This window comes from Triticum urartu, chromosome 6 (assembly GCF_003073215.2).
Source record: "Triticum urartu cultivar G1812 chromosome 6, Tu2.1, whole genome shotgun sequence".
Classification (NCBI taxonomy): Eukaryota; Viridiplantae; Streptophyta; class Magnoliopsida; order Poales; family Poaceae; genus Triticum; species Triticum urartu.
In genome coordinates this window covers 337,660,487-337,732,575 of record NC_053027.1, presented here as the reverse complement: position 1 = coordinate 337,732,575, position 72,089 = coordinate 337,660,487, and positions in this window count along the sequence as shown.

Below are 72,089 nucleotides of genomic sequence, written 5' to 3'. Positions count from 1 at the left end.
TCATGCAGGATTTTGAGGAAACATTTGCCAACTTACGCAAGATCAACCTCAAGCTCAACCCAGAGAAGTGCGTGTTCGGCATCCCATCCGGGAAACTTCTTGGGTTCTTTGTGTCTCAACATGGAATCGAAGCAAATCCCAATAAGATCAAAGCAATTGAGCAGATTGAGGTACCAAGACGAGTCAAAGACGTCCGTAGGCTTGCCGGCCGTGTTGCTACCCTAAGTAGGTTCATCTCCAAATCTGCTGAGTGCGCCCTCCCTCTCTTCAAAGTTTTGAAGAAGGCAGGTCCAATGAAAAGGACTCCGGAGGCAGAGGTAGCGCTGCAAGATTTGAAGAAGTACCTCTCCTCCACGCCAATACTAGTCGCACCTAAACCGCAAGCGCAACTGCTGCTATATCTAGCGACAACGAATCAAGTGGTTAGTGATGCGCTAGTGGCGCAGAGAGAATTTGAGGAAGAAGAAGCGGTAGCAGCAGAGTCGTCGGATGATGAGCCGGAGGTCTCCCCGGCAGGGCTTGATGCCGGCAAGGCAGAACCCCCGGCAAGATGGAGTCCACGCAAGCAGGCGGAGTCGAACAGAAGAAGAAGGTGGTGCAGCACCCGGTTTATTTTGTCAGTTCCCTCTTGCAGGGGGCTAGATCAAGATATTCTGGCATACAGAAGCTGAAGGAAATATGCCCTAGAGGCAATATTAAAGTTATTATTTATTTCCTTATATCATGATAAATGTTTATTATTCATGCTAGAATTGTATTAACCGGAAACTTAGTACATGTGTGAATACATAGACAAAAAGAGTGTCACTAATATGCCTCTACTTGACTAGCTCGTTAAATCAAAGATGGTTAATTTTCCTAGCCATAGACATGAGTTGTCATTTGATTAACGGGATCACATCATTAGAGAATGATGTGATTGACTTGACCCATTCCGTTAACTTGGCACAATGATCGTTTAGTTTGTTGCTACTGCTTTCTTCATGACTTATATATGTTCCTCAGACTATGAGATTATGCAACTCCCGAATACCAGAGGAACACTTTGTGTGCTACCAAACGTCACAAGTAACTAGGTGATTATAAAGGTGCTCTACAGGTGTCTCCGATGGTAATTGTTGAGTTGGCATAGATCGAGATTAGGATTTGTCACTCCGATTGTCAGAGAGGTATCTCTGGGCCCTCTCGATAATGCACATCACTATAAGACTTGCAAGCATTGTGACTAATGAGTTAGTTGCGGGATGATGCATTACGGAACGAGTAATGAGACTTGCCGGTAACGAGATTGAACTAGGTATTGAGATAGCGACGATCGAATCTCGGGCAAGTAACATACCGATGACAAAGGGAACAACGTATGTTGTTATGTGGTTTGACCGATAAAGATCTTTGTAGAATATGTAGGAGCCAATATGAGCATCCAGATTCCGCTATTGGTTATTGACCAGAGACGTGTCTCGGTCATGTCTACATAGTTCTCGAACCCGCAGGGTCCGCACGCTTAACGTTCTGTGATGATTTATATTATGAGTTATGTGATTTGATGACCGAAGGTTGTTCAGAGTCCCGGATGAGTTCAGGGACATGACAAGGAGTCTTGAAATGATTGAGCCGTAAAGATCGGTATATTGGAACGCTATATTCGGACATCGGAAAGGTTCCGAGTGATCCGGGTATTTTTGGAGTATCGGGGGAGTTACGGGAATATGGGAGTACATATGGGCCTTAGTGGGATTTAAGGGAAAAAGAGGAGAAGCCACCAGGGCTAGCCGCGCGCCCCCCATGGGCCTAGTCCGAGTTGGACTAGGGGAGGGGCTGCGCCCCCTCTTTCCTTCTCCTCCCCCTTCTCCTTCCTTTCCCCTCCTAGTAGGACTAGGAAAGGAGGAATCCTACTCCTACCAGGAGGAGGATTCCTCCCCCCTTTTGGCGTGCCTAGAGAGGCCGGCCGGCCTCCCCTCCCTCCTTTATATACATGGGGAAGGGGGCACCCTAGACGACACACAAGTTGATCAGTTGACCTTTTAGCTGTGTGCGATGCACCCTCCACCATAATCCACCTCGTTCATATCGTAGAGGTGCTTAGGCGAAGCCCTGCGTCGGTAGCATCATCATCACCGTCATGATGACATCGTGATGACGGAACTCTTCCTCGAAGCTCTGCTGGATCGGAGTTCGTAGGACGTCACCGAGCCGAACATGTGCTGAACTCGGAGGTGCCATACGTTCGGTACTTGGATCGGTCGGATTGTGAAGACGTACGACTACATCAACCACATTCTCATAACACTTCCGCTTATGGTCTACAAGGGTACGTAGACAATACTCTCCCCTTTCGTTGCTATGCATCACGATGATCTTGCATGTGCATAGGATTTTTTTTTGAAATTACTATGTTCCCCAACAGTGGCATCCGAGCCAGGTTTATGCGTAGATGTTATATGCACGAGTAGAACACAAAGGAGTTGTGGGCGTGAGTATATACATATTGCTTACCGTTACTAGTTGATTCTTGATTCGGCGGTATTGTTGGATAAAGCAGCCCAGACCGACATTACGCGTACGCTTACGCGAGACTCGTTCTAACGCCATGCCTCGCACACAGGTGGCTAGTGGGTGTCCATTTCTCCAACTTTAGTTGAATCGGTTTCAATGAACAGGGTTCTTTCTGAAGATCAAAAACCAATCACTATACTACGTTGTGGTTTTTGATGCGTAGGTAAGAATGGTTCTTGCTCAGTCCGTAGCAGCCACGTAAAACTTGCAACAACAAAGTAGAGAACGTCTAACTTGTTTTTGCAGGGCATGTTGTGATGTGATATGGAAAAACGTGATAAGATATAAATTGTTGTATGATATGATCATGTTTTCTTAAAATTATCGGCAACTGACTGAAGCATTATGGTTGTCTCTTTATTGCATAAGATGCAAGCGTCATACAATTGCTTTACTTTATCGCTATGCGATAGCAATAGTTGCAAAAGCAATAGTTGGCAAGACGACCATATGATGACATGTTGATGGAGATCAAGATGATGGAAATCATGGTGTCATGCCGGTGACGATGGAGATCATGACAGTACTTAGGAGATGGAGATCAAAAGCACAAGATGATGATGGCCATATCATGTCACATATTTTGATTGCATATGATGTTTATCGTGTATGCATCTTATTTTGCTTAGTTCGGTGGTAGCATTATAAGATGATCTCTCACTAAATTTCAAGGTATAAGTGTTCCTCCTGAGTATGCACCATTGCGACAGTTCGTCGTGCCGAGACACCACATGATGATTGGGTGTGATAAGGTCTACGTTCACATACAATGGGTGCAAGCTAGTTTTGCACACGCGGAATACTCAGGTTAAACTTGACGAGCCTAGCATATGTAGATACGGCCTCGGAACACTAGAGACTGAAAGGTCGAGCGTGAATCATATAGTAGATATGATCAACATAGTGATGTTCACCATTGAAAACTACTCCATCTCACGTGATGATCGGACATGGTTTAGTTGATTTGGATCACGTGGTCATTTAGATGACTAGAGGGATGTCTATCTAAGTGGGAGTTCTTAAGTAATATGATTAATTGAACTTTAATTTATCATGAACTTAGTCCTGATAGTATTTGCATAACTATGTTGTAGATCAGTAGCTCGCGACGTAGCTCCCCGTTTATTTTTGATATGTTCCTAGAGAAAAATAAGTTGAAAGATGTTAGTAGCAATGATGCGGACTAGCTCCGTGATCTGAGGATTATCCTCAATGCTGCACAGAAGAATTATGTCCTTGATGCACCGCTAGGTGATGGACCTATTGCAGGAGCAGATGCAGACGTTATGAACGTTTTTGGCAAAGCTCGGTATGATGACTACTTGATAGTTTAGTGCACCATTCTTTACGGCTTAGAACCGGGACTTCAAAAATGTTTTGAATGCCACAGAGCATATGAGATGTTCCAAGAGTTGAAATTGGTATTTCATACTCATGCCCATGTCATGAGGTATAAGACCTCTGACAGTACTTTGCCTACAAGATGGAGGAGAATAGCTCATCTAGTGAGCATGTGCTCAGAATGTCTGAGTACTGCAATCACTTGAATCAAGTGAGAGTTAATCTTCCAGATAAGATAGTGATTGACAGAGTTATATAATCACTATCACCAAGTTACTAGAACTTCATGATGAACTATAATATGCAAGGGATAACGGAAATGATTCCCAAGCTCTTCGTGATGCTGAAATCGACGAAGGTAGAAATCAAGAAGGCATCAAGTGTTGATGGTTGACAAGACCACTAGTTCAATAAAAGGGCAAAGGAAGAAGGGGAACTTCAATAAGGAATGACAAGCAAGCCCAGTCTAGACCTAAGCCTGAGACTAAGTGCTTTCTACTTGCCAAAGGACTGTCACTGAAGCCAGAACTGCCCCAAATTTGGGATATAAGGATGGCAAAGTGAACAAAGTATATTTGATATACATGTAATTGACGTGTACTTACTAGTGTTTATATCAACCCCTCAGTATTTGATACTAGTTCAGTTGCTAAAGATTAGGTAACTCAAAACAGGGAGTTGCAGAAATGAACAGAGACTAGTTAGGGTGAAGGGACCAATGTGTGTTGAAGTGGTTCCAAGATTGATATGATCATCATCGGCACACTCCCTATACTTTCGGGATTAGAGTTGAACCTAAAATAAATGTTATTTGGTGTTGCGTTAAGCATGAATATGATTAGTCATCTTTATCTGCATTATATTTCATTAAGTCAAAGAATAATTGTTGTTCTATTTACATGAATAAAACCTTCTATGGTCATACACTCAATATAAATGGTTTATTGAATCTCGATCATAGTGATACACATATTCATAATATTGAAGCCAAAAGATGCAAAGTTAATAATGATAGTGCAACTTATTTGTGGCACTGCCATTTAGGTCATATTGGTGTAAAGCGCATGAAGAAACTCCCATTGCTGGATGGGTTTTTTGGAACCACTTGATTATGAATCCCTTTGCTTGTGAGAACCATGCCTCATGGGCAAGATGACTAAAGATTGTGTCCTTCGGAACAATGGAACGAGCAAACTGACTTATTGGAAGTAATACATACTGATGTATGCGTCCGATGAGTGTTGAGGGCTCGAGGCGGGTATCATTATTTTCCGACCTTCACAGATGATTTGAGCAGATATGGGTATATCTACTTGATGAAATATAAGTCTGAAACATTTGAGTCAAAGAATTTCAGAGTGAAGTGGAAAATCATCGTGACAAGAAAATAAAGTTTCTACGATCTGATCGTGCAGACAAATATTTGAGTTATGAGTTTGGTCTTCAATTTAAACAATGTGAAATACTTTCACAAATACATGCCACCTGGAACACCATAGCATAATGGTGTGTCCGAACATCATAATTGTACTTTATTGGATATAGTGCAATCTATGATGTCTCTTACCGATTTACCACTATCGTTTTTGGGGTTATGCATTAGAGACATCTACATTCATATCAACAATTGCACCAATCGTTCTAAGGAAAGGTCTACGAAGAATAATAGGACATGAAGGATTGCAATCTATATCAACAACAATGAAATCTACGGGCACATAATTCCTATTTACAACAATAAGAACATCATTAATTCTTACCATAGGTTTCTTAATGGTGGAATCCGCAAGGTGCAAGTTTAAAGAACAATCATCAAATTCATGGAAACCTAGCAAATCACACAAAGTTTTTGGGATCATGGAAACACTAGCACCCAAATCACACAAAGCATAGCATCCATGATCTTTAATTTTAATTTTAATTGTAGGTTCCCACTCATCATAAAGGTTTCTAGGGATAGAAACTTCACCCTCAAGTTTTTGTTCGTAAGATTGCATTAAAGCATCAACGATATGTTTAGTAAAAGCTTTATTTTGACTATAAGCATGAGGAGAATTTAGCATGGATTGCAACAAGGAAATACAATCTATCAAAGTGCAATTATCATAATTAAATTCCTTGAAATCCAAGATAGTGGGTTCATTGCTATTTAAAGTTTTGACCTCTTCAATCCCACTTTTACCAACAATTTTTGCATCAAGATCTAAAAACTCCGAATCATTGGGACGCCTTCTAACTAAAGTTGACTCATCTCCAGTCCCATCATTATCAAGATTCATATCGCAAAACAAAGATTTAATAGGGGACACATCAATTATGATATGGTGGCTGTTTTGAGGAAGATATAAGGAGGCTTATGTGTGATAGAGCGTATCATATCACGGGGTTTGGATGCACCGACGAAGTTTGCACCAACTCTCAAGGTGAGAAAGGGCAATGCATGATACCAAAGAGGCTAGAAATGATGGAAGGGTGAGAGTGGGTATAATCCATGGACTCAACATTAGTCATAAAGAAACCACATACTTATTGCAAAAGTCTACAAGTCATCAAAACCAAGCACTACACGCATGCTCCTAGGGGGATAGATTGGTAGGAAAAGACCATCGCTCGTCCCTGACCGCCACTCATAAGGAAAACAATCAAAGAACACCCCATGCTTCAAATTTGTCACATAACGTTTACCATACGTTCATGCTATGGGACTTTCCAACTTCAACACAAGTATTCATCAATTTCACAATTACTCAACTAGCACGCCTCTAATATTACCACCTTTATATCGAAAAACAATCTATCAAGCATCCAACTTCTCTTAGCATTTAAAATTTATAACCAAAGTGAACTACCATGCTGTTCTAAAGGACTCTCAAAATGATATAAGTGAAGCATGAGAGATCAATTATTTCTATAAAATAGAACCACCGCCGTGCTCTAAAAGATATAAGCGAAGCACTAGAGCAAAAATTATCCAACTCAAAAGATATAAGTGAAGCACATAGAGTATTCTATAAATTCCAATTCATGTGTGTCTCTCCCAAAAGGTGTGTACAGCAAGGATGATTGTGGTAAAGTAAAAAGCAAAGACTCAAATCATACAATACGCTCCGAGCAAAACACATATCATGTGGCGAATAAAAATATAGCTCCAAGTAAAGTTACCGATGGATGAAGACGAAAGAGGGGATGGCTTCCGGGGCATCCCCAAGCTTAGGCTTTTGGTTGTCCTTGGATTTTACCTTGGGGTGCCTTGGGCATCCCCAAGCTTAGGCTCTTGCCACTCCTTGTTCCATAATCCATCAAATCTTTACCCAAAACTTGAAAACTTCACAACACAAAACTTAAAAGAAAATCTTCGTGAGCTCCGTTAGTAAAAGAAAACAAACCACCACTTCAAGGTACTGTAATGAACTCATTCTTTATTTAAATTGGTGTTAAACTTACTGTAGTCCAACTTTTCTATGGTTCATAAACTGTATTACTAGCCATAGATTCATCAAAATAAGCAAACAACACACGAAAAACAGAATCTGTCAAAAACAGAACAGTCTGTAGTAATCTGTAGGTTTCGAATACTTCTTTAACCCCAACAATTCTAAAATAAATTGATGGACGTGAGGAATTTTTCTATTAATCATCTGCAAAAAGAATTAACTAAATAGCACTCTCCAGTAAAAAATGGCAGCAATTCTCGTGAGCGCTAAAGTTTCTGTTTTTTACAGCAAGATCAAAAAGACTTTTCCGAAGTCTTCCCAACGGTTCTACTTGGCACAAACACTAATTAAACACAAAAAACACAACCAAAACAGAGTATAGATAAATTATTTATTAATAAACAGGAACAAAAATCAAGGAATAAAAATAAAATTGGGTTGCTTCCCAACAAGCGCTATCATTTAACGCCCCTAGCTAGGCATAAAAGCAAGGATAGATCTAGGTATTGCCATCTTTGGTAGGCAATCCATAGGTGGCTCTCATAATAGATTCATATGGTAATTTAATTTTCTTTCTAGGGAAGTGTTCCATGCCTTGCCTTAAACTAAATTGGAATCTAATATTCCCTTCCTTCATATCAATAATTGCACCAATCGTTCTAAGGAAAGGTCTACCAAGAATAATATGACATGAAGGATTGCAATCTATATCAAGAACAATGAAATCTACGGGCACATAATTCCTATTCGCAAAAATAAGAACATCATTAATTCTTCTCATAGGTTTCTTAATGGTGGAATCCGCAAGGTGCAAGTTTAAAGAACAATCATCAAATTCACGGAAACCTAGCAAACCACACAAAGTTTTTGGGATCGTGGAAACACTAGCACCCAAATCACACAAAGAATATCATTCATGATCTTTAATTTTAATTGTAGGTTTTGACACATCATAAATTTTTCTAGGGATAGAAACTTCCAACTCAAGTTTTTCTTCATAAGATTGCATTAAAGCATCAATGATATGTTTAGTAAAAGCTTTATTTTGAATATAAGCATGAGGAGAATTTAGCACGGATTGCAACAAGGAAATACAATCTATCAAAGAGCAATTATCATAATTAAATTCCTTGAAATCCAAGATAGTGGGTTCATTGCTATTTAAAGTTTTGACCTCTTCAATCCCACTTTTACCAATTTTTGCATCAAGATCTAAAAACTCCGAATCATTGGGATGCCTTCTAACTAAAGTTGACTCATCTCCAGTACCATCATTATCAAGATTCATATTGCAAAACAAAGATTTAATAGGGGACACATCAATAACTTTTAGATCTTCATCCTTATTATCTAACTCTTCTCGTTTAGCGGTCGTCTTATTAACTAAAGTGGCCTGCTTATCAGAAATTTGGGCAATTAATTTTTCAAGATGAGCAAACTGAGATTTCAAACCATAAAATTCCTTAGACGTATCATCGAGCTCTTTATTTATGAAACCGATAAAACATTTTTGTTCTTTAAGCTTGTTTCTAAAGAAATTATTATGCTGACACTGCAAGGACATAAAACTTCTAACATTGTTTTCGATTTGTTCCATCCTTCTAAGGTGAGGATCAACACATTTTGGTAAAGCCATAAGGGCAACAAGCAACAAGAGGCAAGCGAAAAAGAGGTGAACAAAAAGTGAGGGCAAATAAAACGGCAAGGGTGAAGTGGGGGAGAGGAAAACGAGAGGAAAATGGCAAATAATGTAATGCGAAGGATAAGAGTTGTGATGGGTACTTGGTATGTCTTGACTTGGCGTAGATCTCCCCAACAACGACGCCAAAAATCCTTCTTACTACCTCTTGAGCATGCGTTGGTTTTCCCTTGAAGAGGAAAGGGTGATGCAGCAAAGCAGCGTAAGTATTTCCCTCAGTTTTTGAGAACCAAGGCATCAATCTAGTAGGAGATCACGCACGAGTCACCTCGTACCTATACAAACAAATAAGAACCTCGCAACCAACATGATAAAGGGGCTGTCAATCCCTTCACGGCCACTTGCAAGAGTGAGATCTGATAGAGATAATGATAATAAGATAAATATTTTTGGTATTTTTATGATACAGATTGAAAGTAAAGATTGCAAAATAATATAGATTGGAAACTTATATGATGGAGAATAGACCCGGGGGCCATAGGTTTCACTAGTGGCTTCTCTCAAGATCGCATAATTATTACGGTGGGTGAACAAATTATTGTCGAGCAATTGATAGAAAAGCGAATAATTATGATAATATCTAGGTATGATCATGTATATAGGCATCACGTGTAGCGACCCGACCTCAAATGGTCAAGTCTCTGTGCTTAAGTGTCATCCCTGGATCGGTAATGCTGACACACACAGTACTTTGAAGGATTTATAACAGAGTAGCGATCACACACTTATTACATCGAATGTCTCAAAATAGAACTTATTACAAAATATGGCTTAAGGCCATGTAAATAAGATAACAACGGAAGGCTTGGAAGATAAAGTAAGTCCATCAACTCCAACGACATAGCTGAGTGCACGACAACGGCCTAGTGAACCTTACTCTTCTTCTGAAAAGTCTGCAACATGATACGTTGCAGCCCGAAAACGGGTCAGCACATGGAATATGCTGGCATAGTAACACAGTAAAGTAATGAACATACATTTGCTATGACTACATGCATATATGGCTGGTGGAGGCTGTATGGTTATATGTTTTTGCGAAAAGCCAATTTTTTCCTACAACAAATAATATATATATTTTATTTAACTATCATGGTAGTTGAACAACATTGAGAAGGTTCCTCCAACTCAAATCCCAATTAAAAGTAATTATCAACCCAACAAAATTAAGTTTATAGTGATGAGATCCATATGATAATTCTAGTACCAGTTACTCAAGATGTCCATAACCGGGGACATGGCTAACCATGATTAGTTTGTACACTCTGCAGAGGTTTGTGCACTTTTCCCCACAAGACTAGATCTCCTCCGTTGGATTTATCGCACTACATGGTGTTTGAGAAACGGATGACCGAGACACCTTCTTTCAGAAGCATTAACTCTAACCCTGGGTAGACCGTACCAACCTACATCCCCTACATCTGCTAGTCTACCACTGGAAGAGGTCACGCAACTTACTCCACTATGCCAGAGCCCATAATGGCTTGTGGCTACACACGGAAGTTTCTAGCATGAATAATCTTGTGATTCCTTTGAGCCTGGGTGGCCGACCGTAGGATGATCACACGGGTACTACAGGATATCCTAGGACAACACTGGATTCTCTAGGTGCCCACAAGCAATCCACCCAGATGTGTATTAAAGTTGCCACCTTAAGTTAACCATTAATTAAAAATCTCACATCTGTCATGGACCCACTCACCCAAACCACGTCTACGAGCATAGCATAGCGATATAAGCATAACGTAGAAGTAACTCCCAAGGGTTTGATAATAAACAGAGCAATAGGTTTTACCTCATCAACTACTTCCCTAACCCACATGTTAAGAGATCCTACTCATGCAATGTTTGAGGATTGATACTAATGCAAAAAAAGTGGGTATGAAAAGAGTATGCTCATTGTGTTACTTGCCTTGCTGACGATCTGCAAAACCTATAGACTCGTAGTAGCACGCTTCGGACTCCAGGAATTCTATCACAAACAAACAATAGCATACATAAGCAATCAATCACGGTTGCACGGGTAAAACTCAAATAAGAAGATCTAACCAGAAAGTTCAACTGAAGAACTCCGGTTTGCAAAAAGAATCAAATCAAACGGAGCAACGAAACTCAAACTACGAAAGAAACAAGATCCATTTACTATTCTGGACTAAAGTCAAATTTTACAGTACCAAAATCTTGTTCAAGTTGGTTAAACAGAAAGGGGGCTTTGAGGCGAAGATCTAGACGCTTGTTTCACCTAATTCGGATAAACGAGCGAAAAGATAAACCAAAACGAAGATTAGGGATGGAATCGTGATTGAAAATAATCACGGAAAACCCTGGGAAAACAAAAACTGATGAACAGGCTAACAAATGAACGTTCGCTGCCTGCGGCTAACGAACGAACAACATTCGTTAAAACGAACGTATGGACGAACGTCCGCTATTTAATCGAACCGCGAAAAACTGAACGAACCGATCTAAAAAAATAGAACTAGGGTTTTTTTTTAAAAACCGGGATTTTACCTAAAAACCAAAGAAAACCGAACGGCTCCGGATCGGGTCGGCGGCGGCGGCTCCGGCGGCTTCTACGGCTGTGCGGCGAGGCAGGGTAGCGCGGGGCGGCGGAGGGCGACGCGGGGCAGCGCGTCAGCAGGCGGCGACGTGCGACGGCAGCAGCAGCAGCGGCGTTGCGGCGGCTTGCAGGCGGCGACGGCGGTTGGCGACTTGGGGCTCCAGGGGGGCCCTGGGTTGGCTTTTAAGGAGGGGAGGGGAGGTGGCTTGCGGCAGGGGGCGGGGAGGCGTGGCCGAAAATAAATCCTAGAAAAATAAAAAAAATCTAAAAATACCAAAACAAATTTTCACCGTCTAAATAAAATCTTTAGAATAGGGTGAACATTTTCTTGGCCTAAAATGCAATTTTAAAAAAATGCATATATTTTTTTCTAATTTAAGTAAAATAGCAATAAAATCCAAATAAAATCTATTATTTGATTTTGGTATTTTTACTCCAATATTTCATTTATTTTGGGGAAGTCATATTATCTCCTCTCATATATTTTTAATATGAAATATTTTCGGAGAGAAAAATAATCAAAACCAAAGTGATCCTTGTATCGATATTTGATAAAATTCAAATATGAAAACGGTGAAATCCCCAACTCTCTCCATGGGTCCTTGAGTTGCTTAGAATTTTGAGGATCGCAAAAACGAAATGCAATAAAATATGATATGCATGAATGACCTATGTATAATATTCCAAATTGGAAATTTGGGATGTTACATCACGTCCGTGACAAGTAGACCGACTCCTGCTAGCATCTAGTACTATTAGTCCACACATCGACCGCTATCCAGCATGCATCTAGAGTATTAAGTTCATAAGAATAGAGTAATGCTTTAAGCAAGATGACATGATGTAGAGGAATAAAATCATGCAATATGATATAAACCTCATCTTTTTATCCTCGATGGCAACAATACAATACGTGTCATTTCCCTTTCTGTCACTGGGATCGATCACCGCAAGATTGAACCCAAAGCTAAGCACTTCTCCCATTGCAATAAAGATCAATCTAGTAGGCCAAACTAAACTGATAATTCGAAGGGACTTGCAAAGATAACCAATCATAAATAAAAGAATTCAGAGAAGATTCATATATTATTCATAGGTAGTCTTGATCATAAACCCACAATTCACCGGATCTCGAAAAACACACCGCAAAAGAAGATAACATCGAATAGATCTCCAAGAGAAGCGAGGAGAACTTTGTATTGAGATCCAAAGAGAGAGAAGCCATCTAGCTAATAGCTATGGACCCAAAGGTCTGAGGTAAACTACTCACACATCATCGGAGGGGCCATGTAGTTGATGTAGAGGCCCTCCGTGATCAATGCCCCCTCCGGCGGAGCTCCGGAAAAGGCCCCAAGATGGGATCTCTTGGGTACAGAAGGTTGCGGCGGTGGAAATAGGGTTTCGTGGTGCTCCTGGATGTTTTCAGGGTATGTAGGTATATATAGGAGGAAGAAGTAGGTCGGTGGAGCCACGAGGGGCCCACGAGGGGGAGGGAGCCCCTAGGGGGTAGGCGCGTCCCTACCTCGTGGCCTCCTCGTTGGTTGCTTGATAGCCACTCCAAGTCCTCTAGATCACGTTTGTTCCAAAAATCACGCTCCCGAAGGTTTCATTCCGTTTGGACTCCGTTTGATATTCCTTTTCTGCGAAACACTAAAATAGGCAAAAAATAGCAATTTGGGATGGGCCTCCGGTTAATAGGTTAGTCCCAAAAATAATATATAAGTGTATAAATAAGCCCATTAAACATCCAAAACGGAATATATAATAGCATGGAACAATAAAAAATTATAGATACGTAGGAGACGTATCAAGCATCCCCAAGCTTAATTCCTGCTCGTCCTCGAGTAAGTAAATGATAAAAATAGAATTTATGATGTGGAATGCTTTCTAGAATATTCTTCAATGTATTCTTCTCTATTGTGGCATGAATGTTTAGATCCGAAAGATTCAAGATAAAATTTTATTGTTGACATAAAAATAGTAATACTCCAAGTATGCTAATCAAGCAATTATGTCTTATCAAAATACCATAGCCAAAGAAAATTTATCCCTACAAAGTCATATAGTTTGGCCATGCTTCATTTTTGTCACACAAAATGCTCTCATCATGCACAACCCTGATGACAAGCCAAGCAATTGTTTCATACTTAGCCTTTTCAAACTCTTTAAACTTTTACGCAATATATGAGCGCGAGCCATGGACATAGCACTATGGGTGGAATAGAATATGATGATTGAGGTTCTGTGAGAAGACAAAAAGGGAGAAAGTCTCACATTGATGCAACTAATCAATGGGCTATGGAGATGCCCACCGATTGATGTCAATGCAAGGAGTAGGGATTGCCATGCAACAGATGCACTAGAGCTATAAATATATGAAAGATCATCAAAGAAACTAAGTGGGTGTGCATCCAACTCGCTTACTCACGAAGACCTAGGGCATTTGAGGAAGCCCATCATTGGAATATACAAGCCAAGTTCTATAATGAAAAATTCCCACTAGTATATGAAAGTGGCAAAATAAGAGACTCTCTATCATGAAGATCATGGTGCTACTTTGAAGCACAAGTGTGGAAAAAGGATAGTAACATTGTCCCTTCTCTCTTTTTCTCTCATTCTCTTTTTATTTGGGCCTTCTTTCCTTTTTTTTCTTTTGGCCTCTTTTTTCCGTCCGGAGTCTCATCCCAACTTGTGGGGGAATCATAGTCACCATCATCCTTTCCTCACATGGGACAATGCTCTAATGATGATCATCACACTTTTATTTTCTTGCAATTCAAGAATTACAACTTGATACTTAGAACAGAATATGACTCTATGTGAATGCCTCCGGCGGTGTACCAGCATTGCGATGAATCAAGAGTGACATGTATGAAAAATTAAGCATGGTGGCCTTGCCACAAATATGATATCAACTACATGATCATGCAAAGAAATATGACAATGATGATGCGTGTCATAATAAATGGAACGGTGGAAAGTTGCATGGCAATATATCTCGGAATGGCTATGGAAATGCCATAATAGGTAGGTATGGTGGCTGTTTTGAGGAAGATATAAGGAGGCTTATGTTTGATAGAGCGTATCATATCACGGGATTTGGATGCACCGGCGAAGTTTGCACCACCTCTCAAGGTGAGAAAGGGCAATGCACGGTACCGAAGAGGCTAGCAATGATGGAAGGGTGAGAGTGCGTATAATCCATGGACTCAACATTAGTCATAAAGAACTCACATACTTATTGCAAAAGTCTACAAGTCATCAAAACCAAACACTACACGCATGCTCTTAGGGGGATAGATTGGTAGGAAAAGACCATCGCTCGTCCCCGACCGCCACTCATAAGGAAAGCAATCAAAGAACACCCGATGCTTCAAATTTGTCACATAACGTTTACCATACGTTCATGCTATGGGACTTTCCAACTTCAACACAAGTATTCATCAATTTCACAATTACTCAACTAGCACACCTCTAATATTACCACCTTTATATCGAAAAACAATCTATCAAGCATCCAACTTCTCTTAGCATTTAAAATTTATAACCAAAGTGAATTACCATGCTGTTCTAAAGGACTCTTAAAATGATATAAGTGAAGCATGAGAGATCAATTATTTCTATAAAATAGAACCACCGCCGTGCTCTAAAAGATATAAGCGAAGCACCAGAGCAAAAATTATCCAACTCAAAAGATATAAGTGAAGCACATAGAGTATTCTAATAAATTTGAATTCATGTGTGTCTCTCCCAAAGGGTGTGTACAACAAGGATGATTGTGGTAAACTAAAAAGCAAATACTCAAATTATACAAGGCGCTCCAAGGAAACCACATATCATGTGGCGAATAAAAATATAGCTCCAAGTAAAGTTACCGATGGACGAAGACGAAAGAGGGGATGCCTTCCGGGGCATCCCCAAGCTTAGGCATTTGGTTGTACTTGGATTTTACCTTGGGGTGCCTTGGGCATCCCAAAGCTTAGGCTCTTGCCACTCCTTGTTCCATAATCCATCAAATCTTTACCCAAAACTTGAAAACTTCACATCACAAAACTTAAAAGAAAATCTTCATGAGCTCCGTTAGTAAAAGAAAACAAACCACCACTTCAAGGTACTGTAATGAACTCATTCTTTATTTACATTGGTGTTAAACTTACTGTAGTACAACTTCTCTATGGTTCATAAACTCTATTACTAGCCATAGATTCATCAAAATAAGCAAACAACACACGAAAAACAGAATCTATCAAAAACAGAACAGTCTGTAGTAATCTGTAGGTTTCGAATACTTCTTGAACCCCAACAATTCTAAAATAAATTTCTGGTCGTGAGGAATTTATCTATTAATCATCTGCAAAAAGAATTAACTAAATATCACTCTCCAGTAAAAAATGGCAGCAATTCTCGTGAGCGCTAAAGTTTCTGTTTTTTACAGCAACATCAAAAAGACTTTCCCGAAGTCTTCCCAACGGTTCTACTTGGCACAAACACTAATTAAACACAAAAAACACAACCAAAACATAGGATAGATAAATTATTTATTACTAAACAGGAACAAAAATCAAGGAATAAAAATAAAATTGGGTTGCTTCCCAACAAGCGCTATCGTTTAACGCCCCCAGCTAGGCATAAAAGCAAGGATAGATCTAGGTATTGCCATCTTTGGTAGGCAATCCATAGGTGGGTCTCATAATAGATTCATATGGTAATTTAATTTTATTTCTAGTGAAGTGTTCCATGCCTTTCCTTAAAGGAAATTGGAATATAATATTCCCTTCCTTCATATCAATAATTGCACCAATCGTTCTAAGGAAAGGTCTACCAAGAATAATAGGACATGAAGGATTGCAATATATATCAAGAACAATGAAATCTATGGGCACATAATTCCTATTTGCAACAATAAGAACATCATTAATTCTTCCCATAGGTTTGGAATCTGCAACGTGCAAGTTTAAAGAACAATCATCAAATTCACGGAAACCTAGCAAATCACACAAAGTTTTCGGGATCGTGGAAACACTAGCACCCAAATCACACAAAGCATAGAATTCATGATCTTTAATTTTAATTGTAGGTTCCCACTCATTTTAAAGTTTTCTAGGGATAGAAACTTCCAACTCAAGTTTTTCCTCGTAAGATTGCATTATAGCATCAACGATATGTTTAGTAAAAGCTTTATTTTGACTATGAGCATGAGGAGAATTTAGCACGGATTGCAACAAGGAAATACAATCTATCAAAGAGCAATTATCATAATTAAATTCTTTGAAATCCAAGATAGTGGGTTCATTGCTATTTAAAGTTTTGACCTCTTCAATCCCACTTTTACCAATTTTTGCATCAAGATCTAAAAACTCCGAATCATTGGGACGCCTTCTAACTAAAGTTGACCCATCGCCAGTCCCATCATTATCAAGATTCATATTGCAAAACAAAGATTTAATAGGGGACACATTTAATAGACGATCAACACCTTTTGGTAAAGCCATAAGGGCAATAAGCAACAAGAGGCAAGCGAAAAAGAGGAGAACAGAAAGAGAGGGCGAAAGGAAAAAAGAGGGCGAATAAAACGGCAAGGGTGAAGTGGGGGAGAGGAAAATGAGAGGAAAATGGAAAATAATGTAATGCGAAGGATAAGAGTTGTGATGGGTACTTGGTATGTCTTGGCTTGGCGTAGATCTCCCCGGCAACGGCACCAGAAATCCTTCTTACTACCTCTTGAGCATGCGTTGGTTTTCCCTTGAAGAGGAAAGGGTGATGCATCAAAGCAGCATAAGTATTTACCTCAATTTTTGAGAACCAAGGTATCAATCCAGTAGGAGACCACACGCGAGTCACCTTGTACCTACACAAACAAATAAGAACCTCGCAACCAACGCGATAAAGGGGTTGTCAATCCCTTCACGGCCACTTGCAAGAGTGAGATCTGATAGAGATAATGATAACGAGATAAATATTTTTCATATTTTTATGATATAGATTGAAAGTAAAGATTGCAAAATAAAATAGATTGGAAACTTATATGATGGAGAATAGACCCGGGGGCATAGGTATCACTAGTGGCTTCTCTCAAGATAGCATAAGTATTACGGTGGGTGAACAAATTACTGTCGCACAATTGATATAAAAGCGAATAATTATGAGAATATCTAGGTATGATCATGTATATAGGCATCACGTCTGTGACAAGTAGACCGATTCTTGCCTGCATCTACTACTATTACTCCACACATCGACCGCTATCCAGCATGCATCTAGAGTATTAAGTTCATAAGAACAGAGTAACGCTTTAAGAAAGATGACATGATGTAGAGGGATAAACTCATGCAATATGATATAAACCCCATCTTTTTATCCTCGATGGCAACAATACAATACATGTCGTTTCCCTTTCTGTCACTGGGATCGAGCACCGCAAGATTGAACCCAAAGCTAAGCACTTCTCCCATTGCAAGAAAGATCAATTTAGTAGGCCAAACCAAACTGATAATTCGAAGAGACTTGCAAAGATAACCAATCATAAATAAAAGAATTCAGAGAAGATTCAAATATTGTTCATAGATAGTCTTGACCATAAACCCACAATTCATCGGATCTCGACAGACACACCACAAAAGAAGATTACATCGAATAGATCTCCAAGAGAATCGAGGAGAACTTTGTATTGAGATCCAAAGAGAGAGAAGAAGCCATCTATCTAATAGCTATGGACCCAAAGGTCTGAGGTAAACTACTCACACATCATCGGAGGAGCCATGGAGTTGATGCAGAGGCCCTCCGTGATCAATGCCCCCTCCGGCGGACCTCCGGAAAAGGCCCCAAGATGGGATCTCTTGGGTACAGAAGGTTGTGGCGGTGGAAATAGGGTTTCGTGGTGCTCCTGGATGTTTCGAGGGTACGTAGGTATATATAGGAGGAAGAAGTAGGTCAGTGGAGCCACGAGGGGGGAGGGCGCACCCGGGGGGGGGGGGGTAGGCGCGCCCCTGCCTCGTGGCCTCCTCGTTGGTTGCTTGACGTCCACTTCAAGTCCTCTGGATCACGTTTGTTTCAAAATTCATTCTCCTAAAGGTATCATTCCGTTTGGACTCCGTTTGATATTCCTTTTCTGCGAAACACTAAAATAGGCAAAAAAACAGCAATTTGGGTTGGGCCTCCGACTAATAGGTTAGTCCCAAAAATAATATAAAAGTGTATAAATAAGCCCATTAAACATCCAAAACAGAATATATAATAGCATGGAACAATCAAAAATTATAGAAAGGTTGGAGATGTAGCATGCAACTTATTTGTGGCACTGCCGTTTAGGTCATATTGGTGTAAAGCGCATGAAGAAACTCCATGCTGATGGGTTTTTGGAATCACTTGATGCTTGCGAACCATGCCTCGTGGGCAAGACGACTAAGACTCCATTCTCCGGAACAATGGAGCGAGCAACTGACTTATTGGAAATAACACATACTGATGTATGCGGTCCGATAAGTGTTGAGGCTTGTGGCGAGTATCATTATTTTCTGACCTTCACAGATGATTTGAGCAGATATGGGTATATCTACTTGATGAAACACTAGTCTCAAACATTTGAAAAGTTTGAAGAATTTCAGAGTGAAGTGGAAAATCATCGTGACAAGAAAATAAAGTTTCTACGATCTGATCGCGGAGACGAATATTTGAGTTACGAGTTTGGTATTCAATTAAAACAATGTGGAATAGTTTCGCAAAATCGTGCCACCTGGAACACCACGGCATAATGGTGTGTCCGAACATCATAACCATACTTTATTGGATATAGTGCAATCTATGATGTCTCTTACCGATTTACCACTATCATTTTTGGGGTTATGAATTAGAGACAGCTACATTCATGTTAAAAAGGGCACCATCTAAATCTATTGAGATGATACCGTATGAACTGTGGTTTAGCAAGAAATCTAAGCCGTCGTTTCTGAAAGTTTAGGGTTGTGATGCTTATGTGAAAAAGTTTCATCCTGATAAGCACAAACCTAAATCGGAAAAGTGCGTCTTCATAGGATACCCAAAAGAAACTGTTGGGTACACCTTCTATCATAGATCCGAAAGGCAATATCTTTGTTGCTAAAGAGTGGATCCTTTCTAGAGAAGAAGTTTCTCTCGAAAGAAGTGAGTGGGAGGAATGTAGAACTTGATGAGGTAATTGTATCTTCCCCCGAATTGGAAAGTACTTCATCACAAAAATCAGTTCTAGTGATCTCTACACCAATTAGTGAGGAAGCTAATGATGATGATCATGAAACTTCAGATCAAGTTACTACCGAACCTCGTAGGACAACCAGAGTATGGTCCACACCAGAGTGGTAGAGTAATCCTTTCTAGAGATCATGTTACTAGACCATGACGAACCTACGAACTATGAGGAAGCGATGATAAGCCCAGATTCCGTGAAATGGCTTGAGGCCATGAAATCTGAGATGGGATCCATGTATGAGAACAAAGTATGGACTTTGATTGACTTGCCCGATAATCGGTGAGCCATTGAGAATAAATGGATCTTCAAGAGGAAGACGGACACCGATAGTAGTGTTACTATCTACAAAGCTCGAATTGTCGCAAAATGTTTTCGACAAGTTCAAGGTGTTAACTACGATGAGATTTTCTCACTCGTATCGATGCTTAAAAGTCTGTCCGAATCATGTTAGCAGTTGCCGCATTTTATGAAATCTGGCGAATGGATGTCAAAACTGCATTCCTTAATGGATTTCTTAAAGAAGAAGTTGTATATGATGCAACCAGAAGGTTTAGTCGATACTAAAGGTGCTAACAAAGTGAGCATGCTCCAGCGATCCATCTATGGACTGGTGCAAGCATCTCGGAGTTGGAATATATTCTTTGATAAAGTGATCAAAGCATATGGTTTTATACAGACTTGCGGTGAAGCCTGTATTTACAAGAAAGTGAGTGGGAGCACTACAAAATTACTGATAAGTATATGTGAATGGCATATTGTTGATCGGAAATAATGTAGAATTTTCTAGAAAGCATAAAGGAGTCTTTGAATAAGAGGTTTTCAATGAAAGACCTCGGTGAAGCTGCTTACATATTGAGCATCAAGATCTATAGAGATAGATCAAACACGCTTGATATATTTTCAATGAGTACATACCTTGAGAAGATTTTGAAGTAGTTCAAAATGGAACAGTCAAAGAAGGAGTTCTTGCCTGTGTTGCAAGGTGTGAAGTTGAGTAAAGACTCAAGACCCGACCACAACAGAAAATAGAAAGAGAATGAAAAGTCATTCCCTATGCCTCAGTCATAGGTTCTATAAAGTATGCTATGTTGTTAACCAGTCCTATCGTATACCTTAGCATGATTATGGCAAGGGAGTACAATAGTGATCTGGGAGTAGATCACTTGACAGAGGTGAAAGTTATTCTTAGAGGACTAAGGAAATATTTCTCGGTTATGGAGGTGATAAAAGAGTTCGTTGTAAAGAGTTACGTCAATGCAAACTTTTTATATCGATCTAGATGACTCTAAGTCTCGATCTGGATACATATTGAAAGTGGGAGCAATTAGCTAGAGTAGCTCCGTGCAGAGCATTGTAGACATAGAAATTTGCGAAATACATACGGATCTGAATGTTGCAGACCCGTAGACTAAACTTCTCTCACAAGCAAAACATGATCACTCTTTGGGTGTTAATCACATAGGGATGTGAACTAGATTATTGACTCTAGTAAACCCTTTGGGTATTAGTCACATGGAGATGTGAACTAATCACATAAAGATGTGAACTAGATTATTGACTCTAGTACAAGTTGGAGACTGAAGGAAATATGCTCTAGAGGCAATAATAAAGTTATTATTTATTTCCTTATATGATGATAAATGTTTGTTATTCATGCTAGAATTGTATTAACCGGAAACTTAGTACATGTGTGAATACATAGACAAACAGAGTGTCACTAGTATGCCTCTACTTGACTAGCTCGTTGAATCAAATATGGTTAAGTTTCCTAGTCATAGACATGAGTTCTCATTTGTTTAACGGGATCACATCATTAGAGAATGATGTGATTGACTTGACCCATTCCATTATCTTAGCACAATGATCGTTTAGTTTGTTGCTACTACTTTCTTCATGACTTATATATGTTCCTCAAACTATGAGATTATGCAACTCCCGAATACCGGAGGAACACTTTGTGTGCTACCAAACATCACAACGTAACTGGGTGATTATAAAGATGCTCTATAGGTGTCTCTGATGGTAGTTGTTGAGTTCGCATAGATCAAGATTAGGATTTGTCACTCCGATTGTCGGAGAGGTATCTCTGGGCCCTCTCGGTAATGCACATCACTATAAGCCTTGCAAGCATTGTGACCAATGAGTTAGTTGCGGGATGATGCATTACGGAACGAGTAAAGAGACTTGCCAGTAACGAGATTGAACTAAGTATTGAGATACCGACGATTGAATCTCGGGCAAGTAACATACCGATGACAAAGGGAACAACGTATGTTGTTATGCGGTTTGACCAATAAAGATCTTCGTAGAATATGCAGGAGACAATATGAGAATCCTGGTTCTGCTATTGGTTATTGACCGGAGACGTGTCTCGGTCATGTCTACATAGTTCTCGAACCCGTAGGGTCCGCACGCTTAACGTTCTGTGATGATTTATATTATGAGTTATGTGATTTGATGACCGAAGGTTGTTTGGAGTCCCGGATGAGGTCAGGGACATGATGAGGAGTCTCGAAATGATCGAGCCATAAAGATCGATTTATTGGAAGGCTATATTCGGACATCGGAAAGGTTCTGAGTGATCCGGGTATTTTTGGGAGTACCGGGGGAGTTACGGGAATACGGGAGTGCATATGGGCCTTAGTGGGCTTTAAGGGAAAAATAGGAGAAGCCACGACGGCTGGCCGCACGCCCCCCATGGGCCTAGTCCGAATTGGACTAGGGGAGGGGCTGCGCCCCCTCTTTCCTTCTCCTCCCCCTCTCCTTCCTTTCCCTTCCTAGTAGGATTAGGAAAGGAGGAATCCTACTCCTACTAGGAGGAGGCTTCCTCCCCCCTTTTGGCGCGCCTAGAGAGGCCGGCCGGCCTCCCCTCCCTCCTTTATATACGTCGGGAAGGGGGCACCCTAGAGGACACACAAGTTGATCAGTTGATCTTTTAGCCGTGTGTGGTGCCCCCTCCACCATAATCCACCTCGGTCATATCGTAGCAGTGCTTAGGCGAAGCCCTGCGTCGATAGCATCATCACCACCGTCATCATGCCGTCGTGCTGATAGAACTCTTCGTCGAAGCTCTGTTGGATCGGAGTTCGAGGACGTCACCGAGCTAAACGTGTGCTGAACTCGAAGGTGCTGTGCGTTTGGTACTTGGATCGGCCGGATCATGAACACGTACGACTACATCAACCGCGTTCTCATAATGCTTCGGCTTACGGTCCACAAGGGTACATAGACGATACTCTCCCCTCCCGTTGCTATGCATCACCATGATCTTGCGTGTGCATAGGAATTTTTTTGAGATTACTACATTCCCCAACAGTGGCATCCGAGCCAGGTTTATGCGTAGATGTTATATGCACGAGTAGAACACAGAGGAGTTGTGGGCGTGAGTATATACATATTGCTTGCCATTACTAGTTGATTCTTGATTCGGCGGTATTGTTGGATGAAGCGACCCAAACCGACATTACGCGCACGCTTACGCGAGACTGGTTCTATCGCCGTGCCTCGCACACAGGTGGCTAATGGGTGTCTGTTTCTCTAACTTTAGTTGAATCAGTTTCAATGAACAGGGTTCTTTCTGAAGATCAGAAAGCAATCACTATACTACGTTGTGGTTTTTTATGCGTAGGTAAGAACTGTTCTTGCTCAGCCCGTAGCAGCCACGTAAAACTTGCAACAACAAAGTAGAGAACGTCTAACTTGTTTTTACAGGGCATGGTGTGATGTGATATGGTCAAAACATGATGAGATATAAATTGTTGTATGAGATGTTCATGTTTTGTTAAAATTAGCGGCAACTGGCTAAAGCCTTATAGTTGTTTCTTTATTGCATAAGTGCAAGCGTCATACAATTGCTTTACTTTATCGCCATGCGATAGCAATAGTTGCAAAAGCAATAGTTGGCGAGACGACCATATGACGACACGTTGATTGAGATCGAGATGATGGAGATCATGGTGTTATGCCGGTGACGATGGAGATCATGACGGTACTTCGGAGATGGAGATCAAAAGCACAAGATGATGATGGCCATATCATGTCACATATTTTGATTGCATATGATGTTTATCCTTTATGCATCTTATTTTGCGTAGTTCGGCAGTAGCATTATAAGATGATCTCTCACGAAATTTCTAGGTATAAGTGTTCTCCCTGAGTATGCACCGTTGCGACAGTTCATCGTGCCGAGACACCACGTGATGATCGGGTGTGATAAGCTCTACGTTCACATACAACGGGTGCAAGCCAGTTTTGCACATGCGAAATACTCGGGTTAAACTTGAGGAGCCTAGCATATGCAACTATGGCCTCGGAACACTAGAGACCAAAAGGTCGAGTGTGAATCATATAGTAGATATGATCAACATGGTGATGTTCACCATTGAAAACAACTCCATCTCACGTGATGATCGGACATGGTTTAGTTGATTTGGATCACGTGATCATTTAGATGACTAGAGGGATGTCTATCTAAGTGAGAGTTCTTAAGTAATAGGATTAATTGAAATTTAATTTATCATGAACTTAGTCCTGATAGTATTTGCATAACTATGTTGTAGATCAATAGCTCGCTATGTAGCTCCCCGTTTATTTTTTATATGTTCCTAGAGAAAAATAAGTTGAAAGATGTTAGTAGCAATGATGCGGACTAGCTCAGTGATCTGAGGATTATCCTTAATGCTGCACAGAAGAATTATGTCCTTGATGCACCACTAGGTGACAGACCTATTGCAGGAGCAGATGTAGACATTATGAACGTTTTTTGGCAAAGCTCGGTATGATGACTACTTGATAGTTTAGTACACCATGCTTTACGGCTTAGAACCAGGACTTCAAAAATGTTTTGAACGCCACGGAGCATATGAGATGTTCCAAGAGTTGAAATTGGTATTTCATACTCATGCCCATGTCAAGAGGTATAAGACCTCTGACAGTACTTTGCCTACAAGATGGAGGAGAATAGCTCAGCTAGTGAGCATGTGCTCAGAATGTCTGAGTACTGCAATCGCTTGAATCAAGTGAGAGTTAATCTTCCAGATAAGATAGTGATTGACAGAGTTATCTAATCACTATCACCAAGTTACTAGAACTTCATGATGAACTATAATATGCAAGGGATAACGGAAATGATTCCCAAGCTCTTCGTGATGCTGAAATCGACGAAGGTAGAAATCAAGAAAAGCATCAAGTGTTGATGGTTGACAAGACCATTAGTTTCAAGAAAAGGGCAAAGGAAAGAAGGGTAACTTAAAGAAGAACGACAAGCAAGTTGCTGCTCAAGTGAAGAAGCCCAAGTCTAGACCTAATCCTGAGACTAAGTGCTTCTACTGCAAAGGGACTGGTCACTGGAAGCAGAACTACCCCAAGTATTTGGCGGATAAGAAGGATGGCAAAGTAAACAAAGGTATATTTGATATACATGTTATTGATGTGTAATTTACTAGTGTTCATAGAAACCCCTCAGCATTTGATACTAGTTCAGTTGCTAAAGATTAGTAACTCGAAACAGGAGTTGCAGAATGAACAAAGACTAGTTAAGGGTGAAGTGACAATGTGTGTTGGAAGTGGTTCCAAGATTGATATGATCATCATTGCACACTCCCTATACTTTCGGGATTAGTGTTGAACCTAAAATAAATGTTATTTGGTGTTTGCGTTAAGCATGAATATGATTGGATCATGTTTATTGCAATACAATTATTCATATAAGTCAAAGAATAATTGTTGTTCTATTTACATGAATAAAACCTTCTATGGTCATACACTCAATATAAATGGTTGATTGAATCTTGATCATAGTGATACACATATTCATAATATTGAAGACAAAAGATGCAAAGTTAATAATGATAGTCCATGCTCATGGGTTTTTGGAATCACCTGATTATGAATCACTTGATGCTTGATGTAAAGCGCATGAAGAAACTCCATGCTGATGGGTTTTTGGAATCACTTGATTATGAATCACTTGATGCTTGCGAACCATGCCTCATGGGCAAGATGACTAAGACTCCATTCTCCGGAACAATGGAGCGAGCAACTGACTTATTGGAAATAATACATACTGATGTATGAGGTCCGATGAGTGTTGAAGCTCGCGGCGGGTATCATTATTTTCTGACCTTCACAGATGATTTGAGCAGATATGGGTATATCTACTTGATGAAACATAAGTCTGAAACATTTGAAAAGTCAAAGAATTTCAGAGTGAAGTGGAAAATCATCGTGACAAGAAAATAAAGTTTCTACGATCTGATCGCGGAGATGAATATTTGAGTTACGAGTTTGGTCTTCAGTTAAAACAATGTGGAATACTTTCACAAATTCATGCCACCTGGAACACCACAACATAATGGTGTGTCCGAACATCATAACCGTACTTTATTGGATATAGTGCAATCTATGATGTCTCTTACCAATTTACCACTATCGTTTTTGGGGTTATGCATTAGAGACAGCTACATTCACGTTAAAAAGGGCACCATCTAAATCCGTTGAGACGACACCATATGAACTGTGGTTTAGCAAGAAATCTAAGCTGTCGTTTCTTAAAGTTTAGGGTTGTGATGCTTATGTGAAAAAGTTTCATCCTGATAAGCACAAACCTAAATCGGAAAAGTGTGTCTTCATAGGATACCCAAAAGAAACTGTTGGGTACACCTTCTATCACAGATCCGAAAGGCAATATCTTTGTTGCTAAAGAGTGGATCCTTTCTAGAGAAGAAGTTTCTCTCGAAAGAAGTGAGTGGGAGGAATGTAGAACTTGATGAGGTAATTGTACCTTCCCCCGAATTGGAAAGTACTTCATCACAAAAATCAGTTCTAGTGATCTCTACACCAATTAGTGAGGAAGCTAATGATGATGATCATGAAACTTCAGATCAAGTTACTACCGAACCTCGTAGGACAACCAGAGTATGGTCCACCAGAGTGGTAGAGTAATCCTTTCTAGAGATCATGTTACTAGACCATGACGAACCTACGAACTATGAGGAAGCGATGATGAGCCCAGATTCCTGAAATGGCTTGAGGCCATGAAATCTGAGATGGGATCCATGTATGAGAACAAAGTATGGACTTTGATTGACTTGCCCGATAATCGGTGAGCCATTGAGAATAAATGGATCTTCAAGAGGAAGACGGACACCGATAGTAGTGTTACTATCTACAAAGCTCGAATTGTCGCAAAATGTTTTCGACAAGTTCAAGGTGTTAACCTACGATGAGATTTTCTCACTCGTATCGATGCTTAAAAGTCTGTCCGAATCATGTTAGCAGTTGCCGCATTTTATGAAATCTGGCAATGGATGTTCAAAAACTGCATTCCTTAATGGATTTCTTAAAGAAGAGTTGTATATGATGCAACCAGAAGGTTTAGTCGATACTAAAGGTGCTAACAAAGTGAGCATGCTCCAGCGATCCATCTATGGACTGGTGCAAGCATCTCGGAGTTGGAATATTCTTTGATAAAGTGATCAAAGCATATGTTTTATACAGACTTGCGGTGAAGCCTGTATTTACAAGAAAGTGAGTGGGAGCACTACAAAATTACTGATAAGTATATGTGAATGGCATATTGTTGATCGGAAATAATGTAGAATTTTCTAGAAAGCATAAAGGAAGTCTTGAAAGAGTTTTTCAATGAAAGACCTCGGTGAAGCTGCTTACATATTGAGCATCAAGATCTATAGAGATAGATCAAACACGCTTGATATATTTTCAGAGTACATACCTTGAGAAGATTTTGAAGTAGTTCAAAATGGAACAGTCAAAGAAGGAGTTCTTGCCTGTGTTGCAAGGTGTGAAGTTGAGTAAAGACTCAAGACCCGACCACAACAGAAAATAGAAAGAGAATGAAAAGTCATTCCCTATGCCTCAGTCATAGGTTCTATAAAGTATGCTATGCTGTTAACCAGTCCTATTGTATACCTTAGCATGATTCTGGCAAGGGAGTACAATAGTGATCTAGGAGTAGATCACTGGACAGCGGTCAAAATTATCCTTAGAGGACTAAGGAAATATTTCTCGGTTATGGAGGTGATAAAAGAGTTCATCGTAAAGAGTTACGTTGATGCAAGCATTTTACATTGATCTACATGACTCTATGTCTCGATCTGCTGGTACATATTGAAAGTGGGAGCAATTAGCTAGAGTAGCTCCAGTGCAGAGCATTGTAGACATAGAAATTTGCAAAATACATACGGATCTGAATGTTGCAGACCGTAGACTAAACTTCTCTCACAAGAAAAACATGATCACTCTTTGGGTGTTAATCACATAGGATGTGAACTAGATTATTGACTCTAGTAAACCCTTTGGGTATTAGTCACATGGAGATGTGAACTAATCACATAAAGATGTGAACTAGATTATTGATTCTAGTGCAAGTGGGAGACTGAAGAAATATGCCCTAGAAGGCAATAACAAAGTTATTATTTATTTCCTTATATCATTATAAATGTTTATTATTCATGCTAGAATTGTATTAACCAGAAACTTAGTACATGTGTGAATACATAGACAAACAGAGTGTCACTAGTATGCCTCCACTTGACTATCGTTGAATCAAAGATGGTTAAGTTTCCTAGCCATAGACATGAGTTGTCATTTGATTAACGGGATCACGTCATTATAGAATGATGTGATTGACTTGACCCATTCCGTTAGCTTAGCACGATGATCGTTTAGTTTGTTTGCTACTGCTTTGTTCATGACTTATACATGTTCCTCAGACTATGAGATTATGCAACTCCCGAATACCGGAGGAACACTTTGTGTGCTACCAAACGTCACAGCGTAACTGGGTGATTATAAAGGTGCTCTACAGGTCGTCTGAGATGGTTAGTGTTGAGTTGGCATAGATTCGAGATTAGAATTTGTCACTCCGATTGTCGGAGAGGTATCTCTGGGCCCTCTCGGTAATGCACATCACTATAAGCCTTGCAAACATTGACTAATGAGTTTTTGGGATGATGCATTACGGAACGAGTAAAGAGACTTTCCGGTAACGAGATTGAACTAGGTATTGAGATATCGACGATCGAATCTCGGGCAAGTAACATACCAATGACAAAGGGAACAACTGTGACGCCCAGATAATTAAGCTATAGTAATTCCACGCTAATGATGCGACATCATCACAATTACTGTTGCTAGTCTCACTGTGTTTCAAGCTCTAATCAAATTCAAATTAAATCTAAGGCAAACAACAAAAGTTTCCAAACTTTAAAACTAAAATGTTCTAAAGGTGACAGATAATGCATAGGTAATTGTGGGGGAGAAACCAAACTTTGATAAAATGTTTAAGGGCTCTAAAATAATTAAAACAGTAGTGAAAACAATTAAACAAATGCCTATGGAATTTTATAAAATATTAAAATGTTTTATTATGGGTTAAGAATTAATCTGACAGTAGTTTGTTTATAAATACAAATTTAGGTACTAGTGATAATTTTTATCAAACTGAAAATAAAGAAGCTAGAAATAAAACAGAAAGGAAAATAAATAAAAGAAAAAGAAAATACAAAAACGGAAAACAAAACAAAAAAGGAGAGAAGGAAAAAGGCCCCCCTGGCCAACTGGGCCAAACGGCCCAGCTCACAGCCAGGCCGGCCCAGCCGGCCACCCCCCAACTCACCCATAACCTCCCACCGACACCCGCTCCCCCCACTCGCTCTCTCTCTCCCTTCCCCCCGATCTGGATCGAGATCGGGGGCACGACCTTCACGCGCCCGACGCCGTCGTCCTCCCCGTCATCGTCCGTTGTCACCGCAACCTCGTCGGCCTGCCTCCTCCTCCCCGCCGGTCTGCCTCCTCCACGTTGAGGGAGTCCTGGATTAGGGGGTCCTCGGACAGCCGGACTATATACTTTGGCCAGACTGTTGGACTATGAAGATACAAGATTGAAGACTTCGTCCCGTGTCCGGGTGGGACTCTCCTTTGTGTGGAAGGCAAGCTTGGCAATTCGGATATGTAGATCTCCTCCCTTGTAACCGAGTCTGTGTAACCCTAGCTCCCTCCGGTGTCTATATAAACCGGAGGGTTTAGTCCGTAGGACAAGAAGAATCATAATCATAGGCTAGATTCTAGGGTTTAGCCTCTACGATCTCGTGGTAGATCAACTCATGAAATACTCGTATCATCAAGATCAATCAAGCAGGAAGTAGGGTATTACCTCCATCGAGAGGACCCGAACCTGGGTAAACATTGTGTCCCCCGCCTCCTGTTACCATCAGCCTTAGACGCATAGTTCGGGACCCCCTACCCGGGATCCGCCGGTTTTGACACCGACATTGGTGCTTTCATTGAGAGTTCCACTATGCCATCACGATAAAGGCTTGATGGCTCCTTCGATCATCGGTAATGATGCGATATAGGGTGAGGTTTTTCTCCCCAGACATATCTTCGTATTCGGCGGCTTCGTACTGTTGGCCAACTCGCATTGCCATTTGGAGCAGATCGAGAGCTACGCCCCTGGCCACCAGGTCAGGTTTGGAAGCTCGAACTATACTGCCGACATCCGCGGAGACTTGTGCTACTCTTGAGCACTGCGTTGGATTTTCCCGAAGAGGAGAGGATGCAACAAGTAGCGTAAGTATTTCCCAGTTTTGAGAACCAAGGTATCAATCCAAGTAGGAGCTACGCGCGAGTCCCTCGCACCTACAACAAAAACAATAGCTCAATGCAAACCAATGCGCTTAGGTTGTCAATCCCTCATGGTCACTACGAAAGTGAGATCTGATAGAGATGATAAATAATATTTTTGGTATTTTTGGTATAGAGATGCAAGTAAAAAGTAAAAGGCAAAGTAAAAGCAAAGCATAATAAAGTGATGGAGATTGATATGATGAGAAAGAGACCCGGGGGCCATAGGGTTTCACTAGTGGCTTCTCTCAAGAGCATAAGTATTCTATGGTGGGTGAACAAATTACTGTTGAGCAATTGACAGAATTGAGCATAGTTATGAGAATATCTAGGTATGATCATGTATATAGGCATCACGTCCGAGACAAGTAGACCGAAACGATTCTGCATCTACTACTATTACTCCACTCATCGACCGCTATCCAGCATGCATCTAGAGTATTAAGTTAAAAACAGAGTAACGCCTTAAGTAAGATGACATGATGCAGAGGATAGTTTCATGCAATATGATAAAAAACCCATCTTGTTATCCTCGATGGCAACAATACAATACGTGCCTTGCTGCCCCTTCTGTCACTGGGAAAGGAAACCGCAAGATCGGACCCAAAGCTAAGCACTTCTCCCATGGCAAGAACAACCAATCTAGTAGGCCAAACCAAACTAATAATTTGAAGAGACTTGCAAAGATAACCAATCATACATAAAAGAATTCAGAGAAGATTCAAATATTATTCATAGATAAATTGTATCATAAACCCACAATTCATCGGTCTCAACAAACACACCGCAAAAAGAAGATTACATCGAATAGATCTCCACAAGAGAGGGGGAGAACATTGTATTGAGAATCCAAAAAGAGAGAAGAAGCCATCTAGCTACTAGCTATGGACCCGTAGGTCTGAAATAAACTACTCACACTTCATCGGAGGGGCTTGGATGATGATGTAGAAGACCTTCGTGATCGATGACCCTTTCGGCAGAGCTCCGGAACAGGCCCCAAGATGGGATCTCATGGATACAGAAAGTTGCGGTGGTGGGATCAGGTTTTTTGCTCCGTCCTCGATCGTTTGGGGGTACGTAGGTATATATAGGAGGAAGAAGTATGTCGGTGGAGCTTCGTGGGGCCCACGAGGCAGGGGGGTATGCCCTAGGGGGGCGCGCCCTCCACCCTCGTGACCGCCTCGTGGCTTTCTTGACGGAGGGTCCAAGTCTCCTGGATCTTATCTGATGAGAAAATCACGTTTCGAAGGTTTCATTCCGTTTGGACTCCGTTTGATATTCTGTTTCTCCGAAACATTGAAATAGGCAAAAAAACAGCAATTCTGGGCTGGGCCTCCGGTTAATAGGTTAGTCCCAATAATATAAAAGTGGAAAATAAAGCCTAATAATGTCCAAAACAGTAGATAATATAGCATGGATCAATCAAAAATTATAGATACGTTGGAGACGTATCAAGCATCCCCAAGCTTAATTCATGCTCGTCCTTGAGTAGGTAAATGATAAAAACAGATTTTTTGATGCGGAGTGCTACTTGGCATAATTCTAATGTAATTCTTCTTAATTGTGGTATGAATAGTCAAATCCGAAAGATTCAAGATAAAAGTTCATATTGAAATAAAAATGATAATACTTCAAGCATACTAACTAAGCAATTATGTCTTCTCAAAATAACATGGTCAAAGAAAGTTCATCCCTAAAAAATCATATAGTTTAGTCATGTTTCATTTTTGTCACACAATAATGCTCTCATCATGCACAACCCCGATGACAAGCTAAGAAATTGTTTCATACTTTAGTAATCTCAAACCTATAAACTTTCACGCAATATATGAGCGCGAGCCATGGACATAGCACTATAGGTGGAATAGAATATAATGAGGGGGGTTATGTGGAGAAGACAAAAAAAGAGAAAGTCTCACATCAACGAGGCTAGTCAATGGGCTATGGAGATGCCCACCGATTGATGTTAATGCAAGGAGTAGGGATTGCCATGCAACGGATGCACTAGAGCTATAAATGTATGAAAGCTCAACAAAAAGAAACTAGTGGGTGTGCATCCAACTTGCTTGCTCACGATGACCTAGGGCACTTGAGGAGGCCCATTGTTGGAATATACAAACCAAGTTTTATAATGAAAAAAATTCCCACTAGTATATGAAAGTGATAACATGAGAGACTCTCTAGTATGAAGATCATGGTGCTACTTTGAAGCACAAGTGTGGTAAAAGGATAGTAACATTGTCCCTTCTCTCCTTTTCTCTCATTTTTTGGGCCTTTTCTTTTTTATGGCCTTTCTCTTTTTTGGGCCTTCTCTTTTCTATGGCCTTTCTTTTTTTTATTCCTCACTTAGGACAATGCTCTAATAATGATGATCATCCAACTTCTATTTATTTACAACTCAATGATTACAAGTCGATACTAGAACAAAGATGACTCTATATGAATGCCTCCGGCGGTGTACCGGGATATTCAATGAACCAAGAGTGACATGTATGAAAGAATTATAAATGGTGCTTTGCCACAAATACTATGTCAACTACATGATCATGCTAAGCAATATGACAATGATGAATGTGTCATGATGAACGGAATGATGGAAAGTTGCATGGCAATATATCTCGGAATGGCTATGGAAATGCCATAATAGGTAGGTATGGTGGCTGTTTTGAGCAAGATATAAGGAGGTTTATGTGTGAAAGAGCGTATCATATCACGGGGTTTGGATGCACCGGCGAAGTTTGCGCCAACTCTCAATATGAGAAAGGGCAATGCACGGTACCGAAGAGGCTAGCAAGGATGGAAGGGTGAGAGTGCGTATAATCCATGGACTCAACATTAGTCATAAAGAACTCACATACTTATTGCAAAAATCTACAAGTCATCAAAAACCTCGGCACTACGCGCATGCTCCTAGGGGGATAGATTGGTAGGAAAACTCCATCGCTCGTCCCCGACCGCCACTCATAAGGAAGACAATCAAATAACACCTCATGCTTCAAATTTGTTGCATAACGTTTACCATACGTGCATGCTATGGGACTTGCAAACCTCAACACAAGTATTTCTCAATTTCACAACTACTCAACTAGCACTACTTTGATATTATTACCTCCATGTCTCAAAACAATTATCAAGCATCAAACTTCTCTTAGTATTCAACACACTCATAAGAAAGTTTTATTATTAATCTTGCATACCAAGCATATTAGGGTTTTAAGCAAATACCATGCTATTAAGACTCTCAAAATAATCTAAGTGAAGCATGAGAGATCAATAGTTTCTATAAAACAAATCCACCACCGTGCTCTAAAAGATATAAGTGAAGCACTAGAGCAAAATTATATAACTCAAAAGATATAAGCGAAGCACATAGAGTATTCTAACAAATTCGAAATCATGTATGGCTCTCTCAAAAGGTGTGTACAGCCAGGATGATTGTGGTAAACTAACAAGCAAAGACTAAAATCATAAAAGACGCTCCAAGCAAAACACATATCATGTGGTGAATAAAAATATAGCTCCAAGTAAAGTTACCGATAGAAGTAGACGAAAGAGGGGATGCCTTCCGGGGCATTCCCAAGCTTTGGCTTTTAGGCGTCCTTAGATTATCTTGGGGGTGCCATGGGAATCCCCAAGCTTAGGCTCTTGCCGCTCCTTGTTCCATAATCCATCAAATCTTTACCCAAAACTTGAAAACTTCACAACACAAAACTTAAAGTAGAAAATCTCGTGAGATCCGTTAGCGAAAGAAAACAAAATACCACTTCAAGGTACTGTAATGAACTCATTATTTATTTATATTGGTGTTAAACCTACTGTATTACAACTTTTCTATGGATTATAAACTATTTTACTAGCCATAGATTCATCAAAATAAGCAAACAACACACGAAAAACAGAATCTGTCAAAAACAGAACAGTCTGTAGTAATCTGTATCTAGGGAAAGATCTGGAACCCAAAAAATTCTAAAATAAATTGATGGACGTTAGAAATTTATCTATTAATCATCTGAAAAAAGAAAAACTAAATAGAACTTTCCAAATAAAAATGACAGCAGTTCTCGTGAGCGCTAAAGTTTCTGTTTTTTACAGCAAGTTCAACAAGACTTTCCCCAAGTCTTCCCAACGGTTCTACTTGGCACAAACACTAATTAAACACAAAAAACACAACCAAAACAGAGGCTAAATAATTAATTTATTACTAAACAGGAGCAAAAAGCAATGAATAAAAATAAAATTGGGTTGCCTCCCAACAAGCGCTATCGTTTAACGCCCCTAGCTAGGCATAACAAGCAAGAATAGATCTAGGTATTGCCATCTTTGGTTTTCAACTTTTTAGAGGAATCAAGCTCGAATCCGGGGGGTTCTTTACGTTTCCCTTTATATTCTGAAATTTTTAGATCTAATGAATCCAACCGCTTATTGCAAAGGGTAATCAACATATTCATGCGGTGAATATTTCCACTAATGTTCTTAAGAGGTTTAAGAGATTTCTGCAAGATTTTAGTAACTTCACAAATTTTTTCAAAAACTTCTGTCTCTTCATGAGTAGGATGAGGCCCCTTTTGTTGAGGTAGTGTTCCCACTATACCTTCATTTCAAGTGCAATATGGGGATCAATTTCAATAAAATTGCCTTTGGCAACGCAATCCAAGAGTTGTCTATGAGACATATTTAATCCAACATAAAAATTGCGAAGCAAAATTCTCAGATTTATTTCAGAGGTACAATTATGATGAGATTCCATTATTCTCAACCATGCATCTTTTAAGTTTTCTCCTAACCTTTGTTGAAAGTGAAGGATTTTGGACTTAGGGGTCAACGGAGAAGATAAGGGACTAGCCATAACGACAAGCAAACAAACTAACACACAAGCAAACGGGAAAAAAGAGGCAAATAGAGAGGGAGGATAAAGAGAGAGGGCGAATAAAATGGCCAGGGTGAAGTGGGGGATAGGAAAATGAGAGGCAAATGGCAAATAATGTAATGCGAGAGATAGGGATTGTGATGGGTACTTGGTATGTTGAATTTTGTGCAGACTCCCCGGCAACGGCGCCAGAAATTCTTCTTGCTACCTCTTGAGAACTGCGTTGGATTTCCCCGAAGAGGAGAGGATGATGGAGCAAAGTAGCATAAGTATTTCCCTCAGTTTTGGAGAACCAAGGTATCAATCCAGTAGGAGTCTACGCGTGAGTCCCTCGTACCTACACAAAAAAATAGCTCAACGCAACCAACACGCTTAGGGGTTGTCAATCCCTTCACGGTCACTTACGGAAGTGAGATCTGATAAAGATGATAAATAATATTTTTGGTATTTTTGGTATAGAGATGCAAAGTAAAAAGTAAAAGGCAAAGTAAAAGCAAAGCAATAATAAAGTGATGGAGATTGATATGATGAGAAAGAGACATGGGGGCCATAGGTTTCACTAGTGGCTTCTCTCAAGAGCATAAGTATTCTACGGTGGGTGAACAAATTACTGTTGAGCAATTGACAGAATTGAGCATAGTTATGAGAATATCTAGGTATGATCATGTATATAGGCATCACGTCTGAGACAAGTAGACCGACTCCTTACTGCATCTACTACTATTACTCCACTCATCGGCCACTATCCAGCATGCATCTAGAGTATTAAGTTAAAAACAGAGTAACGCCTTAAGCAAGATGACATGATGTAGAGGGATAGTTTCATGCAATATGATAAAAACCCCATCTTGTTATCCTCTGTGGCAAAAATACAATACGTGCCTTGCTGCCCCTTCTGTCACTGGGAAAGGACACCGCAAGATCAAACCCAAAGCTAAGCACTTCTCCCATGGCAAGAAAAACCAATCTAGTAGGCCAAACCAAATTGATAATTCGAAGAGACTTGCAAACATAACCAATCATACATAAAAGAATTCAGAGAAGATTCAAATATTAGTCATATATAGAGTGGATCATAAACCCACAATTCATCGGTCTCAACAAACACCACAAAAAGAAGATTACATCGAATAGTTCTCCACGAGAGAAGGGGAGAACATTGTATTGAGATCCAAAAAGAGAGAAGAAGCCATCTAGCTACTAGCTATGGACCCGTAGGTCTGAAATAAACTACTCACACTTCATCGGAGGGGCTTGGATGATGATGTAGAAGCCCTTCGTGATCGATGACCCTTTCGGCAGAGCTCCGGAACAGGCCCCAAGATGGGATCTCGTGGATACAGAAAGTTGGGGCGGTGGGATCAGGTTTTTTCCTCCATCGCCGATCATTTGGGGGTACGTAGGTATATATAGGAGGAAGAAGTACGTCGGCGGAGCTTCGAGGGGCCACGAGGCAGGGGGCGCACCCTAGGGGGGCGCCCTCCACCCTCGTCACCGCCTCGTGGCTTTCTTGACGGAGGGTCCAAGTCTCCTGGATCTTATCTGATGAGAAAATCACGTTTCCGAAGGTTTCATTCCGTTTGGACTCCGTTTGATATTCTGTTTCTCCGAAACACTGAAATAGGCAAAAAAAACAGCAATTCTGGGCTGGGCCTCCTGTTAATAGGTTATCGCAATAATATAAAAGTGGAAAATAAAGCCCAATAATGTCCAAAACAATAGATAATATAGCATGGAGCGATCAAAAATTATAGATACGTTGGAGACATATCCACTTGATCTTCGACTGATTCGAGCCCATGTCATGTGCGCCGCACAGTCACGACGAGCATGACTTTGCTCTGCCTTCGCACGGTGTTCGGGAGATCACACCTGTGGCTACTCTGACCCTCAATCCGGAGCAGATCGTGCCGTCCGAGGACGGGTGGTTGGACCCCGCCACAGAAGCCGCACACTCAACAGCGATAGAGCCGAATACTGACTTCACCTCCTATGAGACCTGTGTTACCGGACCCTTAGGTTCGTCCCTGGCCACAGGCTCTGAACCGCTTGCGTCCGTGTCTATTGAATCTGACTGGACACCGTTCATGGAGTTTACCTCTGCAGATATCTTTCAGCACTCACCCTTGGGCGACGTGCTAAATTCATTGAGGCCTCTCTCCTTGTCATGAGACCCTTGGCCGAACTATGTCCGGCTTGAGTGGGAAGTGGACGACGAAATTCATTCCCCACCCACCACCCACTTAATAGCCACTGTCATGACTTAACCGACATGCTTGATTTCGACTCCGAAGACATCAACGGTATGGATGACGATGCAGGAGAGAAACGGGACCCACCGCCCACAGGGTGCTGGACAGCCACTTCATCACACGATATATACATGGTGGACACACCCATAGAAAACAACGACGAGGAACGGGAGGATGCAACAAAGGATAGTCCCCTCCAGAAGCAACCAAAGCGACGACGTAGGCGCCGCTCCAAATCCTGCCTCAGCAAAAACAGCAATAACAACGCAAGAAAGAATAATACCCCGGTCGACTCCAAAGGAAACGATGACCACAAGGACCCAGCGATGGAGCAGGATGAGCCAGTGGACGGCGAACATAGTACAGAGCCGCTGTCCGATCACGGCGACGCTGAGGGTAAAGCCCATCAACCTGTCTCTGGAGAGGAGAACAGTCCGGACGACGATGCACACATCATCCCGGAAGGGCACTTGGAACAAGAGAACCTCCATAGAAGGCTTATCGCCACCGCGAGGAGCCTGAAGAAACAGAAGCAAAGGCTTAAGGCTGCATAGAATACGCTCAACAACAGATGGAAGAAAGTGCTTGACACTAAAGAAAAGTATGGCGGCAGTCGCCACACAAAGAGATATCCAAAGCGCAAGCTGTTGCCTGAATTCGACGACGAGGCTTTAGAGCCCACTCAGCCGAAAAATAAAACGGCCGATCAGCCGGATCGACCACCCCGTGGTTGCGTCAGGGCGGCTAACGACGTCGCACACAAGTCAGCACAAGATTTACGTGAAGACCCGCGCAAAAAGCCGGTATGACCAGGTCCATCTACGGATCTAGGAAGCGTGCTCCGGCATAGAATCATGGCCACCCAAATGACTATATTGACCGAATAACAGCTCGGAATCAAAACCAAACGCTACAACCGTCCGAAGAATGCCATGACACATCAAAATACAGGGGTGCTGCGCACCCCCTACGCTTCACCGATGAGGTGCTGGACCATGAATTTCCAGAGGGTTTCAAACCCGTGAACATAGAGGCATACGACGAAACGACAGACCATGGGGTCTACATTGAGGACTTTATCCTTCACATCCACATGGCTCGTGGAGATGATCTCCATGCCATCAAATACCTGACCCTCAAGTTGAAAGGACCAGCTCGGCACTGGCTGAAAAGCCTCCCCGAAAACTCAATTGGAAGCTGGGAAGAGCTTGAGGATGCTTTTAGGGCCAATTTTCAAGGGACCTATGTCCGACCTCCGGACGCAGACGATTTAAGTCACATAATTCAACAGCCCGGAGAGTCAGCCCGAAAGCTTTGGAACAGATTTCTCATGAAGAAGAATCAAATCATCGACTGCTCGGATGCCGAAGCCATAGAGGCTTTTAAGCACAGTGTCCGGGACGAATGGCTCGCCAGACACCTTGGCCAGGAAAAACCGAGGACAATGACAGCCCTAACAAGCCTTATGACCCGCTTTTGCGCGGAAGAAGACAGTTGGCTAGCCCGTAGAGGCACCAGCAACCCAGGCACATCCAAAGTCAGGGATGGCAACGGGAAACCGTGATGCAATAAAAGCAAGCGTCGAAACAATGAAGACAACCCAGACAACACGGCGGTAAACACCGGATTCAGGGGCTCTCGGCCCGGTCAACGGAAAAAGCCATTTAAAGGCAGAAGAGATGGACCGTTAAGCCTAAACAAGATTCTAGACAGATTATGTCAGATTCATGGCACCTCCGACACATCGGCAAACCACACCAACAGAGAATGCTGGGTCTTCAAGCAAGCCGGCAAGCTAAACGCCGAACACAAGGGGAGGGAGACACCAAGCGAAGACGAGAATGAGCCTCGCCAGCCGAACACTGGGGGACAGAAAAAATTCCCACCAGAGGTCCAAACAGTGAACATGATTTACGCAACTCACATACCAAAGAGGAGGCGCCAGCACGTACCCCGAGACGTATACACCGTGAAGCCCGTCACCCCAAGCTCAACCCTTGGTCGGCCCGCCCGATCACTTTTGATCGTAGGGATCACCCGACCAGTATCCGGCATGGAGGATCGGCTGCCTTGGTGCTAAACCCAATAATTAATGGATACCATCTCACCCAAGTCCTTATGGACGACGACAGTAGTCTTAATGTGATATATCAGGACACCATCCGCAAAATGGTGATAGACCCGACAAGAATTAGCCAAAGCAATACTACCTTTAAAGGAGTAATACCAGGCCCAGAGGCCCGCTGTACGGGCTCTCTAGTACTAGAGTTTGTATTTGGTTCTTCCGACAACTTCCGAAGCGAAGAATTAACCTTCGACATCGCTCCATTCCGAAGAGGCCGTCACGCACTACTCGGGAGAACGGCCTTCACTCGTTTTTAATGCAGTATCACATTACGCTTATCTTAAGCTTAAGATGCCCGGTCCACGTGGCATCATCATAGTTAGCGGAAACACAGAGCGTTCCTCATGTAGGGAGGAATATGTGGCGGCTCTAGCAGCCAACCACCGAACAGCCTCTCCAACCAGAAGAAATGATCGGTCGTCAAGACCGCGGACACGGTTAGACGAGTCGGGTGCACCACTAGCTGTAACAGCCCAGATAAACCTGAGATTGGGTCGATGGATATACCCCCATAGGTGGTGCTAGGGGCTTCCCGCATGTAAAAAGGGCTACAGTTCGGCCTGACCCTATTTAGATTGCATTTTAATGGTTCATTAAGAATAACCAATTTTTTCACACGAAGACTTTCACCTACGTTTTTCTCCTTGACAGATGATCATCGTGCTATGCCCTTCCAGAATAGGGCACAACGGAGACACACATGCAGACGTGCAGCAGGGCCCCGCTCAAAGGTTTCTTTTTAGATTAAGACCCTGTGTAAACCTTTTTTATTGTCTCTTGTTGCTTCACTCCCTCTGGATACTCAACACAACCGAAAGGGATGCTGGCGTTATTGACATTTCGTCACATCGGACTAGTGCAAGTACCTGGAAATTAAGGGCTCATAATTGAGGACGTTTCTCAGCCCAGTATATGATGTAAAGCCCAAACACCTTAGGGAGTGTTCGGCGTCATGAGTTTGGCCTTATATGCATCATCTCTGAATCATGTCTTTGGTCAATAGTTGGGTTTGCCCGGCTCCCGTGTTTTGCTACCTTACGTTCCGCTCTATCGGCTAAGGTGGCACCGGGAGAACTACTGTGATTGTGCCCTGGATCATCTGGAAGAGCACCTCAGTAGAGAAAGCCGAAAACTGTCTGTCATGATAAAGCGCGAGACAGGTCAACCACTCGATGACTCAATGGAATCTTCGCGATTCCTTCGCATTAACGAAGGACCAGTTTTCCGGTCATGTATGTACACGCACCGTGTTCAGATGAGCGCAGAAGTACCAGGGGCTATATAGTAGCCCCACCGTCAAACTCCTACGGCTAATTGAAAGTGTTAAAGCTATATAGTCTGATTGCCTTGTTCGCCGCGCTATCACCTCCTTAATGGACCAAGACGTTGGGTTAAGTGTGAACACGTGCTTTTCTGAACACTCCCGCATTATGTGCGTGGGGGCTGAAGCCAAGACTGCAAACTTTCAGGTTATATACATACATAAACGACCGCACAGGAGGCATCATAATACTTTCAGGCAAAAGTATAAACACATCCTTTATAATCCGAATAGCATTGTTTTTACAATTGGGATACATGTCACTCGTACATGATACTCTTCGAGCACTGAGCCTTTATTACACGAGCGCCTTCTAGGATTTCTTCAAAATAGTGCCCAGCCGAGACCTGGCCTACGGCCGGATCCCGGGTCGCAATAGCGGTGGTCTCCATCTCTGCCCAGTATGTCTTAACACGGGCAAGAGCCGTCCGCGCACCCTCTATGCATGCCGACCTCTTTACTGCGTCAATATGCGGCACAACACCAAGGAATCATTGCACTAAACCAAAATAACTATTCGGCCTTGGCCCCTTCGGCCAAAGATGATCCATGACAGACCTCATGGCAAGTCCGGACAACCTATGGAGCTCGGCCCACTCGGCCATTTGTTCATTCAACAGTAGCGGATGCATGGGAGCACTGAACTGCGACCAGAACAACCTCTCCACTTCACGATCTTTCTGATCTTTGAAAAACTCAGTCGCATCAGTAGCACTCATTGCCAAGTCCGAATACGCGTCTGCAACACTCCATAATTGATCCAGAGGGGCATATTTTGGATCTCTGAACTTCGACCGCAACAAAAGGGCTTCCCAGCCATGATATCTCCGGCTTGATAGAGTTCCTCCTTCGCCGCTCTGATTTTAGAGCGGGTTTCCTTGGCTGCTTCCATGGCTTTCTTCAGGTCAGCCGCTTTCGCTTGGCTTTCCTTTTCAAGGAGCTCATATCGGCCGGCGGCATCTTTCAGCTCAACAGCCATCTTGGCTATTTTATCTTCACTCTGGCAACGAGCAGCCTGTTCGGCTCTTAAGTCTTCGGCCGCCTTTAGGGCGGCCGCATCACTTCTCCTCGCTTGTTCCTTGGCTCGGGCAAGTTCCGCCCGAAGGGTCTCCACGGCCGCAGCTCCATCTGCAGTCACAGCATATTATAGATACTAGCATCATGCTCCTCTTAATATTTGTTGACCACCCGAAAATACATACCTTGTGCCTCATCAAGCCGCCTGTTCACAAGAGCAATATCGGCATCTGCCACGTTGCCGCCTCAGTACGGCCAGCCACCGGACCCTTAGCTGCCTGCACATCAAAGCTGCACGATCATTACCTGGGACTATGATCCTCTGTTTGCCGCCTCTGGACAACAACCAGAGTCTCAGGGGCTACTATCTATATAGAGCAGTCCTAGCATGTGCGGTATCGTCAATTTTTTATATATTACTTTGCGTACCTCAAAGCCTCTTAGCAGGCTCGTAAAAGCCTCATGCAACCCACTTTTGGCGGATGAAATCCTCTCAGCCACCGTACCCATTAAAGTACGATGCATCTCTGAGATAGCCGCTTGCTCCAAAAGACCCACCAGTGCATCAAGTTGTGCACCGGACAATCCCAGACTCTTTCTGTTGCTCTCCGTAGGAGCCGAATACTCCGGACTTCGGGTGGCCGAAGGGTCACCTTCTGGCCTTGGCTGATCAGGAGAAATCCATCATGACGACACCTCAGGGTCGTCCGCCCCAGGTGGCGGGGATGCAGGGGGAGGCATTTCGCTCTCCATCATCTCTGGAAGAAGATCCCCCAAAGATGATTTCAGTCGAGAAGGGCTACGAGCCGGACTGCAAGATATATGTCGCGGTTATTGTCCTCGGAGATAAAGCAGGATATATTTACCAAAAGTACTCTTGTTCACTTACAGCTCGGTGGAGGGCTGGCCCCCTTGCGGGCACTTTGCGGTAAGGACGCCCTCCGGGGCAGGGCACCCTGGCGAAGGTTTCTTCCCTCATTTGGAAACCTATGTTTCCAAGTCTTCAGAGGCTGTCCTTTTCCTTCCTTGGGGAGAGGGGATTCTGGATTCTTCTCCCCTATTATCCTCCTTCCTGGAGACACTAATTCCCCCGGTTTGGATGAGTAATGCGTGAAACCTGCTTTCGGCTTCTTTATTCCTCCCTTTATCTTCCCCTGATGGCACTTGATAAGGTGCGCGCTCAAGCATCCTGGCTAGCACAGGATTCGGTGAGCCTTCGGGAAGGGGGGCCGAACACCTGATCATCTTCGCCTTTCTTATCCAGTCCTGGCTGAGAGCGATTTTTTTAGAATGATGTTGTGACAAATAAAAAGACAACATGTTTGGCTGCAGAATTACTTACATGGGTATCTGGATGGTTGCACTTGAGACCCGCATCCTCGGTGTTGTCCGGACACTTTATTCGTGATCCAAAGAACAATCCGTACATCTCTTCGAGCGTCATGCCAAAGAATTGCTGAATAGTTCGCGATCCTTCTGGGTTTAACTCCCACATACGGTGAGATCGGCGTTGGCATGTCGGGATCCGACGAACTAGCATAACTTGCATTACCTTGACAAGATTGACATCCCTCTTGAGGAGATCTCGGATGCGACTTTGCAATGTCAGCACGTCATTAACTGGCCCCCAGTCCAGCCCCTTGTCGACCCATGATGCTAGTTGCGGCGGGGGCCCAAGCGGAAGGCGGGGGTAGCGGCCCACTTTTTACTTCGGGGAGCTGTGATGTAAAACCACTCCCGCTGCCATAAGTTGGACACCTCCGGGAAGGAGCCCTTAGGCCATGGAGCATTGGAGCCTTTGCTTATTATGGCACCTCCGCATTCTATGTGTTGCCCGTCGATCATCTTCGGCTTCACATTGAAGGTCTTGAGCCATAAGCTGAAGTGTGGGGTGATGCGGAGGAAGCCTCGCACACGATGATAAACGACGAGATGTGAAGGATGGAATCTGGAGCTAGATCATGGAAATCGAGCCCGTAATAGATCATAAGCCCTCTTACAAAGGGATCAAGACTGAAGCCTAGCCCTCGGAGGAAGTGGGAAACAAATACGACACTCTCGTTGGGTTCGGAAGTGGGGATGACCTGCCCTTGAGCAGGCAGCCTGTGCGAGATTTCGGCGGTCAGATACCTGGCTTCCCTTAGCTTCTTGATGTCCTCCTCTGTGACAGAGGAGGCCATCCACCGACCTTGAAGGTTGGATCCGGACATGGTTGAAGGTCCGAAGCGCTTAGCCTAAGCCTTGGGTGTTGGAACTCGAGGTGGGGGAAGGCAAGGACCGGGCACGAGAAGAAAAGGACAGGCCTAGGCCCCTTTATAAAGAGGGTGAATATCAAGCGTCCTCCGCGTGGCCGTTTGGAACTTGCCTAAAATCAAGGAGTCATACTAACAAACACGATTGGGTTACCCACACTCGTATTGATGGGAATCCCGTGATGAGGGGAACACGATCTCTTCTTCGACAAGACGTACCAATAAAACCGCCTCGCAACACGTGCAGTGGCTGGCAGGGAAAAATGGTTCGTGATGACCGGGCCACGGCAGGACGTCACGTTATAAAAAGTTGTCAGCAGATTAGATTTGTGGAATAATATACTCTCTATGGTGGTATGTGGAATTTGTTTTGCAGAGCCGGACACGATCCTTGTGTTCAAAATCTTCTATGGAGTATTCGGAGAAGGAACCCGCGTTGCAATGCCGAAGACAATCTGCGCGCCAGACTCATCGTCATTGAAGCCTGGTTCAGGGGCTAATGAGGGAGTCCTGGATTAGGGGGTCCTGAGACAGCCAGACTATATACTTTGGCCGGACTGTTGGACTATGAAGATACAAGATTGAAGACTTCGTCCCATGTTCGGGTGGGATTCTCCTTTGCGGGGAAGGCAAGCTTGGCAATTCAGATGTAGATCTCCTCCCTTGTAACCGACTCTGTGTAACCCTAGCTCCCTCCAGTGTCTATATAAACCGGAGGGTTTAGTCCGTAGGACGAGAACAATCATAATCATAGGCTAGCTTCTGGGGTTTATCCTCTACGATCTCGTGGTAGATCAACTCTTGTAATACTCATATCATCAGGATCAATCAAGCAGGAAGTAGAATATTACCTCCATCGAGAGGGCCCGAACCTGGGTAAACATTGTGTCCCCCGCCTCCTGTTACCATCAGCCTTAGACGCACAATTCGGGATCCCCTACCCGAGATTTGCCGGTTTTGACACCGACACACATCGCTGTTGTCCTCGACCACCACCCCGACCCCCGCTGCCCTTTTCCCTACCGGCTCTGTGAGCTCCCTCCCTTTCCCTCTCTGTCCCGCGCGGCCGTCACCGCGTCCGGGCCGCGCTCACCACGCCCGACCGCGTCCCGCAGCCCCACACCAGTGCGCCGTGCTCACGACCACCACGGCCCCAACCGCGCCCGCTCGCTGTGCTGCGCCTAGCTGCTGCTGCTGCTGCTCCACCGCGCGCGCACGTCCCGCATCGCATCGCGCCCTTCCACCCGCAGTGCCGCGCTCGCCGTGGCCATCCCCAGCTCCTGCTGCCGTGCCACGCCGCCCCCTGCTTGCGCTACTCACGCACCCCTGCGTCGCGCGCGTGCGCCGCCCGCAACTGCTGTTGCCCCCGTGTCGTGCGCTGTTTTGCTGCTCGCTATTGGCCGCCCCACCGCAGCTGCTCCCGCATGCCTGTAGCTCACGTGGCCGCCGCCCGCCATAGAAGCCTTCGCCTGCAACTGCCTCCGCCCGTTGCGCGTGCCCGCACCCACGCCCGCTCCGGCCACCGCTAGCTCGACCGCGGCGACGCAGCTGGCCGCCCCGCACCTACGTGACCATCTCCGCCCCACGCCCTTGCGCCGCCCCGCCGTTGCCTCGCCGCTGACCACCCGCTATCACCCCGGAGCGCTCGCACCTGCTGTGGCCCGTGCCGTCCCGCTCCGGCCGCGGCCATGGCCGCCGGAGCCAGGCCACGCGCCCGCCCCCTACGTCGCTGCTTGTTGCCTGTAGGCGCCCGCCCGTAACCCGCGCCTAGAGAACGATTAAAAAAAGAATTAAAATAATACTAATTAGTAAATAAAAATATTAATTAATTAACTTAATTAATTGTGTTTAATTAACCTAATTAATTAACTAACCTAACTAATCTTTTAATTAAACTAATTAAATTGGTTAATTAGTTAATAGGCAATGACGTGTGGGATCCACACGTCAGTTTAACCGGTCAACGATCACAGTTGATCGCTGACGTCATGCTGACATCGTGCAGACGTCATAATTGTATTTTCTAAATTAATTAATTCTATTAATCCTAAAAATGATTTAAATCTTAAAAAAATTAATACAAAATAAACCGTACACAACCCATTCGTCCGCCACCCATCCCTAGCATAGCAAACACGCAACTTTCCCCCTCCATTTCATCTGTCCGAAAGTGCCAAACACCGGGAACACGTTCCCGAATGTTTCCCCCTTTGCCGATAGCACCTAGTACTGTGTTAGGTCACCCCTAGCACCGCATATTGCCTTGTTATGTTTTGTGACGTTGTGTTTGCTCCATATTTAATGTTTCTTCTCCCTCTTATTCTCCGGTAGACTACGAGACTGACGCCGCTGCTGCCCCGGTCAACTACGTTGTTGACGACCCCTCTTTCTTGCCAAAGCAACCAGGCAAGCCCCCCCTTGATCACCAGATATCGCCTACTCTTGTCTCTATTGCTTGCATTAGAGTAGTGTAGCATGTTACTTCTTTTCGTTAATCGTATCCTGATGCATAACTTGTCATTGTTGCTATAGTTATTGATACCTTACATGCAATCCTAAATGCTTAGTATAGGATGCTAGTTTATCATCAGTGGCCCTGCATTCTTGTCTGTCTGCCATGCTATACTATCGGGCTATGATCACTCGGGAGGTAATCACGGGTATATACTTATACATAATATATGATACTTGAGGTGAATAAAGTCGGGTCGGCTCGTAGAGTACCCGCGAGTGATTCTTAGATTGGGTCCGAAAGGACATTTGTCCCGACGGCCCTCTGAGTGGATCTTTGTAGCGGAGCGACAAGGTAGGTTGAGACCACCTAGGAGAGAGGTGGGACTGGCCCTGGTCGGCGTCCGTGGTTATTTCAAAATAACACGCTTAACGAGATCTGGGTATTTGATCTGACTCTGGCCACTGTCCTATACGCACTAACCAACTACGCGAGAACAGTTATGGGCACTCGACGTCGTGGTATCAGCCAAAGCCTTCTTGACTTCAACGACAGAGCGGCGAGCGCCGGGTTGGACTGGAATGCCTGCTCTTGTATAAGGGAGGCTAGGTCTGCTCACCGGCCGCGTACGGAACGTGCAGGTGTGCAATGGGCAAAGGGCACAAACCCCTGCGCCATAGGATTTAGACCGGCATGCTGACCTCTCTGTTGTGCCTAGGTAGGGCTGTGACGTGTTGATCTTCCGAGGCCGGGCATGACCCAGGAAAGTGTGTCCGGACAAAGGGGATCGAGCGTGTTGGGAAATGTGGTGTACCCCTGCAGGGAAGTTGATCTATTCGAATAGCCATGTCCCTCGGTAAAAGGACGACCCGGAGTTGTACCTTGACCTTATGACAACTAGAACCAGATACTTAATAAAACACACCCTTCCAAGTGCCAGATACAACCGGTGATCGCTCTCTCATAGGGCGACGAGGGGAGGATCCTCGGGTAGGATTATGCTATGCGATGATACTTGGTGAACTTACCATCTACTCTCTTCTACTTGCTACAAGATGGAGGTCGCCAGAAGCGTAGTCTTCAATAGGACTAGCTATCCCCCTCTTATTCCGACATTCTGCAGTTCAGTCCACATATGCTATCCCTTTTCCATTTGATACCAATGCATACATATGTAGTGTAGCTCCTTGCTTGCGAGTACTTTGGATGAGTACTCACGGTTGCTTTGCTCCCCCTTTCCCCCCTTTCTATACCCAATTGTTGTGACCAGATGATGGAGTCCAGGAGCCAGAGGATCCCGAGGATGATTCTACATGGAGTTCAACATCGAGGAGTAGTTAGGAGGTCCCAGGCAGGAGGCCTTTCCTTTTCGATCATTTCTGCTTTTGTGCTAGCCTTCTTAAGGCAAAACTTGTTTAACTTATGTCTATACTCAGATACTTTTGCTTTCACTGACTCTTGTGATTTCGAGCTTATGTATTCGAGCCCTCGAGGCCCCTGCCTTGTAATATAAATCTTGTATTTTTTTAATTTGTGTCTAGAGTTGTGTTGTGATATCTTCCCGTGAGTCCCTGATCTTGGTCGTACACATTTGCCTGTATGATTAGTGTACAGTCAAATCGGGGGTGTCACATGTTGGTATCAGAGCCGACTGCCTGTAGGAATCCCCCTTCCAAACTCCTTGGCCGAAGTCGAGTCTAGACATTGCAAAACTTTTACTAACATGGTTGTGTGCCTTATGGGCCCACGTCGCCATTTGGGTGGTATTAGGATCTTTTACTCCTTGATGTATACTCTGGGACTCTAATCTCTCTTCTATTCGGGTTAAATGATTTTACTAAATCTGACTCTAGGTTCTCGTAACTACATCTCCCGGGGAGCCCCTTATCACAGGTGATCGTCTACTGCACCAGAAGATTTTGAAAATGCTCTTCGATCATTCCCGAGACCCTTGTGCCCTCTGCTTGTCAATTCCATACTACCGATATATCCATATGGGTAATGACATACACTTGTTGTTCATACAATTACTCTGAGTTTCTCTTGTTGTTACAAGATGCATCGAATTGCTCTTCGACTTTTAAGAATCCCTTGTACCACTGCCTTGTAGCTCCTTGCCGTAGAAATACCCCTACGGATAATTCCTCGCACTTATCAAGTACCCACTCATTCCCAGTTGTTCTTGTGTTCCGCAAAAGACATCGAAATAATATTTGATCTTTCGAAAATCCTTAACAGCCCGTTGTTCTTGGAATTCTTGCATACTTGCATTCCAGTTAATTCCATTGGTCTAGCAATTTACTTTAAAAACCTTTGTGATTGTCATTCTAATCCTTTTGATTCAACATGTGTGTGAATGCACACAATCATCAGTTGTTCCCTGGAATTTATCCTTCCGATTCAGACATCATTCTGGAGCTGAGCTGGATCTCGACCACTCAAATTGTCATTGATTATACCCCTAAGGCTATTCAACTTATCCATCCCTAATCAGAGCATTGCTTCTGATCCCTTGTCTTGGAATTCATAATTCCTTTGCATTTGAGCTTTGAGTTAGTCAATTGTTTCTATAATCCGATGCACATGCATTCCTTCTTCCTTTGATAGAATACCGATACTCACATCAACTCCGTTGTAGACCACCAGACCTCTTGTTGGACTATTATCCGACAGTGTCCTTCATATTCAAGTAACCTTGTGAGCCTTTCCACGGATATATAAAGCCTTTGGTAAATTGCATCCTCTGCTTTCTCAACCATGCTCTGTTTTCGAGCTGGTGGTATTTACTATTGAAGCTTGTGGTATATGCTTCCACGATACCCTGACGGGTTGAACCTATGCCTTCCTTATTATGTGTGAACTCGAAAGTTTTCATGAGTCATACTCTTCTGTTATTTTGCTAGATAAAATTTCTACACTACAGCTTCGTCAAAAGCGAGAAGTAAAATGAAAGGTTATGCATGGAAGAAGTGGGAGTCGACCTTGACCCTTTGCATTCATGCCCATGGACCCGATGTGAAACTTATCATCGAAGCTTCTTGTACATGATAATAATCCCCTTGTTATAAGTTCATCCTGTATCTATGTTTGGTCCTTTGCAATCATGGTTCCGACCATATCTTCTCATTAATACCATTTATCAGAAAAGTTGAAGTACTTGTCTTGTGCAGATCATTGCACCTGTCCAACCTTTACTTTGATCTACCGTCGAGTATTACACTGTGATATCTTGATAATGTCATGGAATTGCATAACTTCTTATGGGTTCTTCATCAACTGTTATTTCTCACCGATTCCAATTTTTCTAGGTTCTGGGTTGTCGTCAACCGAGAACACCGATATGTGAACCGATTCCGCATTCCGGTTCGATAACCCTAATTGATTTTCGTTGCTTACGAGTTTAATAATCTTTCACGTCATTCCAAGCCTGATCGGCTATACCATTATTGGGCTAATTTTTAACTGTGCTACCTGGTCCTTATCCCCGGAGCACCACTTTCGACAATGAGCTAAGCTTACATCGATTTTCCTCGTCATATCATTTCACCTTGAACAACAAGCTTGATTTCGAGTTTGTGTCGTACTCGTGGTTCCAATAATTTTTCGCTTCATCATTCCGTTGACTTGATGTTATCATCGATCGGTTACATCTTCTTGAAACCTCTTGACAATTTATTTGTGATCATCACCAACATTTTGAGGTCTTCCAAGATATCGATCGAATTCATGGTGAGAAGTACCATCCTTGTCCCTCGATGATTTGTGTTATCACCGACAACATTATTGCTTTCCCTCCAACACAAACTTGTTCATGTTTTGTGTTATACCTGGAGATCCGTGCTATCCCGCAATTATTCTTGTTTACCTTGGAGTATTACCATCTTTTATGTCAAGAATGTCGTGAGAATTTCACCACCTCCTGAGAATTCTTGATACAAGTAAAACTTATCACCATCACCATTCCTTCTGGGTCCTCATGTTGTTCCTAACCGGAATACCGACAAATGAACTATGATGTGTGAATTAAAAACTTCTAGCAACCCTATTGCTTTGAACCAATGTTTAATTGTGTATGTTTTCCTCGAGCATACATCATTATACCATTTTGATTTGACAAATGTTATCTCCTTGTTCACATAATTGGGGAGATCCATCTTTTGAAAATCTCAATGGATTGTCACCGAGTCCATCAGCCATCTCCTCACCCTCTCCATGTTTTAATGATGAACTCTTGTTTTGGAACTCATTTCCATAGTTCATTTCCTTGAGAACCTTACAATGTCATCTCGACAATTTGTGTTGCACCTTTCTTCTCAGGCATCCTGAATCTGAGTTATCCTAACACCAACCAGATCTGAATCTTGGTCAGATATGATGGTTGGAACATATTTCCAAGAGTTATAATATTGGTCTTTATGTGACCCGGTAAGTTGATGTCGTGCCTAGCACACCCGGCCGGAGGCCCTATTGTTATAGATTCCTTTTCAGCAAGGTTATCCATTCTTCCATGAGGAAATTGTAAGACTAATTCTACAAGTTATTCCCGATGGATCCTTTGTGTTTCCAAAGTTTGATCTTCACCTGTTGACCTTGTCAATGCTATCTCGAAGCATGTCTATGGTACTCTGATTTTCAACAAGAATATTTGAAGCCCAATGCTAAATGTTTCCTGATCAATTATCCAAACACCGTTGTATGGGTAATGTCATGAAATCCATCGCCCCTTTACCTAATTGATTCTCTACTTGATGTCCTGTCATGGATGGGAAAGTTATACCCTTGATACTCGGGTATAAACAAAATTTCCTATCCATAGTTCTACTTAATCTGATGATCACCTTTTCCTTTCCATTGATTTGTATAACCTTTCTGGTGATCTATATGATCTAAGCAGTAATGTTCTTCTACTTATGTAAACAGCTAGGTGTACAATCATGTCGGTAAGACCCTATTACTATTGTTGATGACATTCCAGTGACCACCGATGGACGAGAACTTTGCCTATTGGTCCGCCTCGTTCATCGAGCAGGAGAATGGTTCTCTTCGTCCCTCGCCCTTGGTACCCATGTTGTTGCTGACATAACTGACAGGTTATCCTCTACCATGCCTTGCTTACCTGATCGTGCAAATCATCACCGCCTTCCTACTTTTAAAACCACATGGTGGGCCCATAACCCACAATTCCACAAGATTGAAACCTGAATCCCTTGTACACCCCTGTTGCCAAAGTTACTCCTCGCACTAGACTTCGTATGTAATTCACGGGGTCACCTTCCTAGTAATCTATTCTGGTATCAGACACAATACTTATTCTCGTTGCTTTGAACCCCTTTCACTCTTTGTCTCAGACATCGAACGATCGTCTATCCGTTCGAAACTTAATTTTGTACCTTCTTACTTTGCTCTCGATGTGTTTTATTTGTTCAACTCAAGAGATGGTCATGTGCTCATTCACGGGGCAACCCCTAGGTGATTACCCCTTATAACTCCTATCGTTGTCAAGCTGCCCCTTACCTATTCGTAAGTACGATGGAATTCCTGAAGAAAGGATGTCGACTTCATCATGATGACATGAAGTAGAGAAAATGGAGGCATCAACATAATGGATCGACCTCTTCGAGAAGAGCAACCAAGACCAAGGAGATTCGTTAGAATTCCGTAACCAGATCTTCCCCCCTTACCCCACCTCTTAAAATCTCGGGACGAGATTTCTTGTAGTGGAGGAGAATTGTGACACCTGGATAATTAAGCTACAGTAATTCCGCGTTAATGATGCCACATCATCACAATTACTGTTGCTAGTCTCACTGTGTTTCAAGCGCTAATCAAATTCAAATTAAATAAAAGGCAAACAACAAAAGTTTCCAAACTTTCAAACTAAAATGTTCTAAAGGTGCCAGATAATGCATAGGTAATTGTGGGGGAGAAACCAAACTTTGATAAAATGTTTAAGGGCTCTAAAATAATTGAATAGTAGTGAAAACAATTAAACAAATGCCTATGGGATTTTATAAAATATTAAAATGTTTTATTATGGGTTAAGAATTAATCTGACAGTAGTTTGTTTATAAATACAAATTTAGGTACTACTGATAATTTTTATAAAACTAAAAATAAAGAAACTAGAAATAAAATAGAAAGGAAAATAAATAAAAGAAAAAGAAAATACAAAAACAGAAAACAAAACAAAAAAGGGGAAAAGGAAAAAGCCCCCCTGGCCAACTGGGCCAGACGGCCCAGCTCACAACCAGGCCGCCCCAGCCGACCACTCCCCCAACTCACCCATAACCCCCCACCGACACCCACTCCCCCCCACTCGCTCTCTCTCCCTTCCCCCGATCTGGATCGAGATCGGGGGCACGACCTTCACGCGCCCGGCGCCGCCGTCGCCCGTCGTCACCGCAACCTCGCCGGCCAGACTCTTCCTCCCCGCCAGTCTGCCTCCTCCACGTCGCCGTCGTCCTCGAACACCACCCCGACCCCTGCTGCCCATTTCCCTACCGGCTCCGTGAGCTCCCTCCCTTTGCCCCCTACGCTGCTGCTCATTGCCTGCAACGCTCGCCCGTAACCCGTGCACTCGCTAAGTGCCCCCTGTGCCTATGACAAGGGGCCCCACGCTCAGAGAACGACTAACAAAAAAGAATTAAAAATAATAAAAATATTAATTAATTAATTAACTTAATTAATTGTGTTTAATTAACCTAATTAATTAACTAACTTAACTAATCTTTTAATTAAACGAATTAAATTGGTTAATTAGTTAATAGGCAATGACGTGTGGAACCCACACGTCAGTTTGACCGGTCAATGGTCATAGTTGACCGCTGACGTCATGCTGACATCGTGCTGACGTCATAATTGTATTTTCTAAATTAATTAATTCTATTAATCCTATAAATGATTTAAATCTTTAAAAAATTAATATAAAATAAACCATAGCTCGGATGGGAAAACTTTGTACATGAAAGTTGCTTAGAACGACGAGACGAATCCGACTACGCAGCCCATTCATACGCCACCCATTGCTAGCACAGCGAACACACAACTTTCCCCCTCCATTTTATTTGTCCGAAAATGCCAAACACTGGGAACACGTTCCCGGATGTTTCCCCCCTTCGCTTGTAGCACCTAGTACTGCGTTAGGTCACCGTGTATTGCCTTGTTATGTTTTGTGACGCCGTGTTTGCTTCATATTTACTGTTTCTTCCCCCTCTTATTCTCCGGTAGACTACGAGACTGACGCTGCTGCTGCCCCGGTCGACTACGTTGTTGACGACCCCTCTTTCTTGCCAGAGCAACCAGGCAAGCCCCCCCCTAATCACCAGATATCGCCTATTCTTGTCTCTACTGCTTGCATTAGACTAGTGTAGCATGTTACTACTTTCCCTTAATCCTATCCTCATGCATAGCCTGTCATTGTTGCTATAGTTATTGATACCTTACATGCAATCCTAAGTGCTTAGTATAGGATGCTAGTTTATCATCAGTGGCCCTACATTCTTGTCTGTCTGCCATGCTATACTATCGGGCCATGATCACTCGGGAAGTGATAACGGGTATATACTTATACATAATATATGATACTTGTGGTGACTAAAGTCAGGTCGGCTCGTAGAGTACCCAAGAGTGATTCACGGATTGGCTCCAAAAGGACGTTTGTCCCGACGGCCCTCTGAGTGGATCTTTGTAGCGGAGCAACAGGGTAGGTTGAGACCACCTAGGAGAGAGGTAGGCCTAGCCCTGGTCGGCATCGCGGTTATTTCAAAATAACATGCTTAACGAGATCTGGGTATTTGATGCGTGTCTGGCCATTGGCCTATACGCACTAACCAACTACGCGGGAACAGTTATGGGCACTCGACGTTGTGGTATCAGCCGAAGCCTTCTTGACGTTAGTGACTGAGCGGCGCGCGTCGGGTTAGACTGGAACGCCTGCTCTTGTATAAGGGAGGCTAGGTCTGCTCGCCGGCCGCGTACGCAACGTGCAGATGTGCAATGGGCGATGGGCCTAGACCCCTACGCCATAGGATTTAGACCGGCATGCTGACCTCTCTGTTGTGCCTAGGTAGGGCTGCGACGTGTTGATCTTCCTTGGCTGGGCATGACCCAGGAAAGTGTGTCCGGACAAAGGGGATCAAGCGTGTTGGGAAATGTGGTGTACCCATGCAGGGAAGTTGATCTATTCGAATAGTCGTGTCCCTCGGTAATAGGACGACCCGGAGTTGTACCTTGACCTTATGACAACTAGAACCAGATACTTAATAAAACACACCCTTCCAAGTACCAGATACAACCAGTGATCTCTCTCTCACAGGGCGACAAGGGGAGGATCCCCGGGTAGGATTATGCTGTGCGATAATACTTGGTGAACTTACCATCTACTCTCTTCTACTTGCTGCCAGATGGAGGTCGCCAGAAGCTTAGTCTTCGATAGGACTAGCTATCCCCCTCTTATTCAGGCATTCTGCAGTTCAGTCCACATATGCTATCCCTTTTCCATTTGCTACCAATGCATACATATGTAGTGTAGCTCCTTGCTTGCGAGTACTTTGGATGAGTACTCACGGTTGCTTTGCTCCCCCTTTTCCCCCTTTTTATACCCGATTATTGCGACCAGATGATGGAGTCCAGGAGCTAGAGGATTCCGAGGATGATTCTACATGGAGTTCGGCTTCGAGGAGTAGTTAGGAGGTCCCGGGAAGGAGGCCTTGCCTTTTTGATCGTTTCTACTTTTGTGCTAGCCTCCTTAAGGCAAAACTTGTTTAACTTATGTCTGTACTTAGATACCTTTGCTTCCGCTGACTCTTGTGATTTCGAGCTTATGTATTCGAGCCCTCGAGGCCCCTGGCTTGTAATATAAAGCTTGTATTTTTTAATTTGTGTCTAGAGTTGTGTTGTGATATCTTCCCGTGAGTCCCTGATCTTGGTCGTACACATTTGCGTGTATGATTAGTGTATGGTCAAATCGGGGGCGTCACAACAACGTATGTTGTTATGCGGTTTGACCGATAAAGATCTTCATAGAATACGTAGGAGCCAATATGAGCATCCAGGTTCCGCTATTGGTTATTGACCGGAGACATATCTCAGTCATGTCTACATAGTTCTCGAACCCGTAGGGTCTGCATGCTTAACGTTTTGTGACGATTTATATTATGAGTTATGTGATTTGATGACCGAAGTTTTTTCGGAGTCTCGGATAAGTTCAGGGACATGACGAAGAGTCTCGAAATGATTGAGCCATAAAGATCGATATATTGGAAGGCTATATTCGGACATCACAAAGGTTCCAAGTGATCCGGGTATTTTTCGGAGTACCAGGGGAGTTACGGGAATACGGGAGTACAAATGGGCCTTAGTGGGCTTTAAGGGAAAAAGAGGAGAAGCCACGAGGGCTGGCCACGCCCCCCCATGGGCCTAGTCCGAATTGGACTAGGGGAGGGGCTGTGTCCCCTCTTTCCTTCTCCTCCCCTCTGCTTCATTCCCCTCCGAATAGGACTAGGAAAGGAGTAATCCTACTCCTACTGGGAGGAGGATTCCTCCCCCCTTTTGGCGTGCCTAGAGAGGCCGGTCGGCCTCCCCTCTATCCTTTATATATGTGGGGAAGGGGGCACCCTAGAGGACACACAAGTTGATCAGTTGATCTTTTAGCCATGTGCGGTGCCCCCCTCCACCATAATCCACCTTGGTCATATAGTAGCGGTGCTTAGGCGAAGCCTGCGTCGGTAGCATCATCATCACCGTCATCACGCCATCGTGCTGACGGAACACTTCCTCAAAGCTCTGCTAGATCGGAGTTCATAGGACGTCACCAAGATGAACGTGTGCTGAACTCGGAGGTGCCGTACGTTCGGTACTTGGATCGGTCAGGTTGTGAGGACGTACGACTACATCAACCGCGTTCTCATAACGCTTCTGCTTACGGTCTACGAGGGTAGGTACACGATACTTTCCCCTCTCGTTGCTATGCATCACCATGATCTTCTGTGTGCGTAGGAATTTTTTTGAAATTACTACGTTCCCCAACAGAAGCTACTTTTCGGCCTTCTTATGGCCTCGAGAAAGCGGCATCACTATTTCCAAGTGCATGAGATCACCGTCGTCACCCGCGTCCCTTTGCAACGAATCTTGCACAATCCGGATGCCACTGGGAGGATCGTGGAGTGGGCGTTGGAACTGTCAAGCTTAGGCCTCAAATTTGAAAGCACTTCAACAATCAAGAGCCGAGCCTTGGCAGAGTTCATAGCGGAATGGACCTCGATGCCAGATGAAGAAGTTCGAGAGACCGCCCTTCCCGGCAAGGAGACGCGCCATGATTGGATCATGTACTTTGATGGAGCTTTCTCGCTGCAAGGTGCTGGTGCGAGCGTGATGCTCGTCGCACCCACCAAAGAGCGCCTCAAGTATGTAGTCTAGATGCACTTTCCCCGGGAAAAGTCAATGAACAACATGGCGGAGTATGAGGGATTGCTTGCCGGTCTCAGGATCGCGGCAGACATCGGAATCAGGAAGCTCATCATCAGAGGTGATTCGCAGCTAGTCGTCAAGCAAGTCAACAAGGATTACCAGAGCCCGTTGATGGAGGCTTATGTGGATGAGGTGAGGAAGTTGGAAGAGCATTTTGATGGTCTGCAAGCAGAGCATGTTCCCCGAGCGGAGAACAGCATCGCCGACGACTTGTCGAAACGTGTTGCCCTCAAGTTACCTGTGGAACCAGGTACCTTTGTGCTTCAATTAACCTAGCCATTCGTTGAGTCATCAGCAGGACAGAACAAACGAAGGAAGGCAGGCCCTGACAAGTACTTTCCCGCTAAACTCCCAGGAGCCGTCGGCAAGGACGTTGTCGGGTGCCCCAAGCTTGCCGGGGATCAGCAACCTCCGGCGGGCCCCAAGCCCCAACCGTAGAGGCAACTGCCCCTATGGCCGAAGATGAGCCTTTAGTCCTTGTTGTCGAGCCTCAGGCTCCAGCATGAGCGCGGCACACCATCCGTTTCCTCCAAACAGGGGAACTCCTTGAGGAACAGGAAGAGGCAGATAAAGTAGCCCGTCGGTCCCGCATGTACCAGTTTGTGGAAGATGCCCTATACAGAAGGAGATCGAACGGCGTGAAACTGAAGTGCATTCCTCAGGAGGACGGACTAAAGCTGTTGGCAGAGATACATGGAGGCATGTGTGGCTCTCACATAGGGTCAAGAGCTCTTGCCGGCAAAGCATTCCGGCAAGGTTTCTTCTGGCCGACCGCTCTCCAGGATGCGACTGCTCTAGTAACCAAGTGTGAAGCGTGCCAGTTCCATTCAAAGAAGCTTCATCAGCCAGCCCAAGCCCTTCAAACAATCCCTCTTTCCTGGCCCTTTTCAGTCTGGGGGCTCGACATACTGGGCCCCTTTCCCCGTGCTGTCGGGGGCTTTGAGTACTTGTACATCGCAATCGACAAGTTCACAAAGTGGCCGGAAGTGGAAGTGGTGAGAAAGGTGACATCACAATCAGCGTTCAAGTTCTTCAAGGGACTAGTTTACCGTTTCAGTGTGACAAATAGAGTCATCACCGACTACGGCACACAGTTCACGAGTCGCAACTTCATGTAGTACATTCAAGACCTCGGCGGCAAGGTTTGTTTTGCTTCTGTTGCTCATCCCAGAAGCAACGGCCAGGCTGAGAGGGCGAATGCAGAAGTGCTGCGGGGCCTCAAAACCAGAACTTTTGACAGGCTGCACAAGTGGGGAAGGCCCTGGATTGATGAGTTGCCAACGGTTCTTCGGTCGATCAGAACGACACCAAATCGAGCCACTGACTAGACACCCTTTGCCCTGGTATACGGGGCAGAAGCAGATCTCCCCACGGAACTCATATATGGGTCACCTCAAGTGCTCGCTTACGATGAGCTTGAGCAAGAGGAGTTGCGCCAAGAAGATGTGATGCTCCTTGAGGAAGATCGTCTTCAGGCTGCTGTGCGAGCCGCTCGTTACCAGCAAGCCTTGCGCCGCTACCATAGCCGCAAGGTTCACGCCCGAAGCCTTGAGGAAGGCGACCTTGTTCGTCGGTGGATCCAATCCGCCAAGAATTCAAACAAGTTGACGCCAAAGTGGGAAGGCCCTTATCGGGTAATACAAGTCACCAGGCCCGGCGTAGTCCGCCTGGAGACCGAGGATGGCATTCCGGTGAGCAATTCCTGGAACATCGAACATCTTCGCAAGTTTTACCCCTAAGGCGCGGTTGCCGGGAGCCCTGGCAACCCCCTTTTTGTACTATACTTACTGGCAAGGCATGTAACCCTATGTACAAAGACAGGCGCAGACCCTGCACGCAGTCAGGGAAAGAAACCCTTAGTATGTACAGTTTCCTGTTGATTTCCATGATTATATGTATACGTATATGCATGCTTCTCCAGGGTATTGTACTACTTTTTGATTCCGACGAATATTAACAGACTGCCAAGGGTCCATGCTCTTGCCCTCTTTTCCTTCCAGCCATGGCAAGGACGCTCGATCCCGCCAAGGACCCGGCTCCGGTAAGAAGTTGAGAAGACCGCCCGGCACGACGATCCCCGGTAAACCAAATAGATAAAGTTTACCTCTTGCCCATCCATTCGTAACCTGTGACTTGTGCATTAGAAAACCTCGCCACTCTCTTTTGAAAAAATCAGGTACTCCCATTCCCGACCCGAACGTTGTTTCGGTCGGAGTGACCGTAGTAGCCCTTGCTAAAAGGAGATGGATGGGGGGATGGACCCTTTGTTTGTAACCCAACAGATGTGATTCTACGGCAGGCGCAGAGGGCACCGGCAGGACGGCTTGCCAAGAGAACTCGTTTATTTGCGTTAAAGAGGCATTTTGCCTCTACACGAGCATATCCATGCACGGGTTCCCGGCAAGGCTAGTTTTTTCATTAACATGCTGATACCAGTACAGATGTTGCAGAACATAAGCATGGGCTCAAGAGATTACATTACTTAGAAATTAAAATTCGGCAAATGCCTACAAGATTTAAAAGAAAAGATAAGGTGCCTGTAATCCTTTTCTTGTCCCTCTCCTCAGGAAGCGGATCGGGATAGCAGGAGGGCAAAAGGAGTGCTTAGGCGAGGTACGAGCAGTAGAAGACACCAAGAGTATGTCCCGGCGGCCAACCAGAAGAGGACTGGTGATGACGATGCCGGGGAAGAAGCCGGAAGATGAGGCAGCGGGCCAGCAATACGAGACGAAGGCGTCGATGCCATCGCACTCTGACTTGACGGCCCGCCACCCACCTTCTTCGTCTTCTCCGGCCTTCCAGCACCAGCCGCCAGAAGCGAAGACCCCAAGAAGTTCAAGGAGCTGGCTCGAGGAGTCACCGCCAAGAACTACCCCCCGGCAAATCACTCTGCCAGGGAGAAGGCCAGGTGCAGATGGTCCTGCTGCCGGCATCATCTAGGGACGGGGCGTCCGACGTCTAGTCGGACCCGTCCCCGTCGTCCTCCCCACCGATCCCCTCCTCATCGCCGTCGCTCGAGGAGGAGCTCTCGTCATCAGTCGAGCTCTCCGCGCAGCACCCTAACATGTTTCCTGAGTGCCCGAAGACCTTGATGGAGAGCAGGTCGCTCTCCACTAATTTGAAGTGGAGAACGTGCCTCTTCATCAAGCAGTGGGCGTGTGCGAAGGTTTTACAATCCCGACGAAGAAGCATTACATGAGGGACGGGGAACCTTGTGTTAGCCCATATGTCACCATTGCAACACCCATTCATGTGAAGCCTCAGCCTCGGCGGCTGGTCAATCTCCAGCACCCTTGCAAACGCCTCGGTGAGGCGAAGGAGGCTACGCGGCGGCTCGTGCAACTGCAAGATGAACTCCAGCGCTGTGTCCCAGACATGTCCGCTTGACGAAGTAGGAGGGATGGTGGTGGAGATGGTGATGTCGCAGGTGTCCCCCTTCCGCGACCACCTCTGCCTCGACTGCCTCGCTGACCGCGCCCCCGTCCGGCACCTCCACCTTGGGTGTCTAGCTCTTCCTTAACCGCCGTGGCTCTCTGACGAGAGGAAGATCTAGTCGCCTCCGTAGAAGGACGGATGCGGCCGCGCCCTCTCGGCATGGTGGTGGATGGAGAATGGAGGCGATGCGAGGGGATGCCTCTCCTCCTCCTCTCGAGTCCCCTTTTTATAGCCAAGAAGGGAAGGCCAGAGGCTGGCTCTACGCATCTGAAGAGCCCTTTCAAGTCCGGCTCATTAAGTTGGCGACGAGTGAGGTCGTCGACCGCCCTCCCCACGCCAATCAAAGGCGCATGGGTATCGACCATGGCGCACCTTCCCATATCCCGTGCGTCTGTCACCTACCCCACGCCATGCATGCGGTGTACGTGGCAAAAAAGACGGGCGTGGTGGGAAACGTGGAACGGCGGTTCTAAGGTTGAGAGAGGCGAGGAGAGTAAATGAGCAGTAGACCTACAGTTTTCCCTTTTTTATGGGGAAGACGCGGGCCGCCTCTTTACTATTCCATGCACGACCCCCACGTCACGCACTCAATGCGGGCCGTGGGGAAGCACAACTAGCGAAGGGATTACTGTGGTTAAAACTCTGCCACGCGTGCCCGTGCACCATTCTGGGCATGGCCCAACAACGCCTTGCGCTTATATGTGGCCCGGGCCCAGGGGCTCCTGTCGGTGTACAAAAGTAGGGCCCTTTCTGTACTCCTCTACTTGTGCACTGGCAATCGTAGCCACACATGCAGCTGGGCTTGGCGGGGTAAAATAAGGAAAGATGGAAGACTGCCGAGGTAGCACTCAAGCCAGAAGCATGAAGAGCAAAGAGAGAAGATGGACTTCCCCTGGAAAGACCCTTGCCGGGACGACCTACATGGCCCCGGCAAGAGCCTTGTCGGGAAAATTTTCCCAACACCAGCAAGACCGCCACCCTTAAGCCTGAGAGTTGGTGACGCCATCGAAAACGTCAAGACCAAGGCTCGGGAGTGCTTGCATGGTGTCATGCAGATCTTTGTGAAGTCCAAAGGCCTGCAAGCCTAGATGAGAACTAGAAGATGAAGACCCCCGGCAAGACCCTTGATGGGGATGCTCACAAGCCCCCTGGCAAGACCCTTGCTAGGTACGCCCACGAGATCCCGAAAAGGCCCTTGCCGGGGGCATCTGCTGGGCCGAGGCCAGGCCCACACTTGCCAGAGTTTCACTGCCCCGGGCCCGTTCTGACGTGGCGGCCCGCCCGCCAACTAGGTGAACGCCTACGTGACAGCATGCAGCTTCTAGGCCAACCAGCCAAGCACCTGCGTGGTGGCATGCAGATCTTCAAGAAGACCCTGCCACCGCACCAGCACAGCAGCCAGCCAGCCAGCATGGTGCTGCAAGCCTCGTCAGCTTGGACGCGCGTCAGAGCGAGGCGACGACGGACGGGATGAGCTTCTTTGCCGTCCCCGATAAAGCAAGAGGGCACGTCGGTAGCGCATTAAATGCGTTTGTCCTACGGTGCCAGGCGATAGACTTGTACACTGTACGTACTTTCCACCTCCTGTGCGCCATTGTGGCAACCCCTTTTGACATATAAAGGGAGGCCCGAGGCGTACCGAGGAAGGATTCAGACTTTTTGGACTAGGCATGCACCGCAACTAGTTCAAGAGCTCAAGAACACTAAATACACAAAAAGCAGGACTAGGGTTTTACACATCGTTTGTGGCCCGAACCTGGGTAAAAATCCCCCTGTGTTGATCTTCTAGACCCGCTTTTTGTGCAGCCCCACACCCCGCCAACCGTAGAAGGGACTCCCTGAGGTATCCCATAGGTGTCGTTCCTGAACCCCAACAGTCGGTCTACTAATCTTGGACGTGATGCCTATATAATGATCATTGCCTGGATATCATCATGATTATTTGAAGTTCTATCAATTTCCCAACAGTAATTTGTTTACCCACCGTTTGCTATTTTTTTTCGAGAGAAGCCACTAGTGAAAACTATGGCGCCTGGGTTTCTTGTTTAATATATTTGCCTTTGCGATCTATTTTCTTTTGCTTTTATTTTCATATATATTAAACCAAAAATACAAAAATACCTTGCTGCACTTTATTTTATTTGGCGTTCGATCTATCAATCTATTACAACTTTCTCCCGTCCGCTTGCCAATTTTTGGCGTCGTTACCCGAAAGGGATTGACAACCCCTTTAACACGTCGGGTTGCGAGTATTTGATATTTGTGTGCAGGTGTTGTTTACATAGTGTTGCTTGGTTCTCCTACTGGTTCGATAACATTGGTCTCATCACTGAGGGAAATACCTACCGTCGCTATGCTGCATCATCCCTTCCTCTTTGGGGAAATACCGACGTAGTTCTAGCAGACATCAAAAGGAATTTCTGGCGCCGTTGCCGGGAAGGCATCATAAACATCTACTAGGTTCCTAATCACAAATCTCATCTCCTCATAATTTACATTATTTTGACATTTTCCTCTCATTTTCCTCTCCCCCACTTCACAAAAAATTGCCGTTTTATTCGCCCTCTTTTTTGTTCGCCGTTTTTTGCCGGATCTATTTTGTGTGTGTTCTTGTTTGCGTAGCAATGATGCCTCAAAGAAAATATTATGATGTTCCTTACCCCAATATTTTGCTTGAAATTGAGAAAGGTACTAAGGAATATATGACTACACAATTTGAGCATAACAAGTATTTTACCGAAGAACTTAAGGAGCACTCCATTGTGCTAGATGCTATAACAAACAACTTGATGACATTAGTAGAGAAGTTTGCAATCTCCAATCTAAGTATGATTTTTCTGAAAGTTTGCTAGGGAAAATATCCGATGCACAAGCTACCTTAGTAAATCAAATGTCCGCTAAACCAATCTCGTTAGAAGATAAAAGTGATGAAGATCTTAAAATGATTGGTGTTTCTTCTATTGATTCCTTGTTTAGTGAAGTTAAGATTGATGATAAAGGGAGTGGAGAAGGTCAACTTTAGCTAGAAGGCGTCCCAATAATTCGAAGGGTGAAAATCTTGTTGAGAAAATTGATAAAAGTGGGTTTGAACAGGTCAAAATTTTTAACTAGTGATGTACCCACTCTTTTAGATTTCAAAGACTTTAATTATGATAGTTGCTCTTTGATTGATTGTATTTCTTTTTTGCAATCCATGATAAATTCACCCCATGCTTATGAACAAAATATAGCTTTTACTATACATATTGTTGATGCTATGATGAAAGCTTTAGAAGAAAGTTGGAATTAGAAGTTTCAATTCCTAGAAAATTACATGATGAGTGGGAACCTACTATCAAAGTCAAGATTAAAAATTATGAGTGTTTTGCGTTGTGTGACTTGGGTGCTAGTGTTTCTACAATTCCGAAATCTTTATGTGATGTGCTTGGTCTTACCGATATTGAAGAATGCTCTTTGAATTTGCACTTGGAGGATCTACTATTAAAAAGACTATGGGAATAATTAATGATGTTCTTATTCTTGAAAATAGGAATTATGTGCCCATAGATTTTATTGTTCTTGATATTGATTGCAATCCGCCTTGTACAATTATTCTTGGTAGACCGTTTTGACGCACTATTGGTGCCGTGATTGATATGAAAGAAGGCAATATTAAGTTCCAATTTCCACTAAGGAAGGGTATGGAACACTTCCCTGGAACAAGAATTAGGCCACCATGTGAATCAATCATGAGGGCATCTTATGGATCTAGAAACAAAGATGAAAAAACTTAGATGCTTGCTTTATGCCTAGCTAGGGGCGTGAAACAATAGCGCTTGTTGGGAGGCAACCCAATGAATACAATTTTTTTGCTTTCTGTTCTTGAGTGTTTGAACAATTATGCTACAATTATGACTTTTTTGTGTTTTACTTGGTGTTTGTGCCAAGTAAAGCCTTTAGGATCTTCTTGGGTGATAGTTGTTTGATCTTGCTGAAAAAACAGAAACTTTCGCGCCCACGAAAATAATTCTCATTTTTAACAGAAGCGTGATAAAATACCAATTGGTTTTTCCATAATATCAATATACAAATTTCTCAGGTCTTCCTAATGTTTCAGAATTTTTGGAGTTACAAAAGTATTTGAAATATTCAGATTGCTACAGACTGTTCTGTTTTTGATAGATTCTGTTTTCTTTGCGTTGTGTACTTGTTTTGATGATTCTATGGTTTTCTTTGATGAGTTTTTGCCATAGACAAGTTGGAATACAACAGATATAATGCAAGAATAAAATATGAATTTGTTTGATATGGTACTTATAGTAGTGATTTTCTTTCTTATACTAACGGATCTCACGAAGGTTTTGTTGAGTTTTGTGTGATTGAAGTTTTCAAGTTTTGGGTGATGTTACGATGGATGAAGGAATAAGGAGTAAGATGAGCCTAAGCTTGGGGGTGCCCATGGCATCCCAAGCTATTATCCAAAGATAAACAAGCAACTAAGCTTGGGGATGCCCCGAGTGGCATCCCCTCTTTCTTCTAACGACCATTGGTATTTTACTCGAAGCTATATTTTTATTCGTCACATACTATGAGTTTTGCTTGGAGCATCTTGTATGATATGAGTCTTTGCTTGTTTTGCTTTGTGTTCTTAGTCTTGATCCCTTGCTGGACACACCTATTTGAGAGAGCCAAAATTATACCATGACTTGTTAGAATTGCTCTCTATGCGTCACTTAAATCTTTATGAGCTATGGAACTGCTCTAGTGCTTCACTTATATCTTTTTGAGCACGGTGTGCTTTAGTATTTTTGAACAAATGCTCTCTCGCTTCACTTAGATTTATTTGAGAGTTAGTAATTTTTTTTAAGAAATTCTCTCTTGCTTCACTTAAATTAATTGGAGAGAAATAAATATGATGCTCATGATCTTCACTTATATTTGTTTGAGCTTATCAAAAGAAACACATGAAAATTAGTCCCAAAGTGATAGATACCCAAGAAGGATATAATAAAAACTTTCACGAAGATCATTGGACAAAATAAACTTGATTCCTTGTAATAGTTTTGAGATATGATGATGTGATATGTGAGTTATGTTGATGAGTAATTATGCTTTAGTAAGAGTATTGGTGTTAAGGTCTATGATTCCCTATACAAGCACGGAAGTCTATAGTTATGCAATGAAATTACATCCTACTTGTGGTGCATTATTCGGTGTTAATTATGCTCAATACTCGCTTATGAGATTTTTCATTTCTTGGTTGGTTGCTTCTCAATCTTTTGCTAGCCTTCATTTTGCACTAAGTATGATTTCTACTTGTGCATCCAAAATCCTTTAAACTAGTTTTGCCACATAAGTCCACTATATCTACCTATATGTGGTATTCTTTTGTCGTTCTAAGCAAATTCGTATGTGCCATCTCTAATTTTCAAAATAAGCTTCTCTTTTGTGTGTTCGTACCTCTCGCGAGGCAGTGAGGGGTGGCTAATATTGTCCATGCTAGATGTGTTATTCTCACGATGAGTGTTTATTCACTTGTCATTGCACGAGAGTAAGCACTACAAAAAAAGACACATCCGTGACATTTTGGGCTGAACGAATTTTTTTCATGTCATGCTTATGACACTTCTATGACGATAATTGTGACAAAACCCGGTATCATCATAGATGTGGTGGGTCCTACTTCTATGACAAAAAATCATGTCAGAATATGGGCTTTTCGTCCTGGGCGGGCCGGAGACACAGCTGCATGACATTCCTTGGGCTATCCAAGACAGAAAAAATTGCGGTAGAAGCGAGGGCGAGGGAAATATCGGGGAGTTCCCAGTTACGGTGGGTGGTCGGGGCTGAGCGATGCACAGAGGTTTGCGCGTTTCTCTCGTACATGTACGCACGTGTATGCGAGGCGTTGTGCTCTAACTGAACCCAGGTGAGGCGTTGGGCTCTAACTGAACCTGAGCGATTGCACTAGCTATGTTACTGAACCCCGATCAATCCCTTGCTGTTAACTGAACCCGAGTGATTCCTTCGCTACTTCTACTAACTGAAGTCGGTCGATGCTGCCTCTTGATGAACAGTGAACATTGTTGGGGGGTGTTGGATGAACAGTTCCCGGCGGGGGGTTGATGAACAGGACCCCATGGTAGTAGAGGCCATTGCCGCTGGATGAACAGGACGCCGTGGAGGGCTGGATGAACAGGATGACCCCATGGAGGGCTGGTTGAACAGTAGCCGGTGGAGGGCTAGATGAACAGTAGCCCGTGGAGGGGTGGTTGAACGGGACCCCGTGGAGAGGGCTGGTTGAATAGTAGCCGGTGGAGGAGCGGTGGAGGCTAGATGAACAGGAGCCCGTGGATGAACAGTCACAGGTGGAGGCTGGAGCAGGTCGACGGTGGATGAACAGTAGGCCGTGGAGGCAGTCAGCGGTGGAGATGAACAGTATCCCATGGAGTCCCATTTTTTGGTACGCCACACCCCTCCCGATGAACATGACCCCCGTTTTGACCGTAGCGCTCCCACACAAGTCCATTTCCTCCGTTTTGCGGTACGTCACACCCCTCCCGATCAACAGGACCCCGTTTCGACCGTAGGAGGTCCAAAAGAAGTTTGTTTCCTCCGTTTTGCGGTATGCTAGACCCCTCCCGGTGAACAGGATCCCGTTTCGACCGTGACCGGTCGAACACAAGAACGTTTCCTCCGTTCTGCGGTACACCAGGCCTTGTTTCAATCGGTTGTTCCGTCCAAGCCGGTTGGCTCCCGATGAACACGATGACGACGCAGTTTCTCCGTTCCGACCCAGCCATGTACACGAGCCCTGGCCGTACGTATGCGCGAGTAGGCGGTCGAGACCCCGCCTGTATGTACGTACGCGACCATATTTACTTTCTTGCACCCTGGTTGTACGTACATGTACACGATATTAATGGGACTGCATGACATGCTATGTGCGTGCCTATACTATGACACATGCCTTTCCTTACACGGCCATGGTTCATCGCTGCAGTCTGCAGACAAACCGATCGTATGTACGTACACGTTCATGACCAGAATGACAACGCTACATACGCTTCGACCCGGTGGGTCCCGACTATCACGCACTTCCTTGCGTGCGAAGATGTAGCTGGTGGGTCCCAGCAGTCGGGGGGGGGGGGACATTTTTTTTGCGAAATATGGTGGCCCGTCCGGTGGGTCCCTGCTGTCAGGTGGAGGAATCATTATTTTCTGTGTAATAAGGAGGAACTTCCTTGTTCCGGCCGTGGACCCAGCTGTCAGCCTCTCCACATACAATACTCTTCTGATGGAAGTCGTTCCATGACCACATTGACCATAACGCGCCGAGAGCACCAAGGCGGTGGACGACAGCGAGGCCTAGGAAGGGGACGACGCGGAGCCGGGGAAGACGCGGCAGTGGATGCCCACACGGAGAGGAGTACGAGGGTTCACTGGTTCGGCTACGGTGTGAGGCTGCCGTTGCCGCAGAATAACTGGGGGTGTGGGTGAGTAGAGGGATGGCCTGGCCAGCAATGGGAGTAGTAGGGGGCAGTGAGGCCTCCGCGGCATCACAGCCGACCACGGGTGGCAGGAGCACGCGACACGACCGGCGCTGGTTTGGGTGGTTGGAGCAAGAAGACCAGAGGTTGAAGAAGCACTACAGTCATTGGATGGACATCGTACGGTACTAGAGCTAGAATCGTTCATATTTACTAAGTAGACAAAGCCCTTCATCCCCGACCAACTTAGTAGTCCCACAAGTCAGCCTCCCACTATGGTGGGTCCCAGCTAGCAAGGGGAGTATTCATTTTTTGTGCGTAATAAGGAGACACTTCCTTGCGTGTGAAGATATAGCTGGTGGGTCCGACCCTTTAGGGGGGGGTTGTTTTTTTCGTGAAATACAGAGGCCCTTCCGGTGGGTCCCAGCTGTCAGGTGGAGGAATCATTATTTTGCACGTAAGAAGGAGGCATTTCCCTGCGTGCGGCCATGGACCCAGCTGTCAGCCTCTCCACGTACAGTCCACTTCTGATGGATATCGTTCGTTGACCACATTGACCACGCCGCACCGAGAGCACCAGGGCGGTGGACGACGGCGAGGCCTAGGAAGGGAACGACACAGAGCCAGGGAAGACTCGATAGTTGTTTCCCACGCGGAGGGGAGTATGAGGGTTTACTGGTTCGTCTACTGTCGCCGGAGAATAACAAAAGGTGTGGACGAGTAGAGGGATGCGTAGGCCAGCGATGGGAGTATGGTGGGGCGGTGAGGCCTGCATGGGCACCATATTGTGGCCACCGTTAAAAATTATACGAAATTTTTCATATTTCGGTGCGGTCCGAACTGTTTTTAATCCGAAATTTCAACTCACATTCAAACTGATTTAAAAAATAAATGTATGTCAATATAAAATCCAAAAAATGTCCGCACATAAAAATCAATGGAATTAAAAATCTTGAAATGAAAAAAAAGAAATTTGAAACTAATTGCTGGTTTGATGTGTTTTAAAAATGTACAACCCATTTCTCATTACCGATAAGCCATTTTCTGGGCCAGCCGAATGAAGCTCTCCTCGTCTTGAAAGATTTGCAGCCCAATAGGCCTGACAAAGCGACTTACTTGACAAAGCACAACAATACTGGGCTAGCCATTGTAAGAAATAAAAAGAACTACTGGGCTGGTCTTGTGGTAAACATAAAATTAAAGGTTGTCTAGACAGGCCAGAGTGCCCTGCACAGCCCAGTTGACACCCTGCTTCCGTCTAAAAAAAATAACTAGGCGAGCTGCTAGGTCCCTGGTGTCAACCGCTCGTTGTGCAATTCTCTCATTTATTGACTATGTTGACAATGGCATGGGACCCAGATGTCAGAAATCCATTAGGAGGAGCCGTTTTTTATTGGCTTGAAATAAGGAGGCACTTGCTTGCATACTGCCATGACCTTGGTGGGTCCCTGCTGTCATCCTCTCCATGTACAACCATCTCCTGATTGTGTACGCGTCAACCTGGTAGGCCCACAACTTAGCCTCGAAACCCGTGGCGGACAAGTACAACCCATTTAAAAAATAACAGCCCATTCCATACGTTTAAACGGAAAGTTCAACATCCAGAGGAAAGTAACAGGTCTGATCCAGATATAGAGTACTGAACTTCCACGTTGACAACCATCATAGCCAAGTTAACTATCTACTCCCACTACTCTAGTAGTGTACAAGTACTAACTTACTCTTAGCTAACTAGACGATGCCGGCCGCCATCTGCGATACACGCTAAACACCGGCACCGGCATCCTCCGCCTCGCCTCAGACTTGCCAGAGGTGCGATAGGGCGTGTTGCTCATGCGTGTTGGCCCTTTCCATGCCGGCATGGTCCACTGAAGCTTCTGCTTCTAAGCGGGAAACCCACTTTATGAGCCGGTAGTAAAATTCGTCATCGCGAACGCGTGCGTGCCCGACAGCCTCCAGGGCTATTTGTCGGGCGCCGGCCTCCACGTAGTCGGCCCAGTTGCGGGCGCTCTACTCGCGACTCAGAGCATCGGTGCGCTGCTGCTTCATGTCCCGCTGGCGGCACAAATCGGCGATACACTGCTCCTCCGCCAGGCGGTCGTGCTCCAACAACTCCTCATACTCCGCATTGCCATCTAAAGACCGATAGAATGCCTCCTCCCTCCGTTTGCATTCTGGTGAAAAACCAAACACTAGTTCCGGCAGTGACCACCTCCGGCGTCGCCTATTGCAAACGGGCAGGGTCATGGCAGGCGTGGCGAGAGCGAGGATAAGTGGCGAGCGATGTCGGGCCGGTGGGGGCTTATGAGGATAGGGGAGAGTTGGGTGATGGTGCCACCGGAGAAGGCCGGGAAATAGTAATTATAGGCGGAAGGTAGGCGAACCAGCGTGTCGCGGGAAACGTGACGGTCATCGCGGTCATCGGAATTCAATGCATAAGCAGGCATGGCTTAGCGTGCCAGCTTGCCGCGGAAAACTAGAAAAACTGAAATTATGACTGTGTCGTCCCGTCCCGTCCCGTCCGTGTTGGGTCACACGTCGGCATGACGGTCAAACGAGTGCACTCGAATCATCCCGATGAGCTACCCCCTCCTTGTCAAAAATGATTCCACCACTCATCATCTACCTTGGTTGGTGAGATTTTTGAATTGATCCCTGCAAACCGGAAAGGAGGTAGTACGTGTGTGATCCTCTATTCAATCATGTAGGATCGAGTAGGTCGGATAGTGTACATGTAGGATCGAGTAGGTCGGATGGTGTACGTGTAGGATCGCATTAGCTGATGAACGTTCGCTGGGAGATAAGGCATTTGCGAACATTTTTGCTGGCAGTTTCTTCAGATTCACATGGCATTTTCTTCAGAGCATCTTGTCAGTTTCTTCAGAGGTAGGCATTTTTATTCAAAAAACTGCCACTTTGGATCTTGCGTCGCAACTAAAACTGCCAGGAGCGCATTAGTAGGCTAGCTAGTGATCGATCAGTAACTTGTAAACATTTAGCAAACATAAATAAGGAACTTCTAGTAACTTGTAAACACTGAGAACACAGAAATAAGGATCATGTTGTGCACAACAGTAAGAGCCGATCCATTCGAACTGTTCGCACGAGACTCACATGCCTGGCATTTTAATTTGTTCAGATTAGTAGCCCAAATTCAAAACCAACTAGTATGATTCCCATACATAAGATCAACATGTTAATGCATCTCAGTGATTCACAGATCATATAGAAATATGTAGCTCAAAAAGCAAAGATCTAGGAAAATATCTGTTCTTCCTACAATTCCCATACATAAGACCAACATGTTAATGCATCTCAATGATTCACATATCATATACAAATATGTAGCTCCAAAAGCAAAGATCTAGAAAAACATCTGTTCTTCCTACTAACATGGTGCTTCTCTTGGCCAACATTCAGTACAGAGTAAAAGACAAATTTGTTTGCGAAGTCTGCAATTCCTCTTGCAAACGTAAGTGGTTTCACCAACAGCTGGAACCATGAGAATGAACCACACATGATGGAGGAACATCCACTACAATATGATTTAGTCTTCTCTCGATCACACGACGAGACTATTTTCGGAATATAGACTTTAACTTAGCCAAACTGATGCCCATTGTATAATCAGACAAAAGCAATGAAGCACCTAGTGTTGGCCAATAACTAGTACAGTACTACTTTTGTGCAGTCCATGAAGAGACTATGCAAGCTTTTCGTGTCTATTTTCAAATGGCACTACATGCAGTGACTATACTATTCTCTTGTGCAGTTCAACCAAAATTGCAGTCACTTTGTTTGTTTGCCAAATAGCAACGGGCAGACATCTCTGTCTGCACAAATATCAAGCAACTAGTAAACATATACCCCACCTTGTATTTTCGGTTTAAACATGTCTCTTCCGCTTAGCATCTGTCATGTTTTGCACTAGACAATTTGATACTGTCATGTTTTGCCCTAGACAATTTCATAGTGAA